Raw genomic sequence first — 72089 nt, 5'->3', positions numbered from 1 at the left:
AATAAAATAATAAAAATAAAACATAATAAAATACAATTCTCACGACGTTTCGGCCACAACGCAAGCAGCCGTCCAGATCTGTCGGAAAGACAGCGTCTGAATGAAGCACCACCAGGCTTGGCAGCGTACATTTAAGCTGGGCTGGGCCACAGTAAGCTTGCGCCTGCTGTACACTTGTGGAGTTAAGAGCTTTTTTGCTCATCGGATTTCCTCCCTGCCCCTCCTCCTCCTGCTACTGCTGCAGCCGAAATTGAGTTTCGCGGACTGCAACACTCGTGAATTACAAAAAAATAAAACTCAATGTAACGAAAAAAAATACAATTCTCTCTCTCTCTCTGTTCGCTATGGAAAATAATAAAAAAATTATATAAAATATGGTTTCAACACCCCCCCACCCCCCGTTCCCCTCTAGGCACATTGACCCCCTCCCCCCCAACTCAATATAACAGATTTAGCATTGACGAAGCCACTGCCGCTGTACGAGTGAGTCACTGGGGGTGGGGGCGGTGGAGGGGGGGGGGGGGGCTGTGTGGGGGGGGGGGGGGCTGTGTGGGGGGGTGAGGTGGGGGCTGTGTGGGGGGGCTGTGTGAGGGGGTTGTGTGTGGGTGGGCTGTGTGGGGGGGTGGGCTGTGGGGGGGGGGGCTGTGTGGGGGGGGGGGTTGTGTGTTGGGGGGGGGGCTGTGTGGGGGCTGTGTGGGGGGGGGGCTGTGGGTGGGGGCTGTGTGGGGGGGGGGGTTGTGTGTGGGTGGGGGGGGGGCTGTGAGGTGGGGGCTGTGTGGGGGGGGGCTGTGTGGGGGGGGGGGTTGTGTGTGGGTGGGGGGGGCTGTGAGGTGGGGGCTGTGTGGGGGGGGGGGGCTGTGTGGGGGGTTGACCTTTGAGGGTGGAGTTGTTTGTGTGGTGAATGAGAACCAGGGCTCGCTTTGCGATGGATAGCGATGGTGGTAAACCTCACCCCCTCACCCCCTCACACTCTCACCCTCTCACCCCCTCACCCTCACCACCTCACCCCCTCACACTCTCACCCTCTCACCCCCTCACCCTCACCACCTCAACCTCACCATCTCACCCTCACCCTCTCACCCTCACCATCTCACCCTCACCCCTCACCCTCACCATCTCACTCTAACCCCCTCACCCTCTCACCCCCTCACCCTCACCACCTCAACCTCACCATCTCACCCTCACCATCTCACCCTCACCCTCTCACCCTCACCATCTCACCCTCACCCCTCACCCTCACCATCTCACTCTAACCCCCTCACCCCCTCACCCCCTCACCCTCTCACCCCGTCACCATCTCACCCCCTCACCCTCGCCCCTCACCCTCACTACCTCACCCTCACCACCTCACCCTCTCACCCTCACCACCTTACCACCCCACCCCCTCACCCCCTTACCCTCACCACCTCACCCTCACCCCCTCACCCTCACCCCCTCACCCTCACCACCTCACCCTCACCACCTCACCACCTCACCCCCTGAACCCTCTCACTCCCTCACAACCTCACCCTCACCATCTCACCCTCACCATCTCACCCTCACCCTCACCACCTCACCCTCACCCCCCTCACCCCCTCACCCCCTCACCCTCAGCACCTCACCCTCACCACCTCACCCTCACCCCCTCACCCTCACCCCCTCACCCTCACCCCCTCACCATCTCACCCTCACCCCCTCACCCTCACCCTCAGCACCTCACCCTCACCACATCACCCTCACCACATCACCCTCACCGCGTCACCCTCACCACATCACCCTCACCACCTCACCCTCACCCCCTCACCCTCACCACCTCACCCTCACCACCTCACCCTCACCACCTCACCCTCACCACCTCACCCTCACCCCATCACCCTCACCACATCACCCTCACCACATCACCCTCACCACATCACCCTCACCACATCACCCTCACCACATCACCCTCACCATCTCACCCTCACCCCCTCACCCTCACCCCCTCACCCTCACCCCCTCACCACCTCACCCCCTCACCCCCTCACCACCTCACCCCCTCACCCCCTCACCATCTCACCCCTTCACCCTCACCATCTCACCCCCTCACCACCTTACCCTCACCACCTCACCCACTCACCCTCACCCTCTCACCCTCACCATTTCACCACCTCACCCCCTCACCCTCACCCCTCACCGTCTCCCCCTCACCCTCACCACATCACCATCATTTCACTCTCTCATCCTCCTCACCCGCTCACCCTCACCATATCTAAACCTCACACATTCTCACGCTCACCTTCCCACACACTCTCACCAGCACGCCATCACCATTATCCTCACCATCTCTTTACGATGATCATCAAATCACCATCGCACCCTCTCACTCCTCACCACCACCATCAACTCACTCTCCCACCATCACACACACACACTCTCCCACCATCACACACACTCACTCTCTCACCATCACACACACACTCACTCTACCACCATCATACACACACACACACTCTCCCACCATCACACACACACTCACTCTCTCACCATCACACACACACTCACTCTACCACCATCATACACACACACACTCTCCCACCATCACACACACACTCACTCTCCCACCATCACACACACACTCACTCTCCCACCATCACACACACCCTCACTCTCCCACCACAACACACACTCACTCTCCCACCATCACACACACACACACTCTCCCACCATCACACACACACACTACCATCACACACACACACTTCTAGCATCACACACACACACTCCTACCATCACACACACACTCTCCCACCATCACACACACACTAACTCTCCCACCATCACACACACACACTCACTCTCCCACCATCACACACATACACACTCACCCACCATCACACACACACTCTCTCTCCCACCACCACACACACTCACTCACCCACCATCACACACACACTCACTCTCACAACATCACACACACACTCACTCTCCCACCATCACACGCACACTCACTCTCTCACCATCACACACACACTCACTCTCCCATCATCACACACACTCACTCTCCCACCACACACACACACACTAACTCTACCACCATCACACACACTCACTCTCTCACCATCACACACTCACTCTACCACCATCACACACACACACTCTCTCACCATCACACACACACTCACTCTCCCACCATCATACACACACACACTCTCTCACCATCACACACACTCACTCTCCCACCATCACACACACTCACTCTCCCACCATCACACACACACTCTCCCACCATCATACACACACACACACTCACTCTCCCACCATCACACACACTCACTCTCCCACCATCACACACACTCTCCCACCATCATACACACACACACTCTCTCACCATCACACACACTCACTCTCCCACCATCACACACACACATACACTCCCCCACCATCACACACACACTCACTCTACCACCATCACACACACACACTCACTCCCCCACCATCACACACACACTCACTCTACCACCATCACATACACACACACTCCCACCATCACACACTCTCCCACCATCACACACACACTCACTCTCCCACCATCACACACACTCACTCTCCCACCATCACACACACTCACTCTCCCACCATCACACACACACATACACTCCCCCACCATCACACACACACTCACTCTACCACCATCACACACACACACTCACTCCCCCACCATCACACACACACTCACTCTACCACCATCACATACACACACACTCCCACCATCACACACTCTCCCACCATCACACACACACTCACTCTCCCACCATCACACACACTCACTCCCCCACCATCACACACACACTCACTCCCACCACCACACACATACTCACTCTCCCACCATCACACATACAAAGATCCCCCGTGTAACCTCAACAGACTGGAGGGGCAAGTGCTGTTAGCGAGCACCTATGAAGGCCGCCACTGTGTGGCACACAAGGGTCCTGGGTGTTCCAGCACCACGCCCGACCGCCTTTGTCTCCCTAGCCACGATGTTCACCACACACCGCAGCGGGTACACAATTGAGGCTGGGTCGACCTAGGGGAGGCCCAGGAAACCGCTTCAGACAATCGTCACCGGCTGCTGATCGTGAGCAGCTTATCGAACTCGTCTGACTGGGCAATTCGTTGCGCGCGGTGGGCTAACCACTGCGCCACCGCTCCCACCCCCTCGCTCTCCGCTGTGCGGCAGCGCCCCCTGGTGGCCGATCGTTCGACGACACCATGACGAAGGCCGACGTTTCGACACCGGGACACCACCCCTCTCGAGGAAACAACTCCTCACTGCTGCTGCAGAGGTCGCAAACGGGTTTTGATTCCTTACCCGTACCCGGCCGTACCCGTACCCGTACCCGGCCGTACCCGTACCCGTACCCGGCCGGGTACGGGTAGGGTACGGGTATCGGGTACCCGATTGCGACCTCTGGGATGAAGCCATGTTGCAGGCGCGGGTGGGTTGATTCTAGCAACTTGAATTGTGAGAAGAGACAAGACGTTGGGAAATGAGTGACAAACGGTGACTCACCAGTGACTCACGGCCTACCCGTACCCGGCCGCACCAGGGTCGCAAACGGGTATCGGGTACGGGTAGCCGGGTATCGGGTAGGGTACGGGTATCGGGTACCCGGTTGTGACCTCTGTGCTGCTATCTGTCAGCTGACTGACCCCCAACTCACACAGCACGCCGAGTCCTGGACTCCGACTGATGCTCCTGCTGTTGTGGAGTGACTAATGCAGCCAGCTTTGATTGCAGAGTTTGTTGGTACATATGCTAAATTCCTCTGTTGATATGCAAATTCCTTTGTCAAGGCGCTCTTCCTCCCCTAACCCAGCTTAAAAATACGCTGCCAAGCCTGGTGGTGGCTCATTCAGACGCTGTCTTTCCGACAGACCTGTTCTTCACCTGAGGACGGCTGCTTGCGTTGTGGCCGAAACGTCGTGAGAATTATTTGATTATGTTTTATTTTTATTATTTTATTATTTCCCTTCTACGTGACTTTACCGAAAGAACCAAGAAGATGAATCCCTTGTAGTCACGAAAGCTTTAAATCGAAATTTGGTGGTACATGTTGTTTATGTCGTTTATTGTGAAAGTTCGGTCACAGTTCCTATGATCACTGTTTACATTGCTTTCATGGCTTAATTTTGGTGATTTTCGAAAAGTTTTTTTGGGTTGGCCATGTTTGTTTGTTGTAGTACAGAGTTAGACTGATGGCCTTAATGCTAAGTTGTCTTGTGGTTGTTGTTGTTGTTTGACTTGCATCCCACATGGGATTTTTGCACACAGCGTTGGTGTACGGTGCTTTTTCTGCAACATTTTGCTGTCTTTTCTTGGATTTTCTGTTTGCACTTAGTCACATATTCACTTTAAGATGTTTTCTTGTTCATGTTTTTTGTTTGTTGCGGTTGCACCCGATTCAAGAGCCGAATGGCTCACAGGGCTACACCAAATACATGTTCTTGAGCTTCAACGTGCATTGAGTCTGGGCAAAGGCACGCGCATCAGATCATTCATAGCACAGGGTGAGCAGCTACATCAGGGCATAGGCCTTTATTGCGAGTATCAACAAAGGTATGGAAAACAACAATGGGTTTCTCACCCTTCCCGGCAATAAACAGGCGTAGTGCTCAGGTGTTCGAATAGCCAAATAGATGATACTTTTTTGGAAAGAATCAAGTGACCGCTGGGTGGAGAGGGTGGAGCTGGGTGGGGAGGGGAGGGGGCTGGTCACCCCGTGGTGCCCTTATAAAACTCAACGTTTCACCTACTCACGCCGGCTTGTGCCCGCCCTCACAGTCGGGCATATTTGCGGAATACACCACGCCGCCGTTGACCCTGCAGGCCATTGACCGAGCAACCCAACGTTCCTACCAGCTCCCTCCGCAGGAATGTGTTTAAAGCGTGTTTTAAAAAAAAGTTGTAAAAATCTTATTTTATGTTACCAGCTAAGGGACACTGTGCCTATGTAGCTCTCTTCTTTTGCAAAAGCGACCTGGTCGGCCACAAATGATAGCCCAACGAAGTGGAGGCTTTTCATCATCATGTGGATGTTTAAAGCAGCAGCCAAATCATTAAAAGGCGTGATGTTGATTCTCAACGTGGAGGGGGAAACCCGGAGAAAAATCCACGCGACCACGGGAAGAGAGAGAGAACACGCGAACTTCAAATATACAGCAGCAGGCGTCAGGGTCGCGATTGAACCCACGACCTCCTGTATACCAGGCGAGGTCGTTAACATCTCATCACAGGGCGAGAGAGAGAACACGCAAACTTCAAATATACACAGCTGCAGGCGTCAGGGTCGCGATTGAACCCACGACCTCCTGTATACCAGGCGAAGTAGTTAACATCTCCGAGCCACCGTGATGATGAGAGACAGAGAGACAAACAAACTCCAAATATACAGCAGCAGCAGCAGGCGTCAGGGTCTGGATTCAACCCACGGACTTCCTGTAGACCAGGCGAGGTAGTTAACATCTCCTAGCCACCGTGGTGGTGATGATGAGAGACGCAAACTCCAAATATACAGCAGCAGCAGGCGTCAGGGTCGGGATTGAACCCACGATCTCCTGTCTACCAGGCGAGGTGGTTAACATCTCCTAGCCACCGTGGTGGTGATGATGAGAGACGCAAACTCCAAATATACAGCAGCAGGCGTCAGGGTCGGGATTGAACCCACGACCTCCTGTGTACCAGGCGAGGTAGTTAACATCTCACAGCCACCGTGGTGATGAGAGACAGAGACACACAAACTACAAATATACAGCAGCAGCAGGCGTCACGGTCGGGATGGAACCCACGACCTCCTGTGGACCAGGCGAGGTAGTTAACATCTCCTAGCCACCGTGATGATGATGAGAGAGAGACGCAAACTCCAAATATACAGCAGGCGTCAGGGTCGGGATGGAACCCACGACCTCCTGTGCACCAGGCGAGGTAGTTAACATCTCATAGCCACCGTGATGATGATGAGAGAGAGACGCAGACTCCACATATACAGCAGGCATTGGTCAGGGTCGGGATGGAACCCACGACCTCCTGTGGACCAGGCGAGGCAGTTAACATCTCATAGCCACCGTGATGATGATGAGAGAGAGACACAGACTCCACATATACAGCAGGCATTGGTCAGGGTCGGGATGGAACCCACGACCTCCTGTGTACCAGGCGAGGTAGTTAACATCTCCTAGCCACCGTGGCGCCCCTCCCCCGCCACCCGAGATAAGTCAGAGGCGAGCCGGGCGAGAGCACGCGAGTGGCACGTGGGGCTGAGTCACGAATGAACCCACTAATTAGAGATTGAGGGGGTGGGGGTAAGAGTTGGGGTCAAGTTCCGTACGGGTGGATCGCGCGCCTTGACCCCCGAGGGGAGGACACGCGGGGGGGGGGGGCTGCGTGGAGCGCCTACGGAGGGGGGAGGCAAGAGGGGAGAGTGGAGGAGGAGAGGGGGGAGAGGGGGGGGGAGAGGGGGGAGAGGAAGGGGGGGAGAGGGTGGAGAGGGGGGAGAGGGAGGGGGGGAGAGGGGGGAGAGAGGGGAGAGGGAGGGGGGGGAGAGGGGGGAGAGGGGAGGGGGGAGGGGAGAGGGGGGAGGGGAGAGGGGAGAGGGGAGCGGGGAGAGGGGGAGAGGGGGGAGGGGGGAGGGGGGGGGGAGGGGAGAGGGGGGAGGGGGGAGGGGAGAGGGGAGAGGGGAGAGGGGAGAGGGGGGAGGGGAGAGGGGGGAGGGGGGAGGGGGGAGGGGAGAGGGGGGAGGGGAGAGGGGGGAGGGGAGAGGGGGGGAGGGGAGAGGGGGGAGGGGAGAGGGGGGAGGGGAGAGGGGGGGAGGGGAGAGGGGGGAGGGGAGAGGGGGGAGGCAAGAGGGGAGAGTGGAGGGGGAGAGGGGGGGAGAGGGGGGGGGAGAGGGAGAGAGGGGGGAGAGGGGGAGAGGGAGGGGGGGAGAGGGGGAGAGGGGGGGAGAGGGAGGGGGGGGGGAGGGGGGGGAGAGGGGGGAGAGGGGAGGGGGGGGGGAGAGAGGGGGGGGGAGAGAGGGGGGGGAGAGAGGGGGAGAGAGGGGGGGAGAGAGGGGGGAGAGAGGGGGGGGAAGAGAGGGGGGAGAGAGGGGGGAGAGAGAGGGGGGAGAGAGGGGGGAGAGAGGGGGGAGAGAGGGGGGAGAGAGGGGGGAGAGAGGGGGGGGGAGAGGGGGGGGGGGAGAGGGGGGGGAGAGTGGAGGGGGGGGGAGAGGGGGGAGGCAAGAGGGAGATGGAGGGGGAGGGGGGGAGAGGGGGAGAGAGGGGGGAGAGAGGGGGGAGAGAGGGGGGAGAGAGGGGGGAGAGGCAAAGGGGGAGAGAGGGGGGAGAGAGGGGGGAGAGAGAGGGGGGAGAGAGGGGGGAGAGAGGGGGGGAGAGAGGGGGGGGAGAGGGGGGGGAGAGTGGAGGGGGGGGGAGAGAGGGGGGAGGCAAAGAGGGGAGAGTGGAGGGGGAGAGGGGGGAGAGGGGGGAGAGGAGGGGAGAGAGGGGGGAGGAGAGGGGGGAGAGAGGGGGAGAGAGGGGGGAGAGAGGGGGGAGAGAGGGGGGAGAGAGGTGGGAGAGAGGGAGAGGGGGGAGAGAGGGGGGAGAGAGGGGGGAGAGAGGGGGGAGAGAGGGGGGGGAGAGGGGGGGGAGAGTGGAGGGGGGGGGAGAGGGGGGAGGCAAGAGGGGAGAGTGGAGGGGGAGAGGGGGGGAGAGGGGGGGAGAGGAGGGGAGAGAGGGGGGAGAGAGGGGGGAGAGAGGGGGGAGAGAGGGGGGAGAGAGGGGGGAGAGAGGGGGAGGAGAGGGGGGAGAGAGGGAGAGAGGGGGAGAGAGGGGGGAGAGTGGGGGGGGGAGAGGGGGGGGAGAGTGGAGGGGGGGGAGAGGGGGGAGGCAAGAGGGGAGAGTGGAGGGGGAGAGGGGGGAGAGGAGGGGAGAGGGGGGGAGAGGGGGGGGGAGAGAGGAGGCAGAGGGGGGGGGGGGGGAGAGAAGGGGGGGGGGAGAGGGGGGGGGAGAGAGAGAGAGGGGGGAGAGTGTAGGGGGGAGAGGCAAGGGGGGGAGAGGGGGGGGGAGAGAGGAGGCAGAGAGGGGGGGAAAGGGGGGTGGGGGGGAGAGAGGGGGGGGGAGAGTGGAGGGGGAGAGGCAAGTGTTTTATATCGAGATATTTAAATTCACACCGGGTTCACCCCCCTTTCACACGGTATTTCATGAAATGTGGTTTATAATAGCCAGGGACAGCGTGTGTAACAACAGGCTGAGCATATTGGAAAAAAAAGTAGTTTAAAAGGACAACTTTAAAGATTTTCAGGAAAAAAAAGTTTATTTGTTTTTGTTTCGAAGTGTGGCTGAGTGAGAGCACAACGCCGACAAGTCGTGTCAGTGATTACTGGCTGTGTGTGGTGCAAGCGGTGCATTTTTTAAGTGTTTGACAATAACCTGTGTTAGATTTGAAGTTTTCGTGACTGCGCAGAGAATCCATACTCTTTGGTTCATTCGGTAAAGTCGCGTAGGTAGAAAATAAAATCAATTAAATTCACGACGTTTTCTTCGTTCTTTCGGTAAAGTCACGTGGTAGGTAGAAAATAAAATCAATTAAATCCACGACGTATTCTTGATTCTTTCGGTAAAGTCAAGTAGGTAGAAAATGAAATCAAAAAAATCACGAAGTTTTCTTCGTTCTTTCCGTAGTCACATAGGTAGAAAATAAAATCAATAAAATCACAACGTATTCTTGCTTCTTTCGGTAAAGTCACGTAGGTAGAAAATAAAATCAATAAAATCCACGACGTTTTCTTGGTTCTTTCGGTAAAGTCGCGTAGGTAGAAAATAAAATCAATAAAATCACGAAGTTTTCTTGGTTCTTTCGGTAAAGTCACGTAGAAGGGAAAAAAAATAAAAATAAAAAAAACATAATTAAAATGAAATTCTCACGACGTTTCGGCCACAAAGCAAGCAGCCATCCTCAGGTGAAGAAACAGAGCTGTCGGAAAGACAGCGTCTCAATGAACGCTGCTAAGCCTGGCAGCGTATTTTAAATCGAAATTTAAATCGCGACGTTTCGATTGCAACACAAGCATTCATCATCATGATTGCAACACGCAATCATCATCATGATTCATCATCACGATTGCTTGTGTTGCAATCGTAACGTCGTGATTTCGTTCATTTACTTTACCGAAAGAACCAAAGAGTATGCTGGAATTATGAGATTATTTTGAAGTTGTGGTGTCAAGCTGTACCGGTATCGGTGTACAGGCCCTCGCCTCTTGGGCTCAGTGAAATGCTCCACACTTTCTGTTGTCTGAAGCAATGATGACGCCTCTTGCCTTAAAAGGTAAACACATTCCTGCGGAGGGAGCTGGTAGGAACGTTGGGTTGCTCGGTCAATGGCCTGCAGGGTCAACGGCGGCGTGGTGTATTCCGTAAATATGCCCGACTGTGAGGGCGGGCACAAGCCGGCGTGAGTAGGTGAAACGTTGAGTTTTATAAGGGCACCACGGGTGACCAGCCCCTCCCCACCCCAGCCCCACACCCCTCCCCCACCCCCCAGCCCCCTCCCCCACCCCCTCCCCACCCCCAGCCCCTCCCCACCCAGCCCCACCCCTCCTATCCCCCACCCAGCCCCACCCTCCCCAACCAGCCCCCACCCTCCCCACCCCCCCTCCCCACCCTCCCCTCCCCACCCAGCCCCTCCCCACCCAGCCCTTCCCCACCCTCCCCACCCTCCCCTCTCCACCCAGTCCCACCCCTCCCATTTTTGAATGCACGACGGACGGACGGACACAATAATCCCCTGCGGGCTGGTGTAACCAGGAGGTTATTTTAATTTTCACCTACGTGACTTTACCGATAAAAATACTAAAGAGGATGGATCGTTGCAGTCACGAAAACTTCAAATGTAGAGAGAGGGGAGAATTGAGGGGGAGATGCAAGACGAGAGAGAGATAGGGGGGATGCGAGAAGGGAGAGTGGAGGAGAGGTAAGGGGAGAGAGAGGGGGGGGGGGTGAAAAGGGAGAGTGGAGGAGGGGTAAGGGGAGAGAGAGGATGCCGGCCTTCAAGGAGCAGTGGGCGATGGAGGAGGCCGTGTGCTCGGTGGCAGATGACGGGGAGCTCTGCATGCTGATATGAGCTACCCGTCGGAGGCCGTCGGACTGCGAGAAGGGCTGCGTGCATCTTCTTGTTTCCTCTGATCGCAAGAAAAAAGAGAGAGATTGGAGGTCGATTTGACGCAGGGTCCTCTCCCGTTCCTTCTGACTCACTTTGCCGACCCCCCACCCAGCAGTGTTCAATGTAAATCATTGGACACCAAAGCAAGAACAATATCGGTTATATTGAATTCATCACCACAGCGTCTGACCCCCCCTCACCCCTCCTCCTCCTCCTCGCTATCACCACCGTTCCACCCCAAAACCGAGAGCAGCAATGGTCGTTAATGATCCAAGTGAATGGGTGAGAGATGGATTAGCCGATTGAGTGACTGTCGACCCAGAAGGTCCTTACATGGATCGCTTGGCAAGAGTTTCGCCGGACAATCATTTCCAAGTTGTTAGTTTGTTGGTGGTAGGGGGGGGGGCATTTTTCGTTTTTGTTCGGCTCAGAATCAGAGGTAAGAAATAAGTATAACCCGTAAAAACTAAGTTTTTCACTATAAATCCTTTATATGCGTGGCGGCTAGAGTCCTCAACGTCCTCTGGCTTGAGATGGCTGCCACCTATGGGTCAGATGATTGTCTGCCACCATTAAGCAATTGGTAATTAAATATATTTTTTCTGTAAACAGTGTAACATTTTGTAAAAAAAAATTTCACGAACATTAATTGTCTCGCACAACGAGTCTGTGTGCAAAATGTCAGCTCGATTGGATCACGGGAAGTGGGTTAAAAAACGACCGAAAGATTTGCACGGTCGTAAGCAAGCAAGCAAGCACGCAAGTACGCAAGCAAGCAAGCGAACTTAATATAAAAGATTTAAAAACGAGAGCGGGTGATTTTGGCCACTTTGTACGGCGATGAAACGGGTGGTGCGTTAAGGAGGCGTTCAAACAATGCACGGCTCATTCATAGTGAGCAATGTTTGTACACCTTTGGAACCTCCTTTGCCAGTAGCAAAATATGATAATTGGTTTTTTTACCCTTTTATCTGGCACAATACCTGCGGTCGGAATGCAAACAAAAAACACAACTCTGATAATGTATGCACTGTCCTTGAAGTTGATTGGTCCACACCCGAGACAGCTTTCCTTAGAGCCTAGTCTCACAAGGTGTTGGACCAGATGCCGCCAAAAGGCGCACAACTCAAAGACAATGCACCATCAGGGTCTATTTTGGTGATGACCTCTTTTTTGCCAATGTTCAAATATGAAAAATAAGAGTCGGTGATTTAACCGGTTTGCTGGCTATGAAACGGGAGTCGTGATAAGATGTTCAAAGCACCAATGAGACGAGACCTTTTGCAAGGCAATCAAGTGACTGCGTTAACCACACGCGGTTACTTGAGGTCAACACGCACACACACTCACTCCGGTAATATATCACGCATTGCCTTTGAAACTCATGGAAACAGATTGCAGGCCAATCAGTTTAAAATATAATGCACATTTTCTTGGTTCTTTCGGTAAAGTCACGTAGAAGGGAAGTAATAAAATAATAAAAATAAAACACAATAAAATAATTCTCACGACGTTTCGGCCACAACGCAAGCAGCCGTTCTTGCGTTGTGGCCGAAACGTCGTGAGAATTATTTAATTGTGTTTTATTTTTATTATTTTATTACTTCCCTTCTACGTGACTTTACCGAAAGAACCAAGAAGATGAATCCCTGCAGTCACGAAAGCTTTAAATCTAAATAATGCTCATATTTTTCAGAGCCATGTAGTGTTTGCATGTCCACCGAAAGTACTGTGTAGGGCTAATGCAGTAAATGTATTCCTCGCAAAAGGTGTTTGAACATCTTAACACAAATACTATTTGGTTCTTTCGGTAAAGTCACGGTAGGAATGAAATAAAATAAATGGCGCAACACAAGCGCCCGAAACGTCGTGATTTATTTTATTTTACACCTACGGGACTTTACCGAAATAGCATCTACATCATGGGGACCTCATTTGCCAGTAAAAATATGATAATTGGTTCTTTACCCTTCTATCTGGCAACAAAACTGACACCTTTTTGCAAGGAGTCATGTTTGCATAGACCGCAATACCTGCAGTCCAACCCATATGAGACTAGGCTCGAAGGAAAGCTGTCTCGGGTGTGGACCAATCAACTTCAAGGACAGTGCACATTATCAGAGTTATGTCTTTTGTTTGTATTTATGACTGCAGGTATTGCGGTCTATGCAAACATGACTCCTTGCAAAAAGGTGTCAGTTTTGTTGCCAGATAGAAGGGTAAAGAACCAATTATCAGCATCTACATCATTCGACCTCCTTTGCCAGTAACGAAATAGAATAATAGGGGTTTTCCCCTTTTTTCTGGCTACAAAACTGAAACCTTTTTAAGATGATTCATGTCTGCATTAACCACAATGCTTGTTGTTAATGCACATTGTTGTTAATGCAGACATGAATCCTCGTAAAAAAGTTTTAGTTTTGTAGCCAGAAAAATGGGGAATAACCCTATTATTATATTGTGGTACTGGCAAAGGAGGTCTAATGATGTAAATGCTCACCCCGAGTTCTCATTACTTTGGTAGTGCATTGTCTTTGAGCTCTACGCCTTTTTGCGTCCTCTGGTCTAGCACCGATTGGGTCGAGGCTCAAAAGAAAGCCGCCCCTTGGTGTGGATCAATCAGTTTCAAGGACAATGCATCTATTATCATAGTATGTTTTAGATTTGAAGCTTTCGTGACTGCAAGGATTCATATTCTTAGGTTTTTTTCGGTAAAGTCACGTAGGTAAAAAATTGAAATAAAAATTAATAAAAGTAAAATAAAATAAAAAATTACGACGTTTCGGAGGCAACACAAGCTTCCGTCTTCAGGTGGAACCGTCATCTGTAGATGGAAGCTTGTGTTGCCTCCGAAACGTCGTGATTTTTTATTTTAATTTAATTTTTTCTTTTATTAATTTCAATTTCAATTTTTTACCTACGTGACTTTACCGAAAAAACCTAAGAATATCATAGTATGTTTTTTGTTTGCATTTTGACTGCAAGTATTGTTGTTAATGCAGACGTGAATCCTCGTAAAAAAAAGTTTCAGTTTTGTAGCCAGAAAAAAAGGGAAAACCCCTATTATTTATTATTTACCGAAGAGTTTGGATTTCTGCAGTCACGAAAGCTTTCAAATCTTAACACAACTCCTGTTTATTGTTTCAGCATCAAGTAAGAATGTGTGTGTGTTTATCATCTGCCGTACACCCGTACCAAAGAGCGGGCTAGAATCCTCGCAAAGGATACCTATTTGGTGTTTGAACATCATAAGGCAACTCCTGTTGAATTGGTCAGTGATAGGTGGGGGTTGTGAGCGTGTACACGTGGGGGAGCGGTGGTGCAGCGGTTAGCGCTACGCCGCGTCACGAACCCGGTGAGCTGAGTTCGATTCCCGCTCACGGCCAACGTCAGTGACGAGTATCTGAACCTGCCTGGGCCACCCCTAGGTCGACTCAGCCTCCAATGAGTACCTGGTGCGGTGCGTAAACACATCGCCGCTGGCCTTTATCGGTGTTTTTCGCTAACAGCACTTGCCCCACCAGTCTGTGAAGGCTATACGGGGCATCTTTGTCTTTGTGCGTTTGTTGAACATTCTAAGCACTCCCCCGCTGTTTCTGTAGAGCGTCTTGGTGTTGTTATTGTCATTAATGCCCGTTTATCCATTTGAACGAAAAACCTACGTGGGAAAAAAATGTAACAAACAAAAGCTCTCTTAGTCGTGTGCTCATCCAGAACGGGCCATCTTTCACGACGCGATGTCTCCGATCCACACAGAGTGAAGGGAACATCGTGGCGATTATGATGATGATGTACACAACCTCGATGCTCCTGACGCGGTGATTTCCTGGCGGGTGGGAGTGCGAGACGTTGCCAGGTTATAATGTTGTTTCAGAAGGTAAATCATCGAAACACAAACTAAGCACGTGGCAACCGTGAGTACGCAACTTACTTCGTGGCATCAAATCCTCGATGTAGTTATTAACATTGTACTTTTTTTTATCAATGAGAATCAAAGTGGGTGGAAAGGTTGCAGGGTAAATTAAAACACTCACTGCAAGTCTAGCGCGATGCTGGGGAGCTAAGAATACGAGAAACGCCATTCGGTGGTGACTTTAAACGCCTTTTTATACCCTAAAGAAAAGTTCTAAATTAATATCCGAACCCGGTAAATCATTGCTGACCCAAGACCCCACCACCATCATCATCATCATCACTGCCACCACCACCACCATCATCATCACTGCCACCACCACCACCACCATCATCATCATCATCACTGCCACCACCATCATCATCATCACTGCCACCACCACCATCATCATCCACGTGTCAATGAGTGTCCCAAGCTGGTGAACCGTTAGTTAATGTTCATGTATCTCAGAAGAGACTGGGGTCATCACCAAACTCACGGATTTATTTATTTTGTTTCGGAGGACTTTCAATATTTCACGATGGAAGGCGCGGAGGGGACGCTCTGTGAACGGGCACAATCACTTCAACCCAACCGGACAATCCACAATACGAGGTTTTTTTTGTTCTTGTTGGGTTAGATTGCGTAAATAACACATTGTCCTGCGGAGGGAGCTGGTAGGAACGTTGGGTTGCTCGGTCAATGGCCTGCAGGGTCAACGGCGGCGTGGTGTATTCCGCAAATATGGCCGACTGTGAGGGCGGGCACAAGCCGGCGTGAGTAGGTGAAACGTTGAGTTTTATAAGGGCACCACGGGGTGACCAGCCCCTCCCCACCCAGCCCCACCCCTCCCACCCTCCACCCAGCCCCTCCCCACCCTCCCCACCCAGCCCCTCCCCACCCTCCCCACCATTCACCATTGGACTAAGTCACGTAAAAGGGAAATAATAAAATAATAATAAAACATAGTGTAGTGTATAGTGTAGTGCATAGTATAGTGTATAATGTAGTGTATAGTGTAGTGTATACTGTAGTGTATAGTGTAGTGTATAGTGTAGCGTACAGAATACCTGTCAACCCCTTATCAGTGGAGTGTGTCTGCGCGCGTGTGTGTGCGTGTGTGTGTGTGCGTGTTCGTGTGTGTGCGTGTGTGTGCGTGTGTGTGTGTGCGTGTGTGTGTGCGTGTTCGTGTGCGTGTTCGTGTGTGTGCGTGTGTGTGCGTGTTCGTGTGTGTGCGTGTGTGTGTGCGTGTGTGTGCGTGTGTGTGCGTGCGTGTTCGTGTGTGTGCGTGTGTGTGTCTGTGTGTGTGGGTGTGTGTGTGCGTGTTCGTGTGTGTGCGTGTGTGTGTGTGCGTGTGTGTGCGTGTTCGTGTGTGTGCGTGTGTGTGTCTGTGTGTGTGTGCGTGTTCGTGTGTGTGCGTGTGCGTGTGTGTGCGTGTTCGTGTGTGTGCGTGTGCGTGTGTGTGCGTGTGTGTGTGTGTGCGTGTGTGTGGTGTGTGTGTGTGCGTGTGTGTGTGTGCGTGCGTGTGTGTGCGTGTTCGTGTGTGTGCGTGTGTGTGTCTGTGTGAGTGTGCGTGTTCGTGTGTGTGTGTGCGTGTTCGTGTGTGTGCGTGTGCGTGTTCGTGTGTGTGTGTGTGCGTGTTCGTGTGTGTGCGTGTGTGTGTGCGTGTTCGTGTGTGTGTCTGTGTGTGCGTGTGTGTGTCTGTGTGTGTGTGCTCAGCCGTCAGTGAAGTACCTGATACGGGTGTGTGAACACCGGCACGAGAGAGACAAAGACCGCATAGAGACCGAGAGAGAAAGTAAGAGACGCATGGAGACCAGAAGTCGCAACTGGGTACCCGATACCCGTACCCTACCCGATACCCGGCTACCCGTACCCGGCCGGGTACGGGTACGGGTACCCGTTTGCGACCCTGGTGCGGCCGGGTACGGGTAGACCGTGAGTCACTGGTGAGTCACCGTTTGTCACTCATTTCCCAACGTCTTGTCTCTTCTCACAATTCAAGTTCCTAGAATCAACCCACCCGCGCCTGCAACATGGCTTCATCCCAGAGGTCGCAATCAGGTACCCGATACCCGTACCCTACCCGTACCCGGCCGGCCGGGTACGGGTAGGGTACGGGTACGGCTGGGTACGGGTACCCGTTTGCGACCCTGGTGCGGCCGGGTACGGGTAAGGAATCAAAACCCGTTTGCGACCTCTGATGGAGACCCAGAGAGACCCACCGAGATCGCACAGTAAACCCACGTGTTGCCTGCCCTCCTTCGAGAGAGGAACAGCAACACGACGGGAACTCAACCTGTGATCTCTTATCAGTGCCCTACCTTATTACAATTTTTTTTTCTAATTTTCTTGCTGTGAATTTCACAATTCTCTGATAGTGCGCTGTTTTTGAGTTGTACGCCTTTTGGCGTCATCTGGTCCAACACCAATGGAGACTAGGCTCTAAGAAACGCTGTCTCGGGTGTGGACCAATCAACTTCAAGGACAGTGCATACCATTATCATTATCAGAGTTGTTTCTTTTTGTTTGCATTTTGACTGCTTGTGTTGTGGTTATTGCAAACATGATGCCTTGTATAAAGGTGTCAGTTTTTGTACCAGTTGAAAGGGTAAAAACCTATTACTATATTTTGCCACTGGTAAAGGAGATGTCTCGTAGAAACCGTGGAAGTTGTGGTTAATAAAGAAGGTGCCTCCTATGAACTCTGTCTCCGAATCGTTGACACTACACGTGTTCATCACAAACACCGTGTGTGGTTAATGCGAAAGGTAACACATGCTATGGCGTTTCAACATCTTAACACAGCTACTGTTTGATTGTCAGTGAAGGTAAGAGCTACTCTTATGTTTTCATACTTTTATACTGGCAAAAAGGTCCCAATCTGTAGCTACTCGACCAGAGCTATGAATGCTCTGATAGTGCCATTGTCTTTGTACTCATCTTCCACAAGTAGTGACTAATCCCATATCTGCATTTCACATAAATATGCTAAATTCCTCTTGATATGCAAATTATTTTGTCAAGGCGCAGTACATAATACTTACCGATGTTATTCTAACATTACAAAAAAGTTACTTATGAAATAATGCTTACCGTCTGTATTATTATTATTGTTATTATTCGCGCTATTAACCCTTTATGTATTGCTCAAGCGTAAGAAGTAACGCTGTCGGGGAACGTATCCCCAAATAGGCAATGGTAACAATGACCCCGTTTAGTGCTGATTCGTCTGGCGCTCAGTTCTCCAGCAATGCGTGTTGAACGCTAAGCGAGGTCTGCCTGTACACACAAAGATCCCCAGGTGTATCTTCTTGGTTCTTTCGGCAAAGTCACGTAGAAGGGAAGTAATAAAATAATAAAAATAAAACGTAATAAAATAATTCTCACGACGTTTTTTTTTTTTAGACGCTGTCGCCTCGACAGACCTGGTCTTCACCTGAGGACGGCTGCTTGTGCTGTGGCCGAAACGTCGTGAGAATTATTTGATTATGTTTTATTTTTATTATTTTATTATTTCCCTTCTACGTGACTTTACCGAAAGAACCAAGAAGATGAATCCCTGCAGTCACGGAAGCTTTAAATCGAAAATCCCCCGTGTAGCCTTATTAGATTGTTGGGGCAAGTGCTGTTAGCGAGCACCTATGAAGGCCGGCACAGCACATGAGGGGGTGGGTGGCCAACACCACGCCCGGCCGCCTTTGTCTCCCCAGTGACGATATTTACACACCACAACCCAGGTAGACATTTGAGGCTGAGTCGACCTAGGGGAGGCTCAGGATCGGTTCAGATAATCGTCAATGGTGTTGGTGGCCGTGAGCGGGAATCGAACTCGGGTCGCCGGGTTCGTAGCACAGCGTAGCGCTAACCGCTGCACCACCGCTCCCCCAGACTCACACTCTCTCATTCACACCAAACGGCAAAAATCCCCCGCATAGCCTCCACAGACTGATGGGGCAAGTGCTGTTAGCGAGCAGCACCACCTATGAAGGCCGGCACACCGCTCCCCACACACACACACACAGTGGGGAGCGGTGGTGCAGCGGTTAGCGCGCTGCGCTACGAACCCGGCGACCCGAGTTCGATTCCTGCACACGGGCAACACCTGTGACGATTATCTGAACCGGTCCTGGGCTTCCCATAGGTCGACTCAGCCTCAAATGAGTACCTGGTGCGGTGTGTAAACATCGCCACCCACCACTTTGTGCGCCGTGCCGTGCTTCATTGGTGCCACTCGCCAAACAGCACTTGCCCCAAACAGTCTGTGGAGGCTATACGGGTGATATTTGTCTTTGTCACACACACACACACATGCCGACTCGTGTACCCACACATACACACGCAACCAACTGAATGATAACATGCACCCCCCCACCACCAACCTTGCTGAAAAATGCGTCTACTAATCTATTCGTTCAGTACGATTAATAATCTGGTAGTCTTGCACTTGTCACGCTCCTTCTGCACGAGGGCTATTTGACCACACTGCACCACGCTGGGACGTTGGGTTCTACATATCTCTCCCCGCTCGACGTTAACCGGGCGTCCAACTCGATCGCTCGCAACATCGAGATATCGGAGCAGAGAAAATCAAATATACATTTGAGCAGAGGCTGCCAGTCAGAACTTAAAGCAGAGACGATCAGACAGAAATCAGAGCAGAGACGATCAGACAGAAATCAGAGCAGAGACGATCAGACAGAAATCAGAGCAGAGACGATCAGACAGAAATCAGAGCACAGAGACGATCAGACAGAAATCAGAGCAGAGACGATCAGACAGAAATCAGAGCACAGAGACGATCAGACAGAAATCAGAGCAGAGACAATCAGACAGAAATCAGAGCAGAGACGATCAGACAGAAATCAGAGCACAGAGACGATCAGACAGAAATCAGAGCAGAGACAATCAGACAGAAATCAGAGCAGAGACGATCAGATTTAAATCAGTGGAGTGGGTTATGTGGGTGGGGTGGGTGGTGTGAGTGGGTGGGGTGGAGTGGGTGGTGTGGGTGGGTGGGGTGGAGTGGGTGGGGTGTGTGGTGTGGGGTGTGTGGTGTGGGTGGGGTGGGTGGTGTGGGTGGAGTGTGTGGTGTGTGTGGAGTGGGTGGGGTGGGTGGTGTGGGTGGGGTGGGGTGGGTGGGGTGGGTGGTGTGGGTGTTGTGGGTAGTGTGGGTGGGTGGTGTGGGTGGGGTGGTGTGTGTGGGTGGTGTGTGTGGGGTGGGTGGTGTGGGTGGGTGGGTGGGTGGTGTGTGTGGGTGGGGTGGAGTGGGTGGTGTGTGGTGTGTGTGGTGTGTGTGGTGTGGTGTGTGTGGGAGGGGTGGGTGGAAGGGGCAATGATTGAACAGTGCCCGCTACCGTTCGTGACCTTTTCTCGCCCTGTAAGCGCTCGAGCGAGCAGAGTTGACACCTCTCGACCAGAGACCCCCACCCCCTCCTCCTCCTCCATCGCCACCCACCCCCAAGCACTCACGATTCTCACGGCCACACACCACAGGGACATGCTGGGGCCACGCTTAGAGCGGCTCTCGGCCGTATAAAAATGATCCGTAAGGGACCCTTCTAATCACTCACTCCTCCATTCTCGCTTCCAATCACTCACTCACTCCTCCATTCTCGCTTCCAATCAATCACTCACTCACTCCTCCATTCTCGCTTCCAATCACTCACTCACTCACTCACTCCCTTCTCGCTTCCAATCACTCACTCACTCCTCCATTCTCGCTTCCAATCACTCACTCACTCACTCCTCCATTCTCGCTTCCAATCACTCACTCACTCACTCCTCCATTCTCGCTTCCAATCACTCACTCACTCCCTTCTCGCTTCCAATCAATCACTCACTCCTCCATTCTCGCTTCCAATCACTCACTCCTCCATTCTCGCTTCCAATCAATCACTCACTCCTCCATTCTCGCTTCCAATCACTCACTCACTCCTCCATTCTCGCTTCCAATCAATCACTCACTCACTCACTCCTCCATTCTCGCTTCCAATCACTCACTCACTCCTCCATTCTCGCTTCCAATCACTCACTCCTCCATTCTCGCTTCCAATCACTCACTCCTCCATTCTCGCTGATCACTCACTCACTCCTCCATTCTCGCTTCCAATCACTCACTCACTCCATCCTCCTCGTCAACTCGCTCTGCTAACCGAATGTCAAGTTGCGGATTTGGGAATTTTGGATGGTGGTGGTGGTGATGGTGGTAGGGGCAGGGTAGAATTTCGCCCGGTTCTTCGGGGAATCTCAGAGGAGACGAACCCACGTTTGTTGAGTTCCACGGTGACTCACTCCCCGGTGGTTTATTTGTATTTATTTATTTTTACTCGGAGGAATTCGAGACGAGATTCCACTGCCCCCCCCCCTCCTCCATTCCTCTGTGGTCGCTGACGCCACATTGCGTCGTTTTATTTTGAGTCTCTTCTTCAAACTCGGGAAAAAAATCATCATCACAACCGTTGTCCTGACTTCAACCGATTAGATCATCCGCGTTGAGTGAAAGCTGCGAGTCCAAGACGTCACCAAGCATCTGATCTACATCTCACATTAGCTCACATCAGCTCACATAAGATCACATCTCACATCACAGCTCTGAGGTCGTGTTGAACCACCGTTATCACCACCACCACCACCGTTCACACCACCACCGTTAGCACCACCACCGTAAGCACACCCACCTCCACTGCTGTTATCACCACCACCGTTAGCACCACCAAAAACACCACCACCACCTCCACCACAACCTTCACTACCATCTTCACTACCACCTCCACCTTCACCACCTCCACCATCGTTAGCACCACCACCTCCGCCACTTCCGCCACCTCCATCACCACCTCCATCACCTCCACCACCTCCACCACCAGCACCACCTCCACCACCTCCACCTCCACCACCTTCACCACCACCTCCACCATCGTTAGCACCACCACCACCTCCACCACCTCCACCACCTCCACTACCTCCACCACCACCACCACCACCTCCACCATCACCTCCACCACCACCTCCACCACCACCACCACCAATGTCGCCGACTGCTGGCTCCTTCGTGGTGTGGGACTACCTGGTGTTCGCGGCCATGCTGCTCATCTCGGCGTCGATCGGAGTCTACTACGCCGTTGTAGCCCGTGGCCAGCAGAGCACGGAGGAGTTCCTGACGGGCGGACGGCAGATGGGAGCCTTGCCCGTGGCGTTGTCTCTCACCGCGAGTTTCATGTCGGCCGTGACGGTGCTGGGCACACCGGCCGAGGTCTACTGCTACGGGGCGATGTTCTGGATTTTCGGATTGACCTACGGCGTGGTGGTGGTGGTCACTGCCGAGGTTTATCTGCCCGTCTTCTATCGTCTGGGCATCACCAGCACCAACGAGGTTTGGCAACCAACCCCCGACCGACCTCTCCCCCCTTCCTTACCTTGTGTGGAGTGGATCGTTGTCGAGCGTGATATCGGTGCCTTCATCAGATGATGATCATGCTTCTCTGGATCTTTCGGTAAAGTCACGTGGGTATGAAATGAAATAAAAATAAAAAATCAAGACGTTTCTATTGCAACACGAGCAATCATCATCAGGTGGGGGAAACACGCAAGAAAACAAACCTTCAGCAAAAAAATGTCTTGCCGTGGGTTTCTCACCTGATGATGATTGCTTGTGTTGCAATCGAAACGTCGTGATTTTTATTTATTTTTGTATTTGTGTTTTATTTTTATACCTACGTGACTTTACCGAAAGAATCAGAGAGTATGAATACCTGCAGTCACGAAAGCTTCAAATCTATGACGATCATGATGATGGTCACCACCATCTGCATGTGCTACGAAGGGATGGATTAGTGCTTTGGAACCATTTGCTCTGAAGAAGGGCCGTTTCCCGAAACGTCACTTATTAAACGTCACTTGTTGAGCGGCGGCGACACCAAATAATCTGCCGACTGATGGCGATCATGGTGACGATCACCACCATCATCTTGATCGCCATCATCGTGATCACCATCGTGATCACCATCATAATAATCATCATCATGATCACTGTCACAATGATCATCATCCTGATCATCATCATCATGATCATCATCATAATGATCATTATCCTGATAACGTCATAATGATCATCATCATCATGATCACCATCATCATGATCACCATCACAATGATCATCATCCTGATCATCGTCATCGTGATCACCGTCACAATGATCATCATCCTGATCATCATCATCATGATCACCATCATAATGATCATCATCCTTATCATCGTCGTAATGATCATCATCATCGTGATCACCGTCACAATGATCATCATCCTGATCATCATCATCATGATCATCATCATGATCACCATCACAACGATCATCATCTTGATCATCATCATCATGATCATCATCATCATGATCACCGTCACAATGATCTGCATCTTGATCATCGTCATCATGATCATCATCATCATGATCACCGTCACAATGATCATCATCTCGATCATCGTCATCATGATCATCATCATCATGATCACCATCACAATGATCATCATCGTGATCATCATCATAATGATCACCATCATCATGATCACTATCATATTGATCATTATCTTGATCATCGTCATCATGATCACCATCATCATGATCACCATCACAATGATCAGCATCTTGATTGAATGAAGGGGGGGGTCGTTAGTTCATCAGGCGCGTGGCAAATTGAACGTCAGCTACATGATGACGACGACGCTGCTGATGATGATGATCAGGAAGATGATCGTTATGATGGTGATCATGGTCGTCGTCATCATGTTAATGATCATTACGACTATCAGGATTCTGATCATTATGATGGTGATCGTCATCATGATGATGATCATTATGGCGATGATCAGGATTCTGATCATTATGATGGTGATCCTCATCATGGTGATGATGATCATTATGATGATGATCAGGATTCTGATCATTATGATGGTGATCGCCATCATGATGATGATCATTATGATGATGATCAGGATTCTGATCATTATGATGGTGATCGCCATCATGGTGATGATCATTATGACGATGATCAGGATTCTGATCATTATGATGGTGATCGTCATCATGGTGATGATGATCATTATGATGATGATCAGGATTCTGATCATTATGATGGTGATCGCCATCATGGTGATGATCATTATGACGATGATCAGGATTCTGATCATTATGATGGTGATCGTCATCATGGTGATGATGATCATTATGATGATGATCAGGATTCTGATCATTATGATGGTGATCGCCATCATGATGATGATCATTATGATGATGATCAGGATTCTGATCATTATGATGGTGATCGTCATCATGGTGATGATCATTATGATGATGATCAGGATTCTGATCATTATGATGGTGATCACCATCATGATGATGATCATTATGGCGATGATCAGGATTCTGATCATTATGATGGTGATCCTCATCATGATGATGATCATTATGATGATGATCAGGATTCTGATCATTATGATGGTGATCGTCATCATGATGATGATCATTATGATGATCAGGATTCTGATCATTATGATGGTGATCCATTATGATGGTGATCGTCATCGTGTTGATGATCATTATGGCGATGATCAGAATTCTGATCATTATGATGGCGATCATGCTGATGGTGATCACGATGATAAAGATGATGATCATTGTGACGGTGATCACGATGATGATCGCGATGACGGCGATCAATATGATGATCAGTATGGTGGTGTGATTGGCCCGTGCCAATCACAGCACCGTGTAGCCGAAACAAGTGACGTTTAATAGGTGGGGAGACAAAGGCGGCCGGGCGTGGTGCTGGCCACCCACCCCCTCGTGTGCCGTGCCGGCCTTCATAGGTGCTCGCTAACAGCACTTCTGTTCAGGCTACACGGGGGATCTTTGTCTTTGACGGTGGTGATGGTGATGATGGTGATGATGGTGGTGATGTTGTGTCGTGTGGCGCGCGCATCAGTACCTGGAGAAGCGCTTCAACAAGACCGTGAGACTCGCGGGCACCTTCATCTACATCATCCAGACGGTGGGAGATGGTGGCGATGATGATGGTGGTGATGGTGGTGGTGATGGTGGTGATGATGGTGGTGATGATGTTGATGATGATGGTGGTGGTGGTGATGATGGTGGTGATGATGTTGATGATGATGGTGGTGATGATGGTGATGATGGTGGTGATGATGGTGATGATGGTGGTGATGATGTTGATGATGATGGTGGTGATGGTGGTGATGATGATGGTGATGATGATGGTGGTGATGATGGTGGTGGTGGTGAGGATGAGTAACTAAGGATAAGAGATGATGGCGACGGTGGTGATGATGATGATGATGGTGGTGGTGATGATGATGGTGGTGATGATGGTGGTGATGATGGTGGTGATGATGATGGTGGTGATGATGATGATGAGTAACTAAGGATACGAGATTATGGCGACGGTGGTGATGATGGCGATGATGATGGTGATGATGGTGGTGGTGATGGTGACAATGGTGGTGATGATGGTGGTGATGATGATGGTGATGATGGTGATGATGATGATGTTGATGATGATGATTCACTTAAAGATACGAGATGATGGCGACAATGATGATGATGATCGTGATGATGATGAGTCACTAAGGATACGAGATGATGGCGATGATGGTGATAATGGTGATGATGATGTTGGTGATGATGATGGTGATGATGATTCACTGAGAGATGATGGTGATGGTGATGATGGTGGTTGAGGTGGTGACATTGATTGTGGTGGCAATGATGAAACTGAACAATAGGTTGAGGATGTTGGTGGTAGTGGTGATGATGATGGTGATGACGGTGTTGATGATGATGGTGATGATGTTGGAGATGATGATGGTGATGATTCACTGAGAATACGAGATGATGGTGGTAGTGGTGATGATGATGACGGTGTTGATGATGATGGTGATGATGTTGGAGATGATGATGGTGATAATGATTCACTGAGAATGCTAGATGATGGTGGTAGTGGTAATGATGATGATGACGGTGTTGATGTTGCTGGTGACGATAATTTAAGGATCGGGTTTGTTGTTCATGACATTGTTGATTGTGGTGGTTATGGTTACGATGGAGGAAGATGTAAAAATAGTTTGATGTTAAGGGTGATGGTGGTAATGGTTACTAAAATGAACAGTACTGTAGTGGTCTGCGTGCCGCGCTACGAACTCGGCATTTTCCGAGTTCGATTCTCGCTCACGACCAACACAGGTCCTGATCCTCCCCTAGGTCGACTCAGCCTCAAACGAGTAACCTGGTGCGATGTGTAATCATCGCAGCCAGGGAGACAAGGCGGTCGGGCGTGGTGCTGGCCACCCACCCCCTCTCGTGTGCCATGCCGGCCTTCATAGCCGATGCCACTCGCTAACAGCACTTGCCCCAAAAGTCTGTTACAGTCTATGCGGAGGGGTTGGGAGAGGAATCTTTGTCTTTGTTTTTTGTTTACCAAAGTAACCACCTCCAACATCGCCACCTTCGCCGTCACGCATGGAGACGGCTGGTGGGTGGTTCATTGTTACAGCCGGTAGGGTGGAACGACCAACAACAGCGATTCGCACACCCAGCCAAGACGCTTATCAGCCCACGGCGCTACCCCCCACCACCCCCCACCACCCCCCACCACCCCCCACCACCCCCCACCACCCCCCCACGTGCATCTCCATCACGGGTCCCGGCCACGGTGACGTTGACACTGAACCCTAGGGGAGCCTTAGTCTGCCTCTGCAAACCTTCTGATTTCACATTGAACCCATGGGGAGCCTTAGTCTGGGTTAGTCGCTTGAATTATCACTGAACCCATGGGGAGCCTTAGTCTGGCTCAGTCGCTTGAATTGGCATTGAACCCATGGGGAGCCTTAGTCTGCCTCTGCGAACCTCCTGAATTCACATTGAACCCATGGGGAGCCTTAGTCTGCCTCTGCAAACTTCCTGATTTCACATTGAACCCATGGGGAGCCTTAGTCTGGCTCAGTCGCTTGAATTATCACTGAACCCTAGGGGAGCCTTAGTCTGGCTCAGTCGCTTGAATTGGCATTGAACCCATGGGGAGCCTTAGTCTGCCTCTGCGAACCTCCTGAATTCACACTGAACCCATGGGGAGCCTTAGTCTGGCTCAGTTAGTCTTTTGAATTGACATTAAACCCTGAGGGAGCCTTATTCTGGCTCAGTTAGTGGCTTGAATCGACCCTGAAACATAGGGAAGACTTAGTCTGGCTCTTTGAGCCTTTTTGAACGAACACTGAACAATAGGGGGCCATTAGTCTGGCTCTTTGAGCCTTTTTGAATGAACACTGAACAATAGGGGGCCCTTAGTCTGTCTCTTTGAGCCCTTTTTGAATGAACACTGAACAATAGGGGGCCATTAGTCTGGCTCTTTGAGCCTTTTTGAATGAACACTGAACAATAGGGGGCTCTTAGTCTGGCTCTTTGAGCATTTTAAATGAACACTGAACAATAGAGGGGCCTTAGTCTGGCTCTTTGAGCCTTTTTAAATGAACACTGAACAATAGAGGGGCCTTAGTCTGGCTCTATGAGCCTTTTTGAATGAACACTGAACAATAGGGGGCTCTTAGTGTGGCTCTTTGAGCCTTTTTGAATGAACACTGAACAATAGGGGGGCCTTAGTCTGGCTCTTTGAGCCTTTTGAATGAACACTGAACAATAGGGGGCCTTTAGTCTGGCTCTTTGAGCCTTTTTGAATGAACACTGAACAATAGGGGGGCATTAGTCTGGCTCTTTGAGCCTTTTTGAATGAACACTGAACAATAGGTGGTCATTATTCTGGCTCTTTGAGCCTTTTTGAATGAACACTGAACAATAGGGGGCTCTTAGTCTGGCTCTTTGAGCCTTTTTAATTGAACACTGAACAATAGGGGGCCATTAGTCTGGCTCTATGAGCCTTTTTGAATGAACACTGAACAATAGGGGGGCCTTAGTCTGGCTCTTTGAGCATTTTTAAATGAACACTGAACAATAGGGGGCCCTTAGTCTGGCTCTTTGAGCCTTTTTAAATGAACACTGAACAATAGGGGGCCCTTAGTCTGGCTCTTTGAGCCTTTTTAAATGAACACTGAACAATAGGGGGGCCATGAGTCTGGCTCTTTGAGCCTTTTGAATGAACACTGAACAATAGGGGGGCCATGAGTCTGGCTCTTTGAGCCTTTTGAATGAACACTGAACAATAGGGGGGCCATGAGTCTGGCTCTTTGAGCCTTTTGAATGGACACTGAACAATAGGGGGGCCATGAGTCTGGCTCTTTGAGCCTTTTTGAATGAACACTGAACAATAGGGGGCCATTAGTCTCTGGCTCTATGAGCCACGTGACAAGAGCTACACTTGATGTGGTGTGCCGGGGGTGAAACGGACATGCGTCTGGGTGCTCTGTGGTGAGGCCTAGTCGCTGGCTTCTTCACCGACAAGTCGTTGACTTCTTCACAGACGCTGTAGTCAATATTCAATGTCGCTGTGTTCTTCACAGACGCTGTATTCTATATTCAATGTCGCTGTCTTCTTCACAGACGCTGTACACGATATTCAATGTCTCTGTGTTCTTCACAGACGCTGTACACGATATTCAATGTCGCTGTCTTCTTCACAGACGCTGTAGTCAATATTCAATGTCTCTGTCTTATTCACAGACGCTGTAGTCAATATTCAATGTCGCTGTCTTCTTCACAGACGCTGTACACGATATTCAATGTCGCTGTCTTCTTCACAGACGCTGTACACGATATTCAATGTCGCTGTCTTCTTCACAGACGCTGTAGTCAATATTCAATGTCTCTGTCTTATTCACAGACGCTGTAGTCAATATTCAATGTCTCTGTCTTATTCACAGACGCTGTAGTCAATATTCAATGTCGCTGTCTTCTTCACAGACGCTGTAGTCAATATTCAATGTCTCTGTGTTCTTCACAGACGCTGTAGTCAATATTCAATGTCGCTAGTCTTCTTCACAGACGCTGTACACGATATTCAATGTCGCTGTCTTCTTCACAGACGCTGTACACGATATTCAATGTCTCTGTCTTCTTCACAGACGCTGTAGTCAATATTCAATGTCTCTGTGTTCTTCACAGACGCTGTACACGATATTCAATGTCTCTGTGTTCTTCACAGACGCTGTATTCAATATTCAATGTCGCTGTCTTCTTCACAGACGCTGTAGTCAATATTCAATGTCGCTGTCTTCTTCACAGACGCTGTAGTCAATATTCAATGTCTCTGTGTTCTTCACAGACGCTGTATTCAACATTCAATGTCTCTGTGTTCTTCACAGACGCTGTACACAATATTCAATGTCTCTGTGTTCTTCACAGACGCTGTACACAATATTCAATGTCGCTGTGTTCTTCACAGACGCTGTACACGATATTCAATGCCGCTGTGTTCTTCACAGACGCTGTACACAATATTCAATGCCGCTGTCTTCTTCACAGACGCTGTAGTCAATATTCAATGTCTCTGTGTTCTTCACAGACGCTGTACACGATATTCAATACCGCTGTGTTCTTCACAGACGCTGTACACGATATTCAATGCCGCTGTGTTCTTCACAGACGCTGTACACAATATTCAATGTCGCTGTGTTCTTCACAGACGCTGTACACGATATTCAATGTCTCTGTCTTCTTCACAGACGCTGTACACGATATTCAATGTCGCTGTCTTCTTCACAGACGCTGTACACGATATTCAATGTCTCTGTGTTCTTCACAGACGCTGTACACGATATTCAATGTCTCTGTGTTCTTCACAGACGCTGTACACGGGCATCGTGATCTTCGCTCCGGCTCTGGCCCTCAATCAAGGTGACCCGCACCGTGACGTCACACCCACGCCTTGTTGTTGACCTTCTGGTTGTGGTGGTGGTGGTGGCTGTGGTTGACATTGTTGTTGCTGTTGTTGTGGTTCGCTGTTGTGGTTGTTGGTTCACGTTGTGGTCACGTGGTGGGTGTTGTGTACGTTTTGGTCACGTGGTGGATGTTGTTGTTGTTGTAGTTGTTGATGTTGTTGTTGTCTTTGTCCAGTGACGGGGTTCGACCTGTGGGGTGCCGTGGTGTCGACCGGCATCATTTGCACTTTCTACTGCACCATGGTGAGCACTTACCATCAACATCAACATCACCATCAACATCACCATCAACATCACCATCAACATCACCACCCATCAACATCGCCCATCACCATCAACATCACCATCAACATCACCCATCAACATCACCACCCATCAACATCGCCCATCACCATCAACATCACCATCAACATCACCACCCATCAACATCGCCCATCACCATCAACATCACCATCAACATCACCCATCACCACCCATCAACATCGCCCATCACTCATCACTATCACCATCACTATCACCCATCACTATCACCATCAACATCGCCCATCACCACCCATCAACATCGCCCATCACTCATCACCATCATCCATCACCTTCGGTGGATCGGTGGGTGGATGAGTGGATGGATGAGAATGTGGGTGGACGAGTGGGTTTGGTTGATGGGTGGGTGAGCAGATGAGTGGGTGCGTCGATTAGTGGGTGTGTGGGTGGATGGGTGGTTAGATGGGTAGATGGGTGGGCGGGTGAATGAGTAGATGAGAATGTGGGTAGATGAGTGGGTCGGTTAATGGGTGGGTCAGAGGATCGGTGAGTAGGTGGGTGAATGGGTGGGTGGGTGAATGGGTGGGTGGATGAATGGGTGGGCAGGTGGATGAGTGAGTGGATAAGAATGTGTGTGGGTCGATGAGTGGGTCGGCTAATGGATGGGTTTATGGAACGGTGTGTGTATGGGTGGGTGGGTAAGTGAGTGGATAGGTGGATTGGTGAGTGGATGGGTGGGTGAGTGGGCGGGTGGGTGGGTGAGTGGATGCATGGTTGAGTGGATAGGTGGGTGGGTGAGTGGATGGATGGGTGGGTAATTGGGTGAGTGGGTGATTGAATGTGTGGATGGGTGAGTGGATAAGTGGGTGGGTGAGTGGATGGGTGAGTGGATGGATGGGTGTTTGGGTGGTTGGATGGGTGGGTGAATACGTGTGGATGGGTGAGTGAATGTGTGGATGGGTGAGTGGATAAGTGGGTGGGTGAGTGGATGGATGGGTGTTTGGGTGATTGGATGGGTGGGTGAGTACATGTGTGGATGGGTGAGTGAATGTGTGGATGGGTGAGTGGATAAGTGGGTGGGTGAGTGGATGGGTGAGTGGATGGATGGGTGTTTGGGTGATTGGATGGGTGGGTGAATTAATGTGTGGATGGGTGAGTGAATGTGTGGATGGATGGGTGAGTGGGCGAGTGGACGGACAGGCGGGCGATACGACCGGAGCGGCGTTTCTGAAAGGTCGATTGTGCGTCCACCCCCTCCCCCCCCCCCCTCTTGCCAGGGAGGCCTTAAGGCCGTAGTTTGGACCGACGTCTTCCAGGTGGGAATCATGGTGGCCGGTTTCGCGTCGGTCATCGTGCGCGGAGTCGTCGTGGTGGGCGACCTGAGTCACGTGTTCAACGTCTCCTCCGAGGGCGGCCGTCTCAACCTCCTCGAGTAAGAAAATCCATCTGTGCGGCGCTTCGAGCCTTATCTCCCACCCGGTGCGAGGGGGAGCGGTGGTGCAGAGGTTGGCGCGCCGCGCTGCGAACCCGGCGACCCGAGTTCGAATTCCCGGCCAACACCGGCGACGATTGTCTGAACCGATCCTGGGCCTACCCTAGGTCGACTCAACTTCAAATGAGTACCTGGTGCGGTGTGTAGTAAACATCGCCACTGGGGAGACAAAGACGGCCGGGCGTGGTGTTGACCACCCACCCCCCCCCCCCCCGTGTGCCGTGCCTGCCTACCTAGGTCCTCGGCTAACAGCACTTGCCCCAACAGTCTGTTAAGGCTACACGGGGGATCTTTGTCTTTGTTTGGAGTTTTTCTCGACAATGTGAAAAACTCCACATTGGTGAGTCGATTGAAACATGCTCCTCTGCTCATTGTCCACCCTCAGAGGTTTCCACTTCGTTGTCCACCAGTTGCTATCCACCCGTTGCTTGACCACCTCTCATTGTTCACCCATAGTTGCCCACTGACCAATGTCCACCTCCGATTGTCCACCCATCAATGTCCCACATCTAAATCTCCCCACCAACCGTTGTCCACCTCTAAGTCCACCTCGCAAATATCCACCTGTCCCACCCCATCGCTGCTGACCTCTAAGCGTCGCCCAATCCTCATTGCCAAACCATCAAATTTCAGAATCCGATTGTCCACCCATCAATGTCCCACATCTAAATCTCCACCAATCGTTGTCCACCTCTAAGTCCACCTCGCAAATATCCATCGCTGCCAACCTCTAAGCGTCGCCCAATCCCCATTGCCAAACCATCTAATTTCAGAATCCGATTGTCCACCCATCAATGTCCCACATCTAAATCTCCCCACCAACCGTTGTCCACCTCGAAGTCCACCTCGCAAATATCCACCCGTCCCACCCCATCGATGCCGACCTCGAAGCATCGCCCAATCCTCATTGCCAAACCATCAAATTTCAGAAATCCGTCTGTCCACCGCTCATTGCGCCACGCACCATTGTTCACCCCCCCTCCCCACTCCACCCGCGCCAGTTTCGACCCGGACCCACGGCGTCGCCACACGTTCTGGACGATCATCGTGGGCGGAACGTTCACCTGGGCGGGCATCTACGGCGTCAACCAGTCCCAGGTGCAGCGCTACATCTCCTGCCGCAGCCTGCGACAAGCAAAGCTGTGAGTGCGTTTGGAGTTGCCACTGGTTCTTCACGTTCTGTAGTTGTAGATGCTGCTGGTTCTTCACGTTCTGCAGATATATTTGCCACTTGTTCTTAATGTTATACAGATGTAGATGCCACTGGTTCTTCACGTTCTGCAGATGTAGATGCCGCTGGTTCTTCACGTTCTGCAGATGTAGATGCCACTGGTTCTTCACGTTCTGCAGATGTAGATCCTGCTGGTTCTTCACGTTCTGCAGATGTAGATGCCACTGGTTATTCACGTTCTGCAGATGTAGATGCCGCTGGTTCTTCACGTTCTGCAGATGTAGATCCTGCTGGTTCTTCACGTTCTGCAGATGTAGATGCCACTGGTTATTCACGTTCTGCAGATGTAGATCCTGCTGGTTCTTCACGTTCTGCAGATGTAGATGCCACTGGTTCTTCACGTTCTGCAGATGTAGATCCTGCTGGTTCTTCACGTTCTGCAGATGTAGATGCCACTGGTTATTCACGTTCTGCAGATGTAGATGCCACTGGTTCTTCACGTTCTGCAGATGTAGATCCTGCTGGTTCTTCACGTTCTGCAGATGTAGATGCCACTGGTTATTCACGTTCTGCAGATGTAGATGCCACTGGTTCTTCACGTTCTGCAGATGTAGATACCACTGGTTCTTCACGTTCTGCAGATGTAGATGCCACTGGTTCTTCACGTTTCTGCAGATGTAGATGCCACTGGTTCTTCACGTTCTGCAGATGTAGATGCCACTGGTTCTTCACGTTCTGTAGATGTAGATGCCACTGGTTCTTCACGTTCTGTAGATGTAGATGCCACTGGTTCTTCATGTTTTGCAGATATAGATGCCACTGGTTCTTCATGTTCTGTAGATGTAGATACCACTGGTTCTTCACGTTCTGCAGATGTAGATGCCACTGGTTCTTCACGTTCTGCAGATGTAGATGCCACTGGTTCTTCATGTTTTGCAGATATAGATGCCACTGGCTCTTCATGTTCTGTAGGTGTAGATGCCACTGGTTCTTCATGTTCTGCAGATGTAGATGCCACTGGTTTTTCACGTTCTGTAGATGTAGATGCCACTGGTTCTTCACGTTCTGCAGATGTAGATGCCACTGGTTCTTCACGTTCTGCAGATGTAGATGCTAATTCCCTTTGGCGCTCGTGTTTCTACTTTCTTGAAAGACTTACCAAGATATGTCTCGACAGTGGCTCTCTTCTTCTCTTCATAAGTCGTCTCGTGACAGGCAATAGCATCGTGAACAGCCGCAACTGGACACACGGGGACATTATGAGACCTCTTCTTGGTTCTTTCGTTAAAGTCACGTAGAAGGAAAATAATAAAATAATAAAAATAAAACATAATACAATTATTCTCACGACGTTTCGGCCACAACGCAAGCAGCCGTCCTCAGGTGAAGAACAGGTCTGTCGGTAAAGTCACGTAGAATGGGAAATAATAAAATAATAAACATAAAACATAATAAAATAATTCTCACGACGTTTCGGCCACAACACAAGCAGCCGTCTTCAGGTGGAGAAGAGATCTCTCATCTGTTCTCCACCTGAAGATGAATCCCTGCAGTCACGAAAGCTTCAAGTCTAGAATGTGTCTCTGTGGTATTGCCCCAGGTCTCTGTATTACAACCTGCTCGGCCTGTGGCTCATCCTGTCGTGTGCCGTGCTCTCCGGCCTCATCATGTTCACCATCTACCACGACTGCGACCCCTGGACCGCCGGCATCGTCGGTGCTTCTGACCAGGTGCGTCGCGGCTGCTGCTGCTGCTGCTGCTGCCAGCTGCTTCAGCTGCTGCTGCTGCTTTAGCTGCTGCTGCTCCAGCTGCTGCTCCAGCTGCTGCTGCTTCAGCTGCTGCTACTTCTGCTGCTGCTGCTGCTTCTGCTGCTGCTGCTCCAGCTGCTTCTGCTGCTGCTGCTGCTGCTCCAGCTGCTGCTGCTCCAGCTGCTGCTGCTTTAGCTGCTGCTGCTTCTGCTGCTGCTTCTGCTGCAGCAGCTGCTGCTGCTGCTTCTGCTGCAGCTGCTGCTGCTCCAGCTGCTGCTGCTGCTCCAGCTGCTGCTGCTGCTTCAGCTGCTGCTGATACTGCTGCTGCTGCTTCTGCTGCTGCTTCTGCTGCTGCTGTTGTTTCTGCTGCAGCTGCTGCTGCTTCCGCTGCTGTTGATGCTTCAGCTGCTGCTGATACTGCTGCTGCTTCTGCTGCTGCTGCTGCTGTTGTTTCTGCTGCAGCTGCTGCTGCTTCCGCTGCTGTTGATGCTCCAGCTGCTGCTTCAGCTGATGCTTCTGCTGCTCCAGCTGCTCCTGCTGCTGATGCTCCAGCTGCTGCTGCTGCTCCAGCTGCAGCTGCTGCTCCAGCTGCTGCTGATGCTTCAGCTGCCAACACTTGCCAGAGCTCTGCAGGTCACCCTCTGTTAAATCATTGTTTCATTGATACAATGTGTCTCATTGGTACAATGTGTCTCATTGGTACAATGTGTCTCATTGGTACAATGCGTTTCATTGGTACAATGCGTTTTATTGGTGCAATGTGTTTCATTGGTACAATGTGTTTCATTGGTACAATGTGTCTCATTGGTACAATGTGTCTCATTGGTACAATGTCTCATTGGTACAATGTGTTTCATTGGTACAATGTGTTCCATTGGTACAATGTGTCTCATTGGTACAATGTGTCTCATTGGTACAATGTGTCTCATTGGTACAATGTCTCATTGGTACAATGTGTTTCATTGCTACAATGTGTTTCATTGCTACAATGTGTTTCATTGCTACAATGTGTTTCATTGCTACAATGTGTTTCATTGGCACAATGTGTTTCAATGGTACAATGTGTTTTATTGGTACAATGTGTTCCATTGGTACAATGTGTCTCATTGGTACAATGTGTCTCATTGGTACAATGTGTCTCATTGGTACAATGTCTCATTGGTACAATGTGTTTCATTGCTACAATGAGTTTCATTGCTACAATGTGTTTCATTGCTACAATGTGTTTCATTGCTACAATGTGTTTCATTGGCACAATGTGTTTCAATGGTACAATGTGTTTTATTGGTACAATGTGTTTCATTGGTACAATGTGTTTTATTGCTACAATGTGTTTCATTGGTACAATGTGTTTCATTGCTACAATGCGTTTCATTGCTACAATGTGTTTCATTGCTACAATGTGTTTCATTGCTACAATGTGTTTCATTGCTACAATGTGTTTCATTGGCACAATGTGTTTCAATGGTACAATGTGTTTCATTGGTACAATGTGTTTCATTGGTACAATGTTTTATTGCTACAATGTGTTTCATTGCTACAATGTGTTTCATTGCTACAATGTGTTTCATTGGCACAATGTGTTTCAATGGTACAATGTGTTTTATTGCTACAATGTGTTTCATTGGTACAATGTGTTTCATTGGTACAATGTGTTTCATTGGTACAATGTGTTTCATTGATACAATGTGTTTCATTGCTACAATGTGTCTCATTGCTACAATGTGTCTCATTGGTACAATTTGTTTCATTGGTATAATGTGTCTCATTGCTACAATGTGTTTCATTGGTACAATGCGTTTCATTGCTACAATGTGTTTCATTGCTACAATGTGTTTCATTGGTACAATGTGTCTCATTGGTACAATGTGTTTCATTGCTACAATGTGTTTCATTGGTACAATGAGTTTCATTGGTACAATGCGTTTCATTGGTACAATGTGTTTCATTGGTACAATGTGTTTCATTGGTAAAATGTGTTTCATTGGTACAATGTGTCTCATTGCTACAATGCGTCTCACTGGTACAATGCATCTCACTGGTACAATGAAAATCAACATCACACATTTAGAGCATTTGGCTGCTATAACATTTCACCTAATCATCCTGCTACCGCTGATGATAGCTGTTGATTCTGTTGATGCAGATTATGCTATTGTTGCTGTTGCCGATGATGATGGCTGATGATGCTGCTGATGGAGATGATGTTATTGTTGCTATTGCCGATGATGATGGCTGATGATGCTGCTGATGATGATCCTGCTGTTGATGATGATCATGCTGATGATGATCCTGCTGCTGATGATGCTCGTGCTGATGATGATACTGGTGATGCTGCTGCTGCTAACGCTGATGACGACGCTGCTGATGATGACCGTGCTGATGATGACACTGGTGATGTTGCTGCTGCTGCTAACGCTGCTGCTGCTGCTGATGATGATGTTGACGCTCTTGGTGTTCATCTGCAGCTCATCCCCTACTTGACCCTCGACATCCTGCGGGATTTCCCTGGCGTCCCAGGCCTCTTCGTGGCCTGCGCCTACAGCGGAACGCTCAGGTGAGTGAGATGTTGACTACCTCGCCTGGTGCACAGGAGGTCGTGGGTTCGATCCCGACCCTGTTTGCGTCTCTCTCTCATTATCATCATCATCACGGTGGCGAGGAGATGTTAACTACCTCGCCTGGTGCACAGGAGGTCGTGGGTTCGATCCCGACCCTGACGCCTGCTGCTGTATATTTGGAGTTTGCGTCTCTCATCATCATCACGGTGGCGAGGAGATGTTAACTACCTCGCCTGGTGCACAGGAGGTCGTGGGTTCGATCCCGACCCTGACGCCTGCTGCTGTATATTTGGAGTTTGCGTCTCTCATCATCATCACGGTGGCGAGGAGATGTTAACTACCTCGCCTGGTGCACAGGAGGTCGTGGGTTCGATCCCGACCCTGACGCCTGCTGCTGTATATTTGGAGTTTGCGTCTCTCTCTTTCTCGTGAAGGGCAGTGGGTGGTGAGGGGGCAGTGGGTGGTGAGGGGCAGTTGGTGGCGAGGGGGCAGTGTGTGTGTGTGTGCATGTGTGTGGGTGTGTGCGTGTGTGTGGGTGTGTGTGTGGGTGTGGGTGTGTGGGTGCGTGTGTGTGCGTGTGTGTGTGCGTGGGTGTGTGTGTGTGTGTGAGTGGTGGTGGGTTGAGCGTGTGTGAGAGAGTCTGGGTTCGTGCCGGATGATCCTGGTAGCACAAGTAGCTACTACATGTGCAGTAACTACTACACGTATAGTAGCTACTACACGTGTAGTAGCTACTACACGTGTAGTAGCTGCACGTGTAGTAGCTACTACACGTGTAGTAGCTACTACACGTGTAGTAGCTGCACGTGTTGTAGCTACACATGTAGTAGCTACACGTGTAGTAGCTACACGTGTAGTAGCTACACGTGTTGTAGCTACACGTGTTGTAGCTACACGTGTAGTAGCTACACGTGTAGTAGCTGCACGTGTAGTAGCTGCACGTGTTGTAGCTACACGTGTAGTAGCTACACGTGTAGTAGCTGCACGTGCAGTAGCTGCACGTGTAGTAGCTGCACGTGTAGTAGCTGCTACACTATACACTCAACACTACGCTATACACTACACTTTATACTACACTCTACACTACACTTTATACTACACTATACACTACACTATACACGCATGGGGTGTTCTCAGGCCCCGTTGTTTAAGTGCGCCTGTAAATCCACTTCATTGTTCGTATTATTATCATTGGGGGAACACAGGTGTGAGTGAGATAGTGGTGGTGGTGGGGCAGCAGGGCAGGTGAGATGACTAAGAAAGAACATCCATTTGACACGAAACCCCCTTTCAAAAGCACTTTGTCCCCAGCAGTTTAAACACGAACCCAAGTGGATCTTGACTACGTGGAGTGTGTCTGCGTGTTCGTGTGTGTGTGCGTGTTCGTGTGTGTGCGTGTGTGTGTGTCTGTGTGTGTGTGCTCAGCCTTCAGTGAAGTACCTGATACGGGTGTGTGAACACCGGCACTAGGGAGACAAAGGCCCCCATAGAGACCGATAGAGAAAGTAAGAGACGCATGGAGACCAGAAGTCGCAACTGGGTACCCGATACCCGTACCCTACCCGATACCCGGCTACCCAGTACCCTGCCGGGTACGGGTACCCGTTTGCAACCCTGGTGCGGCCGGGTACGGGTAGGCCGTGAGTCACTGGTGAGTCACCGTTTGTCACTCATTTCCCAACGTCTTGTCTCTTCTCACAATTCAAGTTCCTAGAATCAACCCACCCGCGCCTGCAACATGGCTTCATCCCAGAGATCGCAATCAGGTACCCGATACCCGTACCCTACCCCTACCCGTACCCAGCCGGGTACGGGTAGGGTACGGGTACGGCTGGGTACGGGTACCCGTTTGCGACCCTGGTGCGGCCGGGTACGGGTACGGGTAAGGAATCAAAACCCGTTTGCGACCTCTGATGGAGACCCAGAGAGACCCACCGAGACCGCACATTAAACCCACGTGTTGCCTGCCCTCCTTTGAGAGAGGAACAGTAACAGGACGGGAACTCAAACCTGCGATCCCTTATCAGTGCCCTACCTTATTACAGACCAATTCAGAACTTATCAGTCACCCCGTGCCACTTATAAATCTCAGCGTTCATCCTACAAAGTCTCATCACAAGGGAGAAACACTAAACGAATAGACGATCACCACCACTACACTCACCACTACACTCACTACTACTACACTCACCACTAGTACACTCACCACTACACTCACCACTAGTACACTCACCACTAGTACACTCACCACTACTACACTCACCACCACTAGTACACTCACCACTAGTACACTCACCACTACTACACTCACCACCACTAGTACACTCACCACTACTACACTCACCACGAGAACACTCACCACTAGTACACTCACCACTAGGACACTCACCACTACGACACTCACCACTACACTCACCACCACTACACTCACCACTAGTACACTCACCACTACACTCACCACCACTACACTCACCACTAGTACACTCACCACTACACTCACCACTAGTACACTCACCACTAGTACACTCACCACTAGTACACTCATCACTAGCACAAACACTACGAGTACACTCACCACTAGCACACTCACCACTAGCACACTCACCACTGCATCCCTGTCAACCTCTTATCAGTGCCCTACCTTATTACGGACCAATTCAGAACTTATCGATCACCCCGTGCCACTTATAATCTCAGCGTTCATCATACATCACAGTCCCATCACAAGGGAGAAACACCAACGAATAAACGCAATTTTTGTTTTGCCCGTATTGAAACGGCTGTGCGCCTATGGACCTGAAAAAACTCAATTTCCCTGTACAAGAAAACGGGGTAAAACCGTGCGGGTTGACACGGTATGCAAACTTTCTCTCTCTCTGCTGAAGCCTCTCTCGTCTTTGGGCAGCAGCAGCCAGCAGATCTCAACATTGGCACAGCAACTACTGCTCTTGTCACCATTGACAGGCAGACGAGTGTTTAGCGATGCACGTGTTGAACGTTGTGCTGGTGATGCTGCTACTGCTGCTGCTGTTGTTCTTATTATTATTACGAGGTTGAATATCGATGTGGCGTCGTTAAACCCCGCAGCCAACCCCGACACACGAAGCCGATGAGTAAAAATGGTTCGTCGCGTAGACAAAACGTGGACAGTGCGTTACCCAGTTTGGCATACACCGGTAGTAGTGATAATAAGAACAACGATAATGAACACATTTCTGCTGCAGAGGGAGCTGGTAGGAACGTTGGGTTTCTCGGTCAATGGCCAGGGTCAACGGCGGCGTGGTGTATTCCGCAAATATGCCCGACTGTGAGGGCGGGCACAAGCCGGCGTGAGTAGGTGAAACGTTGAGTTTTATAAGGGCACCACGGGGTGACCAGCCCCTCCCCACCCAGCCCCACCCCTCCCACCCCCCACCCAGCCCCTCCCCACATTCCCCTCTTCACCCAGCCCCACCCCTCCCAATTTTTGGATTCACGACGGACGGACGGACACAATAATCCCCTGTGGGCTGGTGGAACCAGGTGGTTCCTACCAGTGTAATTCCATTTATAGAGCGGCTCTTCATCAATAATATCAAAGCGCTGTACAGGACACAGCAGCAGCTGCATAAAAATAATGACATTATTAATACAAAAAATTAAAATCCATTTACTAAATGAACTCAAAGTTGAATAAGCGGAAGCGTTTAAAAATAGGGGTTTAAAAAAAACCGCAATTTTTAAACAAAATTGTGCTCCAGACAGAGAGAGAGATTTTTCGATTTAAAGCTTTCGTGACTGCAGGGATTCATCTTCTTGGTTCTTTCGGTAAAAGTCACGTAGAATGGAAATAATAAAATAATAAAAATTAAACAGACCTGGTCTTCACCTGAGGACGGCTGCTTGCGTTGTGGCCGAAACGTCGTGAGAATTATTTTATTATGTTTTATTTTATTATTTTATTCTTTCCATTCTACGTGACTTTACCGAAAGAACCAGGAAGAAGAGAGAGAGAGATCTTTCCGATGTTTGGTGGAAGAGCGTTCCACAGCCTGGGGGCTGACACGGGAAAATAAATCACGGTCGGAAACATAATCCCCCAAGGCTCGTAATTATGATATATAATATTCAAATGTGCTCAAAATGTCCCCGCCAAATATATTGCTATGAAAAGAATGTCTATGCTATGTAAATAAAAACAACACTTTGCTAAACCTTGGCCACAATATCTGGACTTGCCTTCATATAAATCAATGCGTATAGATTTCTTTTTCGATTTAAAGCTTTCGTGACTGCAGGGATTCATCTTCTTGGTTCTTTCGGTAAAGTCACGTAGAAGGGAAATAATAAAATAATAAAAGTAAAGCATAATTAAAAAAATATTTTATTTTCACGTAGAAGGGAAATAATAATAAAAAAATAACACATAATAAAATAATATTTTTTTATGTTTTATTTTAAAATAATTATTTTATTATGTTTTATTGATTTTATTTTATTATTTCCCTTCTACGTGACTTTACCGAAAGAACCAAGAAGCGTAGATTTCTGTTTATATGATTGTGGTTATGGTTGTACTTTATCAATCCCTAATCTCTGCCATTACATACAACGATACAAGAAATGGTAAAAAAAAAAAGTAAAAACAGAACCATGTAATTCAATGCACTATTAGACATTATTGGTAAATTCTAGATGTGAAGCTTTCGTGACTGCAAGGATTCATATTCTTAGGTTTTTTCGGTAAAGTCACGTAGGTAAAACATTAAAATTTATAAAAGTAAAATAAAATAAAAATAACGACGTTTCGGAGGCAACACAAGCTTCCGTCTTCAGGTGGAACCGTCACAGCCACGACAGCTGTATCAAGTAAATGAGAGATTACAAGAGCTACCATTATATAGGTAGCTCTTGTAATCTCTCACTTACTTGATACAGCTGTCGTGGCTGTGACGGTTCCACCTGAAGACGGAAGCTTGTGTTGCCTCCGAAACGTCGTGATTTTTATTTTATTTTACTTTTATTAATTTTAATGTTTTACCTACGTGACTTTACCGAAGAAACCTAAGAATATTATTGGTAAATATAAATAAAAAGTCCATCCCATGTGTGAGTGAATTTTTTAATATTTTAGGCAGAAATTTTGTTTCAAAATTTTGATATTTTTCTGGGTCGGGACCCCCAGACCCCCTGGAAGATTTGGTCCCCCCCAATGTTGACACCATGGCTACGGCCTTGGTAGACCTTGAGGGGGGGGCGGGGGGGGGGGTAACGTGTCCTTGTCACTGCGGTGTTTGTCGGAGAGTGTGGCCCCGCACACGCGAGGTTGAGCTACGAGAACCGTGACAATTCGTGGGATGATGACGACTACGACAACTACAACCTGATTCATCAGGTGATAACCAGAAAGTTTGTCTTCGTGCCACCCCCCCCCCCCCCCACGTGCTACCCCCCCTCCCCCCACGCCCTACCCCCCTCCCCCCCACGTCCTCCCCCCTCCCCCCACATCCTACCCCCCTCCCCCCACGTCCTACCCCCCTCCCCCCACGTCCTACCCCCCTCCCCCCACGTGCCCCCCCCCCCCCCCCACGTGCTCAGCACGGTCTCCTCCAGCATCAACGCTCTGGCCGCCGTGACGGTGGAGGACCTCGTGAGGCCGTGCTGCCCGGGCCTCGACCCACGCACCCTCTCGCGCCTCTCCATGGCCGCCAGTACGTAAGGGGGGGGGGGCGGGGGGGGCGGGGGGGGTGGGGGGCCCCCCCCTTTTTTTGGTGCCTTCAGTTGTGCCAGGAGACGTCGTCGGGGTTTGCCCGCTGGGTCGCGCGGTGTCCCTTTAAAGCGCGCAACTCGCGGGGCCGGGGGTTTCGTCCTCGTTGGGACTCATCAGCGTAGACCGCTATCGTAACAGGGGCAGTGGTGAGACAAAGTGGCGACTGTGGGCCGGGTTTCATGCTCATTAGGAATCATCAGCGTAGACCGCTATCAGAACGGGGGCAGCGTTGAGACAAAGCGCGCAAATTGTGGGCCGGGTTTCATTCTCACTGGGACTCATCAGTGCAGACCGCCATCGTAACAGGGCAGTAGTGAGACAAAGTGGCGACTGTGGGCCGGGTTTCATTCTCACTGGGACTCATCAGTGTAGACCGCTATCGGAACAGAGCAGTAGTGAGACAAAGTGGCGACTTGTGGGCCGGGTTTCATCCTCACTGGGACTCATCAGTGTAGACCGCCATCAGAACTGGGGCAGTGGGTGAGACAAAGTGGCGACTTGTGGGCGGGTTTCATTCTCACTGGGACTCATCAGTGTAGATCGCCTTCGGAACAGGGCGTGAGAATTGTATTTTATGATGTTTTATTTTTATTATTTTATTATTTCCCTTCTACGTGACTTTACCGACACACCTGTTCTTCACCTGAGGACGGTTGCTTGCGTTTGTGGCCGAAACGTCGTGAGAATTGTATTTTATTATGTTTTATTTTTATTATTTTATTATTTCCCTTCTACGTGACTTTACCGAAAGAACCAAGGAAATGAGCACAGCTCCTTCGGGAACCGCTCAAGGCTGTTTTTCTCTTTAAAAAAAAAATTTTGCACAACAACAACAACGACAACAACAACAAACAGCAGCAGAGGCAGATTGCCTCGCGCCACGTGGCGTGTCACGCGACACCTCGCTCCTGGTAACCCAACGCGCTCTGATTCCTCGCTCACCCCTCCCCTCCCCCCAGGCCTCCTCTACGGCGTTGTGTGCATCGCCATGGCGGTGTTGGCGTCTGTCATGGGCAGCCTCCTACAGGTGAGGGCAGCGTCGCACCACCCCCACCCCCCCAGGGGGCAGCGTCTCAGAGGGAGCGTCACGGGGCAGGGTCTCAGGTGCAGCGTCCAAGGAATTCTAGATTTGAAGCTTTCGTGACTGCAACGATTCATACTCTTCGGGTGTTTTCCGTAAAGTCACGTGGGTGAAAAAATTATGATAAAATAAAATTATAATAAATGAAAATAAATTTCGATGTAAAGCTTTCGTGACTGCAGGGAGTCATCTTCTTGGTTCTTTCGGTAAAGTCACGTAGAAGGGAAATCATAAAATAATAAAAAATAAAACATAATAAAATAATTCTCACGACGTTTCGGCCACAACGCAAGCAGCCGTCCTCAGGTGAAAACCAGACGCTGTCGCCTCGACAGACCTGGTTTTCACCTGAGGATGGCTGCTTGCGTTGTGGCCGAAACGTCGTGAGAATTATTTTATTATGTTTTATTTTATTATTTTATTACTTCCCTTCTACGTGACTTCGCCGAAAGAACCAAGAAGATGAAAATAAATTATGATAAAATAAAATAATAATAAATGAAAATAACTGAATTAAATCACGACGTTTCGGAGGCAACACAAGTCTCCGTCTTCAGGTGGGACCGTCACAGCCAAATTGACTGTATCTTGATTTAATTCAGTTATTTTCATTTATTCTTATTATTTTATTGTATTATTATTATTTTACCTACGTGACTTTACCGAAAAAACCTTAGAGCCAGCGTCCAAGGGGCAGCGTCTCAGGGCAGCGTCACATGGGCAGTGTCCCAGGGGGCAGCGTGACAGGGCAACGTCCCAGAGGGCAGCGTCCACATATATTCTGTAACAGGCTGTAGGGGCAAGTGCTGTTAGCGAGTAGCAGCACCTATGAAGGCTACCGGCGCTGTGGCACACGAGGGGGTGGGTGGCCAGCACCACGCCCGTCCGCCTTTGTCTCCCCAAGTGGCGATGATCTTTCCACACCGCAAACGAGGTACTCATTTGAGGCCGAGTCGACCTAGGGGAAGCTTTAGGAGCGGTTCAGATGATCGTCACTGGCGGTGTTGACGATGATGATGACGATGATGATGACGATGATGATTATGATGATGATGACAATGATGATGATGATGACGATGACGATGATGATTATGATGATGATGACGATGATGACGACGATGATGACGATGATGATGACGACGATGATGACGATGATGACGATGATGATTATGATGATGACGATGATGATTGACGATGATGATGATGACGATGATGATGACGATGATGATGATGACGATAATGACGATGATGACGATGATGATGATGACGATGATGACGATGATGACGATGATGATGACGACGATGATGACGATGATGACGACGATGATGATGATGATGACGATGATGATGACGACGACGATGATGACGATGACGATGATGATGACGACGATGATGACGATGATGACGATGATGACGACGATGATGACGATGATGATGATCATGATGACGATGATGATGACGACGATGATGACGACGCTGACGATGATGACGACGATGATGATGACGATGACGATGATGATCATGACGCTGACGACGATAATGATGACGATGATGACAATGATGATGACGATGATGACGATGATGACGCTGACGATGATGACGATGATGCTGCTGCCACGTTCGTATGATGCGCCCCCGTGACTGCGAGGTTCGAGACGAGGTCGAGGGGTAGAGGGGGGCGAGGGGGACAAGGGGGAGAGGGGGACAGGAGGTCGAGGGCGACGAGAGGGCGAGGGGGACGAGGGGGCGAGGGGTGCGAGGACGCGAGCCCTGACGAGGCACGGCCTGCCCCAGGTGTGAGCGCGGCCCCGGGCAGGTGAGGACACCCCACGTGACGCGCGTGTTTGCTTTCTGCGCCGATTGTTGCAGGCGGCGCTCAGCATATTCGGCATGATGGGGGGTCCCCTGCTGGGCCTCTACACGCTTGGAATGGTGTTCCCCTACGCCAACTCCAGCGTGAGTCCAAGTGTGTGCGCGTGTTTGTTTTGTCCTGCCACCAAAGAGAGCGTGGGATCGGAGGTTGAGATTTGATTTGGATTTTTCGCTCCTCTAATTCTGGTGACCCGAAGTCACTCTCGCGCACGAGACTCTTCTTGCGTTTGCTCTCATTCGGTTGAACAAGATCACCATCTCATTCGCTCACCATCTCACTCGCTCATTCGCTTACCCACTCACCCACCCATCTGACTCACCCACCGCTAATTCACTCACCCACCATCTCACGCATCCACCATCTCATTCACCCACTCATTCATGCACCCACCCACTCATTCGCTCATCCACCATCTCACTCACCCACTCATTCATGCACTCACACACCATCTGACTCACCCTCTCATTCACCCACTCATTCATGCACTCACCCAACATTTCATTCACCCACTCATTCATGCACTCACTCACCATGTGACTCGCGCACTCATTCACCCACTCATGCATGCACTCACCCATAATCTCATTCACCCACTCATTCATGCACTCACCCACCATCTGACTCACCCACTCATTCACCCACTCATTCATGCACTCACCCACCATCTCATTCACCCACTCATTCATGTACTCACCCATGATCTCATTCACCCACTCATTCACCCACTCACCCACCATCTGACTCACCCTCTCATTCACCCACTCATTCATGCACTCACCCAACATCTGACTCATCCTCTCATTCACCCACTCATTCATGCACTCACTCATCTCATTCACCCTCTCATTCACCCACTCATTCATGCACTCACCCACCATCTCATTTACCCACTCATGAATGCACTCACCCATCATCTCATTCACCCACTCATTCATGCATTCACCCATCATCGCATTCCTCCACTCATTTATGCACTCACCCACCATCTCATTCACCCACTCATTCATGCACTCACCCACCATCTGACTCACCCACTCATTCATGCACTCACCCACCATCTGACTCACCCACTCATTCACCCACTCATTTATGCACTCACCCACCATCTCATTCACCCACTCATTCATGCACTCACCCACCATCTGACTCACCCACTCATTCATGCACTCACCCACCATCTGACTCACCCACTCATTCACCCACTCATTCATGCATTCACCCACCATCTCGCTCCCCCAATCATTCGTGGATCCACACGTATTTATTAACTCCACGCAGCCAGTCGTTCTTGCAAGCGAGACTAGCCTGGCATTTTTGAGTTCGCACCTGAATACACAAAATGAAAACGTGAATCGTGAACCCGCCCCTGCTACTGCTACTCTCCCTACTGCTGCTCCTGCTGCTACTGCTCCTGTTCCTGCTGCTGCTACTGCTGCTGCTGCTACTGCTGCTACTGCTCCTGTTCCTGCTGCTGCTGCTCCTGCTGCTGCTGCTACTGCTGCTGCTGCTCTGCTGCTACTGCTGCTACTGCTGCTGCTACTACTGCTCCTGCTACTGCTGCTGCTCCTGCTACTGCTGCTGCTGCTCCTGCTACTGCTGCTGCTGCTGCTCCTGCTGCTGCTGCTCCTGCTGCTGCTGCTGCTACTACTGCTCCTGCTACTGCTGCTGCTCCTGCTACTGCTGCTGCTGCTCCTGCTACTGCTGCTGCTGCTGCTCCTGCTGCTGCTGCTCCTGCTGCTGCTGCTGCTACTACTGCTCCTGCTACTGCTGCTGCTCCTGCTACTGCTGCTGCTGCTCCTGCTACTGCTGCTGCTACTACTGCTCCTGCTACTGCTGCTGCTCCTGCTGCTGCTGCTCCTGCTGCTACTGCTACTGCTGCTACTGCTCCTGCTACTGCTGCTGCTCCTGCTACTGCTGCTACTGCTGCTGCTCCTGCTGCTGCTGCTACTGCTGCTGCTGCTACTGCTGCTACTGCTCCTGTTCCTGCTGCTGCTGCTCCTGCTGCTGCTGCTCCTGCTGCTGCTGCTACTGCTGCTGCTGCTCCTGCTGCTGCTGCTGCTCCTGCTGCTGCTGCTGCTGCTCCTGCTGCTCCTGCTGCTACTGCTGCTGCTGCTCCTGCTGCTACTGCTGCTGCTCCTGCTGCTGTTGCTCCTGCTGCTGCTACTATTGCTGCTGCTGCTACTGCTGCCTGCCTGCCGTGATTGTGCGCTCCGTTGGCTGTCAGGGCGCCCTCGTGGGTCTGGCTCTGGGCTTCGGCCTCTCGCTGTGGCTGGGGGTCGGGGCCCAGGTCTACCCGCCGCTGGCCCACAGGACGATGCCCCTCGCGCTCTCCACGGCGGGATGCCGCCTCCTGAACGCGACGATGAGCAACAGCAGCAGCAGCAGCGGCGCACACGACTCGTACTCCTCGCCTGCTGATCATGGCAGGCGAGTGGGCAGGCGCAGACAGCACCAGCTGGCAACGCCACTACTACACCATCAACACTACTACACCACTACAACAACACTACTACACCACTACTACTACACCACCAACACCACTACACCACCATCACTACCACTACACCACCACCACCACCCCCACTACACCACCACCAACACCACCACTACCAACACCACCACCACTACCACACCAACACCACCACCACCCCCCACCACCCCCACCACCACCCACCAACACCACCCACCCACCACCACCCCCTACCGCCACCCCTCACCACCACCCCCCCACCACCCCACCATCCACCACCACCACCCACCCACCACCACCACCCCCCACCACCACCCCCCACCAAACTCCACCACCACCCCCACCACCACCACCCCCCACCACCACCACCCCCCCACCAGACACACACACACCCACGTCGTAGCTCGAGAGCTACCCACACTCTACCCCACCACCACCACGACCACCACGTGACCTGCCTGCCCTGTACCACCACGTGACCTGCCTGCCCTGTACCACCACGTGACCTGCCTGCCCTGTACCACCACGTGACCTGCCTGCCCTGTACCACCACGTGAGTGAGGGGGGGTGGGGATTGACAAACTTGAACCTTTGACTGGCGAGTCCATCAATAACAACCCCATAGGAACATCCATTCACCTTCACACACAAAGACAAAGATCCCCCGTGTAGCCTTAACACACTGCAGGGGCAGGTGCCGTTAGCGAGTAGCAGCAGCACCACCCTATGAAGGCCGGCACGGCACACGAGGTGGTGGGTGGTTCAGCACCACGCCCGGCCGCCTTTGTCTCCCTCCTGGCGATGTTTACTAGACACCGCAGCAGGTACTCATTCGAGTCTGAGTCGACCTAGAGGTGGCCCAGGGCCGCTTCGATTCCCGCTCACGGCCAACATCGCCGACGATTTATCCGAAGCGGTCGTGGGCCTCCCCTAGGTCGACTCGGTGATGTTGGCCGTGAGCGGGAATCGAACCGGTCCTGGGCCTCCTCTAGGTCGACTCGGCCTCAAACGAGTAGCTGGCGCGGTGTGTAGTAAACATCGCCGTTGGGGAGACAAAGGCGGCCTGGGTGGTGTTGACCACCTACCGGCCCACGTGTGCCGTGCCGGCTTTTATTAAGTGTTCACGAACGGCACTTGCCCCCTAACAGGCAGTTCAAAGGCTATACGGAGGATGTTTATCTTTGTTTTCTGTCAGCTCAGTGTCTCTAAATCACACTACGCGTGACCACATGGGTGGCTCGGCTTGCGATGGGGGGGTGGGGGACGACTTCTAAGCCACGCAGGAACCACCTCAGCACGGCCCCAACACAGCTCGGATGTGCCAGTGGAAAAACAAAGAGCGGGTTAGCTTCATCATGGGGCCTCCTTTGCCAGTACCAAAATATACTAATAGTAAAATAATGAATACATTATTATTTTATTACTTCAATTCTACGTGACTTTACCGAAAGAACCAAGAAGATGAATCCCCGCAGTCACGAAAGCTTTAAATCGAAAAATACTAATAGTATATGATGACGCCTTTTGGCGTCATCTGGTCGAACGCCATGTGAGACTAGGCTCTAAAGAAAGCTGTCTCTGGTGTGGACCAATCAGTTTCAAAGACAATACATAAATTATCAGAGTATTGTTTTTTGTTTGCATTTGACTGCAAGTATTGTGGTCAATGTAGACATGATTCCTTGCAAAAGGTGTCAGTTTTGTTGCCAGAAAAAAGGGGAAACCCCCTATTAGTATATTTTGGTACTGGCAAAGGAGGTCCTATGATGTAGCTGCTCACCCCGAGCTCTCATTACTCTGGTAGTGCGGTGTCTTAGAACTGTGTGCCTTTTGGCGTCATCTGGTCGAACACCATATGATACTAGGCTCTAAAGAAAGCTGTCTGGTGTGGACCAATCAGTTTCAAAGACAATGCATACATTATCAGAGTATTGTTTTTTGTTTGCATTTGACTGCAAGTATTGTGGTCAATGTGAGCATGATTCCTTGCAAAGGTGTCAGTTTTACACCATTGGAACCTCATTTGCCAGTAAAAAATATCATTATTGTTTTTTTACCCTTCTATCTGGCAACAAAACTGACACCTTTTTTACAAGGAGTCATGTTTGCATAGACCACAATACCTGCAGTCATAATGCAAAAAAAACATAACTCTGAAAATGTGCACTGTCCGTTGAAGTTGATTGGTCCAGAGCCTAGTCTCACATGGGTTGAACCAGATGACGCCAAAAGGTGCACTAGGCTCTAAGGAAAGCTGTCTCGGGTGTGGACCAATCAACTTCAATGACAGTGCATACATTATCAGAGTTATGTTTTTGTTTGCATTATGACTGCAGGTATTGTGGTCAACGCAAACATGACTCCTTGTAAAAAGGTGTCAGTTTTGTTGCCAGATAAAAGGGTAAAAAAACAATTATCATATTTTTACTGGCAAATGAGGTTCCAATGGTGTAAATGCTTAACCCCAAGCTCTCATACTCTGATGGTGCATTGTCTTTGAGTTGTGCGCCTTTTGGCGGCATCTGGTCCAACATCATGTGAGACTAGGCTATAAGGAAAGCTGTCTCGGGTGTGGACCAATCAACTTCAAGGACAGTGCATATCATTATCAGAGTTATGTTTTTTTCTTCTTGGTTCTTTCGGTAAAGTCACGTAGAAGGGAAGTAATAAAATAATAAAAAAATAAAACATAATAAAACAATTCTCACGACGTTTCGGCCACAACGCAAGCAGCCGTCCTCAGGTGAAAACCAGGTCCACCTGAGGACGGCTGCTTGCGTTGTGGCCGAAACGTCGTGAGAATTGTTTTATTATGTTTTATTTTTTTATTATTTTATTACTTCCCTTCTACGTGACTTTACCGAAAGAACCAAGAAGATGAATCCCTGCAGTCACGAAAGCTTTAAATCGAAAGTTATGTTTTTGTTTGCATTATGACTGCAGGTATTGCGGTCTATGCAAACATGACTCCTTGTAAAAAAAGGTGTCAAATTTGTAGCCAGATAGAAGGGTAAAAAAACAATTATCACGGTGTCAGTTTTGTTGCCAGAAAAAAGGAGAAAAAACCCCTATTAGTATATTTAGCGGGTTCGCTGTTACCGCTGAGATCCGCATTGTTCGGATTCGGATTCAGTGCGGATCCTTTGAGGGTGCTGAGTTGAGGGCCTTAGCCTCCGGTCACCACTGCCTACCTCAGTGGCCATCGTAACCGTCACTGGAGGTGCCCTAGACCAGAGCACACATTGTTAACACATCGCAAGGGGCTGGCAGACTGATGCACAGGGCCAGCTGCCACTGGGGGTCTCCTAGGCTGGGTCTACACAGCGGCAGCGATCATCGGCAAAGTGTCACTCGTCTGACTGGTTTCTCACCTGCTTGAACAAATCCACCTTTGATGAGGAAGGGTACAGCTCAGAGTTCGCAACCGGGTACCCGATACCCGTACCCTACCCGAGAACCGGCTATCCGTACCCGGCCGGGTACGGGTACGGGTAGCCGTTTGCGACCCTGGTGCGGCCGGGTACGGGTAGGCCGTGAGTCACTGGTGAGTAACCATTTGTCACTCATTTCGGGTAGGGAACGGGTACCCGTACCCGGCCATTTGCGACCCTGGTGCGGCCGGGTACGGGTATGCCGTGAGTCACTGGTGAGTCACCGTTTGTCACTCATTTCGGGTAGGGAACGGGTACCCGTACCCGGCCATTTGCGACCCTGGTGCGGCCGGGTACGGGTACGGGTAAGGAATCAAAACCCGTTTGCGACCTCGGGTACAGCTACTTGGAGGTTGGGACCATGATGAGGAGATGAGACACGTGATGTGGAGGGTGGTGGAGGTAGTGATGGGTGGGACACGTGGTGTGGAGGGTGGAGGAGGTGATGGGTGGGACACGTGGTGTGGAGGGTGGAGGAGGTGGTGATGGGTGGGACACGTGGTGTGAGGGTGAAGGAGGTGGTGATGGGTGGGACACGTGGTCTGCAGGGTGGAGGAGGTAGTGATGGGTGGGACACGTGGTGTGAGGGTGGAGGAGGTAGTGATGGGTGGGACACGTGGGGTGGAGGGTGGAGGAGGTAGTGATGGGTGGGACACGTGGTGTGGAGGGTGGAGGAGGTAGTGATGGGTGGGACACGTGGTGTGGAGGGTGGAGGAGGTAGTGATGGGTGGGACACGTGGTGTGCAGGGTGGAGGAGGTGGTGATGGGTGGGACACGTGGTGTGAGGGTGGAGGAGGTGGTGATGGGTGGGACACGTGGTGTACAGGGTGGAGGAGGTGGTGATGGGTGGGACACGTGGTGTGCAGGGTGGTGGAGGTGGTGATGGGTGGGACACGTGGTGTGCAGGGTGGAGGAGGTGGTGATGGGTGGGACACGTGGTGTGGAGGGTGGTGGAGGTGGTGATGGGTGGGACACGTGGTGTGCAGGGTGGAGGAGGTGGTGATGGGTGGGACACGTGGTGTGAGGGTGGAGGAGGTGGTGATGGGTGGGACGCGTGGTGTACAGGGTGGAGGAGGTGGTGATGGGTGGGACACGTGGTGTGCAGGGTGGAGGAGGTGGTGATGGGTGGGATGCGTGGTGTGCAGGGTGGTGAAGGAGGTGGTGATGGGTGGGACACGTGGTGTGGAGGGTGGAGGAGGTGGTGGTGGGTGGGACACGTGGTGTGGAGGGTGGAGGAGGTGGTGGTGGGTGGGACACGTGGTGTGAGGGTGGTGGAGATGGTGATGGGTGGGACACGTGGTGTGCAGGGTGGTGGAGGAGGTGGTGATGGGTGGGACACGTGGTGTGCAGGGTAGAGGAGGAGGTGGTGATGGGTGGGACACGTGGTGTGAGGGTGGAGGAGGTGGTGATGGGTGGGACGCGTGGTGTACAGGGTGGAGGAGGTGGTGATGGGTGGGATGCGTGGTGTGCAGGGTGGTGAAGGAGGTGGTGATGGGTGGGACACGTGGTGTGGAGGGTGGAGGAGGTGGTGGTGGGTGGGACACGTGGTGTGCAGGGTGCAGGAGGTGGTGATGGGTGGGACACGTGGTGTGCAGGGTGGTGGAGGTGGTGATGGGTGGGATGCGTGGTGTGCAGGGTGGTGAAGGAGGTGGTGATGGGTGGGACACGTGGTGTGGAGGGTGGAGGAGGTGGTGGTGGGTGGGACACGTGGTGTGGAGGGTGGGGGAGGTGGTGATGGGTGGGACACGTGGTGTGCAGGGTGGTGGAGGAGGTGGTGATGGGTGGGACACGTGGTGTGCAGGGTGGAGGAGGTGGTGATGGGTGGGACACGTGGTGTGGAGGGTGGAGGAGGTGGTGGTGGGTGGGACACGTGGTGTGGAGGGTGGAGGAGGTGGTGGTGGGTGGGACGCGTGGTGTACAGGGTGGAGGAGGTGGTGATGGGTGGGACGCGTGGTGTGCAGGGTGGAGGAGGAGGTGATGGGTGGGACACGTGGTGTGCAGGGTAGAGGAGGAGGTGGTGATGGGTGGGACGCGTGGTGTACAGGGTGGTGGAGGTGGTGATGGGTGGGACACGTGGTGTACAGGGTGGTGGAGGTGGTGATGGGTGGGACACGTGGTGTGCAGGGTGGAGGAGGTGGTGATGGGTGGGACGCGTGGTGTGCAGGGTGGAGGAGGAGGTGATGGGTGGGACACGTGGTGTGGAGGGTGCAGGAGGTGGTGATGGGTGGGACGCGTGGTGTGCAGGGTGGAGGAGGAGGTGGTGGGTGGGACACGTGGTGTAGAGGGTGGAGGAGGTGGTGATGGGTGGGACACGTGGTGTGGAGGGTGGAGGAGGTGGTGATGGGTGGGACACGTGGTGTGCAGGGTGGTGGAGGAGGTGGTGATGGGTGGGACACGTGGTGTGGAGGGTGGAGGAGGTGGTGATGGGTGGGACACGTGGTGTGGAGGGTGGACGAGGTGGTGATGGGTGGGACACGTGGTGTGAGGGTGGTGGAGGTGGTGATGGGTGGGACACGTGGTGTGCAGGGTAGAGGAGGAGATGGTGATGGGTGGGACACGTGGTGTGGAGGGTGGAGGAGGGGGTGATGGGTGGGCCGCGTGGTGTGGAGGGTGGAGGAGGTGGTGGTGGGTGGGACACGTGGTGTGCAGGGTGGAGGAGGTGGTGATGGGTGGGACACGTGGTGTGAGGGTGGAGGAGGTAGTGATGGGTGGGACACGTGGTGTGGAGGGTGGAGGAGGTGATGGGTGGGACACGTGGTGTGCAGGGTGGAGGAGGTGGTGATGGGTGGGACACGTGGTGTGCAGGGTGGAGGAGGAGGTGGTGATGGGTGGGACGCGTGGTGTGGAGGGTGGAGGAGGTGGTGATGGGTGGGACACGTGGTGTGCAGGGTAGAGGAGGAGGTGGTGATGGGTGGGACGCGTGGTGTGGAGGGTGGAGGAGGTGGTGATGGGTGGGACACGTGGTGTGCAGGGTGGAGGAGGAGGTGATGGGTGGGACACGTGGTGTGCAGGGTGGAGGAGGTGGTGATGGGTGGGACGCGTGGTGTGCAGCGTGGAGGAGGTGGGGATGGGTGGGACACGTGGTGTACAGGGTGGAGGAGGTGGTAATGGGTGGGACACGTGGTGTACAGGGTGGAGGAGGTGGTAGTGATGGGTGGGACGCGTGGTGTGAAGGTGGAGGAGGTGGTGATGGGTGGGACGCGTGGTGTGGAGGGTGGAGTAGGTGGTAGTGATGGGTGGGACACGTGGTGTGGAGGGTGGAGGTAGTGATGGGTGGGACACGTGGTGTGGAGGGTGGAGGAGGTGGTGATGGGTGGGACGCGTGGTGTGCAGGGTGGAGGAGGTGGTGATGGGTGGGACGCGTGGTGTGTAGGGTGGAGGAGGTGGTGATGGGTGGGACGAGTGGTGTGCAGGGTGGAGGAGGAGGTAGTGATGGGTGGGACACGTGGTGTGGAGGGTGGAGGTGGTAGTGATGGGTGGGACACGTGGTGTGGAGGGTGGAGGTGGTAGTGATGGGTGGGACGCGTGGTGTGCAGGGTGGAGGAGGGGGTGATGTGTGGGACGAGTGGTGTGGAGGATGGAGGAGGTGGTGGTGATGGGTGGGACGTGTAGTGTGGAGGATGGAGGAGGTGGAGGTGATGGGTGGGACACGTGGTGTGGAGGGTGGAGGAGGTGGTGATGGGTGGGACGAGTGGTGTGAGGGTGGAGGAGGTAGTGATGGGTGGGACGAGTGGTGTGTAGGGTGGAGGAGCTGGTGATGGGTGGGACGAGTGGTGTGCATGGTGTAGGAGGAGGTGGTGATGGGTGGGACGCGTGGTGTGAGGGTGGAGGAGGTAGTGATGGGTGGGACGAGTGGTGTGTAGGGTGGAGGAGCTGGTGATGGGTGGGACGAGTGGTGTGCAGGGTGTAGGAGGAGGTGTTGATGGGTGGGACGTGTGGTGTGCAGGGTGGAGGAGGAGGTAGTGATGGGTGGGACACGTGGTGTGGAAGGTGGAGAAGGAGGTGATGGGTGGGACACGTGGTGTAGAGGGTAGAGGAGGAGGTAGTGATGGGTGGGACGCGTGGTGTGAGGGTGGAGGAGGTCGTGATGGGTGGGACGAGTGGTGTGCAGGGTGGTGGAGGTGATGATGGGTGGGACAAGTGGTGTGAGGGTGGAAGAAGAGGTGATGGGTGGGACGCGTGGTGTAGAGGGTGGAGGAGGTCACCGTGAAGGACATGGCGTGACACCCAGAGGTTGGATACCAATGGGGGTAGTAGGTGGGGGGGGGGGGGGGGAGGGAACACGCCGGGCTCGAGATTGGGGACAAAACCTCGATCGGCTTTTACGATCAACGTCTACGGCCCCGCTCGGGCCAATGTCGGCATGCGCGTTTATGCAACCGCAGTAAAAAATCCAAAATAAACACACGGCTGGGCAATATTTGGGGTTTACGGCTCTGCAAATAGAAAGACCTTGACGGGACTACCACCACGACTACTACCCCCGGTCGTCTGACTGTAAGATCTGAGCCGCGTCGATTGGTTGACCCGTTGAATCCCCACCACCCAACCCACCCAACCCACCTTGGGTTGAGGACAAGCCGTAAAGTGACCCGTTCTAAAAGGCGATCGGCTGTCGGCGGCTCAACTTGTAATCACGGCGTGCCCATCGCGGCTACCGTTCACTCGGCTCTGCGAGGACACGTGTCGTCTCGTGCAACCCACGGACTCACTCGTCCGCTCACCCAACCGATCACAGACTCACTCGTCTGCTCACCCACCCGATCACGGACTCACTCGTCCGCTCACCCAACCGATCACAGACTCACTCGTCTGCTCACCCACCCGATCACGGACTCACTATTTTCTAGAAGGTATCGCTGATTCCCCGGCCGCTCGCTCCCTGTAATTGGGGGGGTGAGGATGTGGGGGGGGGGTCGGCACGTGGTTCCGCGCTCACAGACAACAAACTGACCACAAAAAGTCGTCGGTGATGACGAGGATGATGATGACGATGATGATGACGATGATGACGACGATGAAGACGACGATGATGACGATGATGACGACGACGATGAAGACGACGATGATGACGACGATGATGACGATGACGACGATGATGACGACGACGATGATGATGACGACGATGATGATGACGATGATGACGACGACAATGATGATGACAACGATGACGACGATGACGACGGCGATGACAACGATGATGACGACGATGATGACAACGATGACGACGATGATGACGACGATGATGACGACGACGACGATGACGATGATGACGACGATGATGACGACGACGATGACGACGATGACAATGATGACAACGACGATGATGACGACGACGATGACGATGATGACAACGACGATGATGATGATGACAATGATGACAACGACGATGATGACGACGACGATGACGATGATGACGACGATGATGACGACGACGATGACGACGATGATGACGACGATGATGACGACGATGACGACGATGACGACGATGATGACGACGACGATGACGACGATGACGACGATGATGACGATGATGATGACGATGATGACGACGACGATGACGACGATGACGACGATGACGACGATGATGACGACGACGACGATGACGACGATGATGACGATGATGACAACGACGATGATGACGACGATGATGACGATGATGATGACGATGATGATGACGACGATGACGACGATGACGACGATGATGACAACGATGATGATGACGACGACGATGACGACGACGATGACGATGATGACGACAATGACGACAACGATGATGATGACGACGATGACAACGACGATGACGACGCCGATGACGACGATGATGACGACGATGACGACGACGACGATGACGATGATGATGACGATGACGATGATGACGACGATGACGACGGTGACGACGACGATGACGACAACGATGACGATGATGATGATGATGACGATGATGATGACAATGACGACGACGGCGATGATGACAACGACGACGATGACGACGATGATTGCGCGTGTGACCACCCCCGCCCCCCTCTACCTTGACCCCGCCAGGCCCGCTCTGGCTGACACGTGGTACTCGCTCTCCTACCTCTACTTCAGCGCTGTGGGGACCGTGGCGGTCGTCGCGCTCGGCCTTCTGGGAAGCTTCCTCTTCGGTCAGAACTACACGCTGCTGTTGCCTAGCGACGCTGTTGTTGCCTAGCGACGCTGTTGTTGCCTCTAGCGACGCTGTTGTTCTAGCGACGCTGTTGTTGCCTAGCGACGCTGTTGTTGCCTCTAGCGACGCTGTTGTTGCCTCTAGTGACGCTGTTGTTGCCTCTAGTGACGCTGTTGTTGCCTAGCGACGCTGTTGTTGCCTCTAGTGACGCTGTTGTTGCCTAGCGACGCTGTTGTTGCCTCTAGTGACGCTGTTGTTGCCTCTAGTGATGCTGTTGTTGCCTAGTGACGCTGTTGTTGCCTCTAGTGACGCTGTTGTTGCCTAGCGACGCTGTTGTTGCCTCTAGCGACGCTGTTGTTGCCTCTAGTGACGCTGTTGTTGACTAGCGATGCTGTTGTTGCCTCTAGTGATGCTGTTGTTGCCTAGCGACGCTGTTGTTGCCTAGCGATGCTGTTGTTGCCTAGTGACGCTGTTGTTGCCTCTAGTGATGCTGTTGTTGCCTAGCGACGCTGTTGTTGCCTAGCGACGCTGTTGTTGCCTAGTGACGCTGCTGTTGCCTAGCGATGCTGTTGTTGCCTCTCGTGATGCTGTTGTTGCCTAGCGACGCTGTTGTTGCCTAGCGATGCTGTTGTTGCCGAGTGATGCTGTTGTTGCCTCTAGTGACGCTGTTGTTGCCTCTAGTGACGCTGTTGTTGCCTAGCCACGCTGCCCCCACCCACTCACTCCACTTGCTGCCCTCACCCACTCACTCCACGCTGCCCCCTCCACTCTCTCCACTTGCTGCCCCCAGCGGGACGAGAGAAGGGTGTTGCACGCGACCCGACGCTCTTCGTGTGGGCGAGCGACTCGTCGTGCGGCCGGGCCTGCCCCCTGCTGCCCTTCTCGTCGGGCAGCAACGGCGGCAAGGAGGAGGGGGAGGACGCTGCCACCCACAGGCTGGAGGTGACCCCACATCGCTCGCAAGCAGAGTCGTCATTGACGTCTGTTGTTGTTGGTGGTGTTGTTGTTGATGTTGTTGTTGGTGTTGTTGTTGGTGGTGTTGGTGTTGTTGGTGTTTGTTGGTGTTGGTGTTGGTGTTGTTGGTGTTGTTGGTGTTTGTTGGTGTTGGTGTTGTTGGTGTTGTTGTTGTTGTTGTTGGTGTTGTTGGTGTTGTTGGTGTTGGTGTTGTTGGTGTTGTTGGTGTTGTTATTGTTGCTGTTGGTGTTGTTGTTGTTGGTGTTGTTGGTGTTGGTGTTGTTGTTGTTGTTGGTGTTTCTGTTGCTGCTGCTGTTGTTGCTGTTGGTGTTGTTGGTGTTGTTGTTGTTGTTGCTGTTGTTGTTGTTGCTGTTGGTGTTGTTGCTGTTGTTGGTGGTGTTGTTGTTGTTGCTGTTGTTGGTGTTGTTGGTGTTGTTGTTGCTGTTGTTGTTGTTGCTGTTGTTGCTGTTGTTGTTGTTGCTGTTGGTGTTGCTGTTGGTATTGCTGTTGTTGTTGCTGTTGTTGTTGTTGCTGTTTTTGGTTGTTGCTGTTGTTTTTGTTATAGTTGTTGCTGTTGGTTTTCCTGTTGTTGTTGCTGTTGCAGTTATTGTAGTGAAGTTGGTGGTGGAGTGGGTGGAGTAGGCGGTGGTGTGGCTAGAGTTATCGAAGGTGGTGGGCAGGTCGCAATACAGCGTCCATAACAGCATTGAAACATTCACCCATGGCGTCACCTCTCTGCCTCGCTCTCCGCGTGTCTGCAGGTCGCTGCTGCTGCTGCCACCGCTGGCTGGGATGGATCTCTGGCCGGGATGGAGAACGGCAGCTACGTGGCGGACAAAGTGGGCCAAGGCGACCCCACGCCACTCCCGAGCAAGAGCACGCGCCTCTGACGCGCCTGTGACGTGGCCTGTGACGTAGCCTCTGACGTACTCTGTGACGTAGCCTCTGACGCGCCTCTGACGCGCCTGTGACGTAGTCTGTGACGTAGTCTGTGACGTAGTCTGTGACGTAGTCTGTGACGTGGCCTCTGACGCGCCTCTGACGCGCCTCTGACGCGCCTCTGACGCGCCTGTGACGTAGTCTGTGACGTAGCCTGTGACGTAGCCTCTGACGCGCCTCTGACGCGCCTCTGACGCGCCTGTGATGTAGCCTGTGACGTATTCTGTGACGTAGCCTGTGACGTGGCCTGTGACGCGCCGGGGGCCCAAGGGGGGTGCGGATTCGCCCATCGGATTTTTCAATTTTTGTGACATTCGCAAGACGTCGTGTTACCGCCGGTGACGGCGGTAATAAACCACCCATTGGAACGCCGCTGGATTTCCGTGGTTGATATGTCGCGATGGGGGGCGGTGGTGGGAGGCGGTAGGGGGGGGGTGGTGGGGGGGCGGTGGTGTTGGGGGGGGCATGTGCCGAGCTGGCGTCATGCAGCAGCTTCCGCACCACGTGCGGCATCGTCGTCATTGTCGTCATCATCGTCATCGTCGTCGTCATCATCGTCGTCGTCATTATCCTCATCGTCGTCGTCATTATCGTCATCATCGTCATCGTCGTCGTCATCATCGTCATCGTCGTTGTCATCGTCGTCGTCATCGTCATCATTGTCGTCATCGTCATCATTGTCGTCGTCGTCATCGTCATCATCGTCGTCGTCGTCATCGTCGTGAAACTAGCTATCAAAAAAGCCAAAAATTACTTCGCAATTGGCCCGGATGGAATAGCTACATCCCATCTCAAACACCTCGGCCCGCTTGGCATGAAGTTTCTCGCCTCCACCATCAACGCCTCACTCCCAATGCAACCTCATTGCGGCCATCTTGAAATCATCGGCAATCATTCCACTTCCAAACCCGGCAAAAACCTCAATCAAGCAACGTCCTACAGGCCGATCTCCCTACTTTGCCCATCAATCAAGATTTTAGAGGCCCTCATTCTTCCAAACATCACCACCAACTTACTTCCATCATCTCAGCAACACGGCTTTCGCCCTGCACAATCAACAACAACAGCTCTGCTCAACCTAACCACCCAAATTGCAAACGGTTTCAATGAGAACAAGTATAACCCGTAAAAACAAAGTTTTTCACTATAAATCCTTTATATGCGTGGCGGCTAGAGTCCTCTCGTCCTCTGGCTTGAGATGGCTGCCACCTATGGGTCAGATGATTGTCTGCCAGTATTAAGCAATTGGTAATTAAGCAATTGGTAATTTAATTTTTTTCCCTAAACAGTATAACATTTTTGAAAGAATTTTTCACGAACATTAATTGTCTCGCACAACGAGTCTGTGTGGGAAATGTCAGCTCGATTGGATCACGGGAAGTGGGTTAAAAAACGACCGAAAGATTTGCACGGTCGTAAGCAAGCACGCAAGCACGCAAGCAAGCAAGAAAGCGAACTTAATATAAAGGATTTAAAAAGCCCCCATCTCGCACTATCGTCGCCTCCCTTGACCTTACAAAGGCTTTCGGGACCGTTAATCACCTCACGCTCCATTGGAACCTCATTTGGCAGAAGAAAAAATATGATAATTGTTTTTTACCCTTTTATTTGGCAACCAAATTTACACCTTTTTACTTTTTACAAGGAGTCATGTTTGCATTGACCACAATACCTGCAGTCGTAATGCAAACAGAAAATATAACTCTGATAATGTATGCACCGTCCTTGAAGTTGATTGGTCCACACCCGAGACAGCTTTCCTTAGAGCCCAGTCTCACATGGTGTTGGACCAGATGACGCCAAAAGGCGCACAACTCAAAGACAACGCACCATCAGAGTATGAGAGCTCGGGGTAAGCATTTACACCATTGGAACCTCATTGGTTCATCAACATCATGGCTCATCAACATCATCCGTGGTTCTACGCTACCATCAGGCCTTGCTTGCTGGCTTACAAATTACCTAAGAGGCCGCCAAATCACGTGTTCTCTTCCATGATATGCAATCCTCCTAACGAAACATTTATGCAGGAGTAACCCACAAGGTTCCATAATATCCCCGGTGCTGTTCAACGCCTACCTCCACGATCTACCAAACTCCTCCAAAAGGAGTACAAGTATTCGGCTATGCCGACGACATCATAGTTTACACTTCTAATCAAAATACAGTAATCCCTCTCCACTTCACGGTTCAAGTTTCGCGGCCTCAGTGCATCGCGGATTTTTCGAACTGATTTAAAGGCCTCATTATAGCTGTGCAGTAACACCATCATCATCATCATTCATCATCACATTCATCGAACTGCACAGGTCTGTCGTCATCGTCATTGTCATCGTCGTCGTCGTCATTACTGGAGTCAAGTCTCAAGGTACTACTGTCATTGGTGAGTGTAGAACACCACAATACGTATCGTATGAGAGAGAGAGAGTGAATGTATAATATTAAGGTTTTATAATTAAATAGATTTAAGTAAAAATTTTAAGGCCACTCCACAGAGACTATCTCCCTCTCTGTACCTGTGTTACTCTCTCTCTATGTATCTTGGTGATATCTGTCTGCTTATATGTCTGTATATAGTTTTTTCTGGTTAGAAATGTTTGTTGCTATTTCATTTATACCTGATGATGATTGCTTGTGTTGCAATCGAAACGTCGTGATTTTTATTTTATTTTACTTTTATTAATTTAAAATTTTTACCTACGTGACTTTACCGAAAAAAACCTAAGAATATATATATAAAGTATAAATATACATATTTTAAACATTCTGGTACCCACACACACACACATATACGGAAATTCCTAGGGGGCCAATCCTACTTCGCGGATTTTCACCTATCGTGAGGGGTTCCGGTCCCCTTTAACCGCGATAAACGAGGGATCACTGCATTCCCAAAATAGAAAACTCCATCAACTCCAAATTTAAAACGGCTCAGGAGTTTCCTAGACAATAGATCGCTTCAATTCTCAACATCCAAATCAACAGTCACCCTTTTCACACCTGATCCTCTTCAAGACAACTTACATCCCAACGTCATAATACAAAACCAACGCCTCCCGCTAGCAAAACCCTCCCTAAATTCTAGGTGTAACCTTTGACACCATATTCTTAATCTCAATTTTGGAGCTTTCGTGACTGCAGGAATTATTCTTTGGTTCTTTCGGTTAAGTCACGTCTAAAGAAACGTCGTAGTTTGCTATTATTTAATTTATTATTTTATCTTTTTACGTGACTTAACCGAAAGAACCAAAGAACCATAATCTTAGGTTTCTTCGGTAAAGTCACGTAGGTAAAAAATTAAAATTAATAATATTATCATATTATATTATTATATTATATTATTTTATTTTTTATTTTATTTTACTTTTATTAATTTAAAATTTTTACCTACGTGACTTTACCGAAAAAACCTAAGAATATGAATCCTTGCAGTCACGAAAGCTTCAAATCTAGAACTCTGACACCATTTTCAGCTTCGCTCAACACGGCAGAAACGTCCACGCAAAAGTTAGCAAACGAAATAACATCTCGCGAGCTTTAGCGGGCAAATCTTGGGGTCAACAAAAGGAGACTTTACTCCTAACCTACAAAGTCATTGGACGTCCCATCGTCAATTATGCCAGTCCCATTTGTGGTCTCAAACCTCTCCTCTGCATTCTAGATTTGAAGCTTTCGTGACCGCAAGGATTCATATTCTTAGGTTTTTTTTCGGTAAAGTCACGTAGGTAAAAAAAAACATTAAAATTTAAATTAGTAAAAGTAAAATATGTTATTCATTTATTTAACTTTTATTAACTTTTATTTTAATTTTTTAACTACGTGACAAACCCGATCGCCGACTCGACGAATTAACAATCCGCCAGGGCTGTGTGTGTGTTGTGTTGTGTGTGTTGTGTGTGTGCTGTGTGTGTGTTGTCTGTGTATGTATGTTGTCTGTGTTGTGCGTGTGTTGTGTTTGTGTGTTGTGTGTATGTTGTGTGTATTTGTGTGTGTGTTGTCTTTGTATATATGTTGTGTGTTGTGTGTGTTGTGTGTGTGTGTGGTCTGTGTATATATGTTGTGTGTGTTGTGTGTGTTGTGTGTGTTGTGTGTGTTGTGTGTATTTTGTGTGTGTGTGTGGTCTGTGTATATATGTTGTGTGTGTGTTGTGTATGTTGTGTGTATGTTGTGTGTGTGTTGTGTGTGTTGTGTGTATGGTGTGTGTGTTGTGTGTGTTGTGTGTGTTGTGTGTGTTGTGTGTGGTCTGTGTATATATGTTGTGTGTGTTGTGTGTGTTGTGTGTGTGTGTGTGTGGTCTGTGTATATTTGTTGTGTGTGTGTGTTGTGTGTGTTGTGTGTGTTGTGTGTGTGTGTGGTCTGTGTATATATGTTGTGTGTGTTGTGTATGTTGTGTGTGTGTTGTGTGTGTGTTGTGTGTGTTGTGTGTGCTGTGTGTATGTTGTGTGTATGTTGTGTGTGTGTGGTCTGTGTATATATGTTGTGTGTGCGTTGTGTGTGTGTGTTGTGTATGTTGTGTGTGTGTGTGTGGTGTGTGTTGTGTGTATGTTGTGTGTGTGTGTTGTGTATGTTGTGTGTGTGTGTTGTGTATGTTGTGTGTGTGTTGTTGAGTGTATTGTGTGTGTGTATTTTGTGTGTGTATTGTGTGTGTGCTGTGTGTGTGTTGTCTGTGTATATATGTTGTGTGTGTTGTGTGTGTATGTTGTGTGTATGTTGTGTGTGTGTGTTGTCTGTGTATATATGTTGTGTGTTGTGTATGTTGTGTGTGTTGTCTGTGTATATATGTTGTGTGTGTGGTGTGTGTTGTGTGTGTATGTTGTGTATGTTGTGTGTGTTGTGTGTGTGTTGTGTGTATGTTGTGTATGTTGTGTATGTGTTGTGTGTGTGTTGTGTGTGTATATGTTGTGTATGTTGTGTGTGTGTTGTGTGTGTTGTGTGTGTATGTCGTTTATGTTGTGTGTATGTTGTGTATGTTGTGTGTGTGTTGTGTATGTTGTATGTATGTTGTGTGTATGTTGTGTGTGTTGTGTGTATGTTGTGTGTGTTGTGTGTGTGTTGTGTGTGTGTTGTGTGTGAGACTCGTAAACATTTCACAAATATCTCAATTGCCGTGGCTGCCTGAACTTGGCGAGTTCCCTGATTTTTCTGCACCCGCCCCCCTACCAAACCCTAGAGCTGGGAGGGGTAAGGGGGGTAGAGGGGTAAGGAGGAGTGGCTGGGGGGGGGAGATACGGTGGGGGGGGTAAGGGGGGGCTGGGGGGCAAGGGGGGGGGCTGGGGGGGTAAGGGAGGGGGGCCTCGCTCTGCACGGCAAGCGCTGAACTTTGCCCTGATCACTGGGCACTCAACCATATCTGCTGGGTCCAGCTGTTAATCGACGCTCGTCTCAAAGGTCCCCTAATGATCAAACCGCCTGTACCTGTCCCTCAAGCCCCTCCTGTCAAGCTATCGGCCCAAGGGCCCACGGTGTGTGTGTGTGTGCGCGCGTGTGTGTGTGTGTCACGCACGCGTCTGTCTGGAGCTCATTATAAAGGGGCGCAGTTGACGAACAGCGGGTCCCCGATTACGAGCCGAGTCAAATGATGGGCAGACGAGCTGAGAAGGCGCCACGATTGGACCTTCTGAACTGCACTCTTTACAGAGTCTGAGCACAATTTCTCTCGGGGGACTCTCTTGATAGGACTCCATGTCACTGCTAGAACTGTCTCTCTCTCTCTCTCTGTCTTGACTGGATTCTGAGCGCAGACTCCAGCCACTCTCTGGACTTTATCTATTCCGATTGAACCTCTTTGATAGGTGTCGGACTGAACTCTCCAACAGATCTGCTCTCTCTCTAACTGAACTCTTGCAACCACGCGATTTCAATCACCAAAAAACCTTTGCACCAGATTCTCCAGCCGGACTCTCTAACCAGCCTCTCCAGTGGAACTCTTCACTCTTTCTCTAACTGGACTCTTGCGACCACGCGATTTCAATCACCGAAAATCCCTTGCACCAGATTCTCTAACCGGACTCTCTAACCAGCCTCTCCAGTGGAACTCTTCACTTGTTCTCTAACTGGACTCTTGCAAACCACTCGATTTAATTCACCAAAAATCCCTTGCACCAGATTCTCCAGCCGGACTCTCTAACCAGCTTCTCGAACCAACACCGCCGAACCAGCCTCTGCAAGCCGGACTCTCTAACCAGGCAGCTGCAGCATCATCACCAGCATCACCAGCAGCAGCAGCAATCGATTCCTTCCTCGCGAAACTCTCTCGACCCACCACCACCACCCATAACCAAACCCCCCTGCCGCGCCAGCGATGGGCGACTTCCAGACGGAGGTGCGTGGCTTCACCACGTGGGACTACGTGGTGTTCTCCAGCCTCTTCGTGGTCTCGTCGCTCATCGGCGTGTACCACGCCTTCGCCGGCCGCGGAGGCTCCTCGCAAGAGTTCCTGACGGGCGGGCGGCAGATGACCGCCGTGCCGGTGGCGCTGTCGCTCACCGCGAGCTTCATGTCGGCCGTGACGGTGATCGGCGCCCCCGCCGAGGTCTACCGCTACGGGGCGATGTTCACGCTCTTCTGCATCTCCTACACGCTGGTCATCGTCGCCTGCTCCGAGATCTACATCCCCGTCTTCTACCGCTCGGGCATCACCAGCACGTACGAGGTGACGTGTGGGAGGAGGGCGGGGGGGGGGGTGCTGTAGTGGCGGAGGGGGGGGTGCTGTAGTGGCGGGGGGGGGCATGGTAGGAGGAGGTGGAGATGGTGGAGTAGTAGTAGCAGGAGGTAGAGATGGCGGAGTAGCAGTAGGAGGTGGAGATGGTAGAGTGGCAGCAGGAGGTGGTGGAGATGGTGGAGTAGTAGCAGGAGGTGGAGATGGTGGAGTAGCAGCAGCAGGAGGTAGAGATGGTGGAGTAGCAGCAGCAGGAGGTGGAGATGGTGGAGTAGCAGCAGCAAGAGGTAGAGATGGTGGAGTAGCAGCAGCAGGAGGTGGAGATGGTGGAGTAGCAGCAGCAGGAGGTAGATATGGTGGAGTAGCAGCAGGAGGTAGAGATGGTGGAGTAGCAGCAGCAGCAGGAGGTAGATATGGTGGAGTAGCAGCAGGAGGTAGAGATGGTGGAGTAGCAGCAGCAGGAGGTGGATATGGTGGAGTAGCAGCAGGAGGTAGAGATGGTGGAGTAGCAGCAGCAGCAGGTAGAGATGGTGGAGTGGCAGCAGGAGGTGGAGATGGTGGAGTAGCAGCAGCAGCAGGTAGAGATGGTGGAGTGGCAGCAGCAGGAGGTAGAGATGGTGGAGTAGAAGCAGCAGGAGGTAGAGATGGTGGAGTGGCAGCAGCAGGAGGTGGAGATGGTGGAGTAGTAGCAGCAGGAGGTGGAGATGGTGGAGTGGCAGCAGGAGGTGGAGATGGTGGAGTGGCAGTAGGAGGTAGAGATGGTGGAGTAGCAGCAGGAGGTAGAGATGGTGGAGTAGCAGCAGGAGGTAGAGATGGTGGAGCAGCAGCAGGAGGTAGAGATGGTGGAGCAGCAGCAGGAGGTAGAGATGGTGGAGTAGCAGCAGGAGGTAGAGATGGTGGAGTAGCAGGAGGTAGAGATGGTGGAGTAGCAGCAGCAGGAGGTAGAGATGGTGGAGTAGCAGCAGGAGGTAGAGATGGTGGAGTAGCAGCAGGAGGTAGAGATGGTGGAAGCAGCAGGAGGTAGAGATGGTGGAAGCAGCAGGAGGTAGATATGGCGGAGTAGCAGCAGCAGGAGGTAGAGATGGTGGAGTAGCAGCAGCAGGAGGTGGATATGGTGGAGTAGCAGCAGGAGGTAGAGATGGTGGAGTATCAGCAGCAGGAGGTGGATATGGTGGAGTAGCAGCAGGAGGTAGAGATGGTGGAGTAGCAGCAGCAGGAGGTGGAGATGGTGGAGTAACAGCAGGAGGTGGAGATGGTGGAGTAGTAGCAGCAGCAGGTAGAGATGGTGGAGTAGCAGCAGGAGGTGGAAATGGTAGAGTAGCAGCAGGAGGTAGAGATGGTGGAGTAGAAGCAGCAGGAGGTGGAGATGGTGGAGTGGCAGCAGCAGGAGGTGGAGATGGTGGAGTAGCAGCAGCAGGAGGTGGAGATGGTGGAGTAGCAGCAGCAGGAGGTGGAGATGGTGGAGTGGCAGTAGGAGGTGGAGATGGTGGAGTGGAAGCAGCAGGAGGTGGAGATGGTGGAGTAGCAGCAGCAGGAGGTAGAGATGGTGGAGTAGCAGCAGGAGGTGGAGATGGTGGAGTGGCAGTAGGAGGTAGAGATGGTGGAGTAGCAGCAGGAGGTAGAGATGGTGGAGTAGCAGCAGCAGGAGGTAGAGATGGTGGAGTGGTAGCAGGAGGTAGAGATGGTGGAGTGGCAGCAGGAGGTGGAGATGGTGGAGTAGCAGCAGCAGCAGGTAGAGATGGTGGAGTGGCAGCAGCAGGAGGTAGAGATGGTGGAGTAGAAGCAGCAGGAGGTAGAGATGGTGGAGTGGCAGCAGCAGGAGGTGGAGATGGTGGAGTAGTAGCAGCAGGAGGTGGAGATGGTGGAGTGGCAGCAGGAGGTGGAGATGGTGGAGTGGCAGTAGGAGGTAGAGATGGTGGAGTAGCAGCAGGAGGTAGAGATGGTGGAGTAGCAGCAGGAGGTAGAGATGGTGGAGCAGCAGCAGGAGGTAGAGATGGTGGAGCAGCAGCAGGAGGTAGAGATGGTGGAGTAGCAGCAGGAGGTAGAGATGGTGGAGTAGCAGGAGGTAGAGATGGTGGAGTGGAAGCAGCAGGAGGTAGATATGGCGGAGTAGCAGCAGCAGGAGGTAGAGATGGTGGAGTAGCAGCAGCAGGAGGTAGAGATGGTGGAGTAGCAGCAGGAGGTAGAGATGGTGGAGTAGCAGCAGGAGGTGGAGATGGTGGAGTAGCAGGAGGTAGAGATGGTGGAGTGGAAGCAGCAGGAGGTAGAGATGGTGGAGTAGCATGAGGTGGAGATGGTGGAGTAGTAGGAGGTAGAGATGGTGGAGTAGCAGCAGGAGGTGGAGATGGTGGAGTAGCAGCAGCAGGAGGTAGAGATGGTGGAGTAGCAGCAGGAGGTATAGATGGTGGAGTAGTAGCAGCTGGAGGTGGAGATGGTGGAGTAGCAGCAGCAGGAGGTGGAGATGGTGGAGTAGTAGCAGCAGGAGGTGGAGATGGTGGAGTGGCAGCAGCAGGAGGTAGAGATGGTGGAGTAGTAGCAGCAGGAGGTGGAGATGGTGGAGTAGCAGCAGCAGGAGGTGGAGATGGTGGAGTATCAGCAGGAGGTGGAGATGGTGGAGTGGCAGCAGGAGGTAGAGATGGTGGAGTGGCAGCAGGAGGTAGAGATGGTGGAGTGGCAGCAGGAGGTGGAGATGGTGGAGTGGCAGCAGGAGGTAGAGATGGTGGAGTGGCAGCAGGAGGTAGAGATGGTGGAGTGGCAGCAGGAGGTAGAGATGGTGGAGTGTCAGCAGGAGGTAGAGATGGTGGAGTGGCAGCAGGAGGTGGAGATGGTGGAGTGGCAGCAGGAGGTAGAGATGGTGGAGTGGCAGCAGGAGGTAGAGATGGTGGAGTGGCAGAAGCAGGAGGTGGAGATGGTGGAGTGGCAGCAGGAGGTGGAGATGGTGGAGTGGCAGCAGGAGGTGGAGATGGTGGAGTGGCAGCAGGAGGTGGAGATGGTGGAGTAGCAGCAGCAGGAGGTAGAGATGGTGGAGTAGCAGCAGCAGGAGGTAGAGATGGTGGAGTAGCAGCAGGAGGTGGAGATGGTGGAGTAGCAGCAGCAGGAGTTAGAGATGGTGGAGGAGTAGCAGCAGGAGGTGGAGATGGTGGAGCAGCAGCAAGGATGTTGTAGCTGGTCATGGGTGGAATTCTCGTTGTTTTTAAACTGAGGTCTTAAGAAAAGAGAACGTTTTAACAATATATATATATATAATTCTCATACTCTTTGGTTCTTTCGGTAAAGTCGTAAAATGTTGAAAGTTGAATTTTTTAATATTTTTATTATTTCACTTCTACGTGACTTTACCGAAAGAACCAAGAAGATCTCGCCATCCACTCCGCCTCCCCCAGCGGCTTTCTCTATCCGTGTGCCCTGCAAGAGGGTCCATCGACCGAAGCGTCGTCTATTTACACAAACACAAAGATCCCCCATACAGCCTTAACAGACTGTAGGGGCAAGTGCTGTTAGCGAGCACCTATGAAGGCCGGAACGGCACACGAGGGGGTGGGTGGCCAACACCACGCCCGGCCGCCTTTGTCTCCCCAGTGGCGATGTTTACACACCGCACCAGGTGCTCATTTGAGGCTGAGTCGACCTAGGGGAGGCCCAGGACCGGTTTAGATAATCGTCACTGGTGTTGGCCGTGAGCGGGAATCGAACCCGTGTCGCCAGGTTCATAGCGCAGCGCGCTAACCGCTACACCACCGCTCCCCACAACACACACGCACACACACATAATCACACACAATCACACACATGCACAACCACACACACACACTCTCACATACACAATAACGCACACAATCACACACACAAATCACACACAATCACAAACACACACAATCACACACGTGCACAACCATACACACACAATCACACAAAAACAATAACTCGGACGCACAATCACACACACAACCACACAATCACACCACACACACACACCACACACACAACCACACATACAACCACACACACAACCACACACACACAATCACTTATACAGACAATCACACACACACCACACACACACACCACACACACAAACACACACACAGACAACCACACACAATCACACACACAATCACTCACACACACAATCACACACACAATCACACACACAATCACACACGCAATCACACACACAACCACACACACAATCACTCACACACACAATCACTCACACACACACACACACAATAACACACACACAGAATCACTCACACACACAATCACACACACAATCACACACACAACCACGCACACACACACAATCACACACACACAATCACTCACACACAATCACACACACAACCACGCACACACACACAATCACACACACGCAATCACTCACACACAATCACACACACAATCACTCACACAGACAATCACACACAATCACACAATCACACACACACAATCACACACACACAATCACACAGACAATAACACACACACGCACACACAATCACACACAACCACACACAATCACACGCACACACACACACACACAATCACACACACACACACAATCACACACACAACCACACACACAATCACACACACACACACAATCACTCACACACACACAATCACTCACACACACAATCACACACACACAATCACACACACAATCACACACACAACCACACACAATCACACACACACACAATCACACACACAACCACACACACAATCACTCACACACACAATCACTCACACTCACACAATCACTCACACACACAATCACTCACACAGACAACCACACACAATCACACAATCACACACAATCACACACAACCACACACACAATCACACACACACACGCACAATCACACACACAATCACACACACACAATCACACACAATCACACACACAACCACACACACAATCACACACAATCACACACAATCACACACACACACACAATCACACACAATCACACACAACCACTCACACACACACAACCACACACACAATCACACACAATCACACACACACACACACACACACACACAATCACACACAATCACACACAATCACACACACACACAATCACACACAATCACACACACACACAATCACACACACACACACAATCACACACACACACAATCACACACACACACAATCACACACACAATCACACACACACACACACGCACACACACAACCACTCACACACACACAATCACACACGCACACGCACACACACACGCACACACACACGCACACGCACACACACACGCACACACACACGCACACACACGCACACACGCACACACACCTTCCTAGCGAGACCACGTGCACTCGTTTTTCGACGCGCGAGTTCCTTTGTGACGTCACGGCGCGTCACCCTCGCTTCTCTCCTTCGTCTCCGGCAGTACCTGGAGCTTCGCTTCAACCGCGTGGTCCGGCTCATTGGCACGGGCGTCTACATCGTCCAGACGGTGAGACACGTCACCACACGAACCACGTGGGTCACGGCGAACCACGTGGGTCACGGTGAACCACGTGGGTCACCCACCATCTCATCCACCCACTCATTCACTCACCCACCATCTCACCCACTGATTA

At 51.3% G+C, this 72089-nt stretch overlaps 2 protein-coding genes across 2 annotated transcripts in view; both read left to right on the top strand.

Annotated features, from left to right (window-relative positions):
• The first annotated feature begins 21974 nt into the window (after window positions 1-21974).
• Window positions 21975-60195, top strand: LOC133360375 (sodium-coupled monocarboxylate transporter 1-like). The gene is made up of 15 exons (XM_061579074.1): window positions 21975-22419; window positions 25025-25090; window positions 29847-29898; window positions 30118-30185; window positions 31481-31635; window positions 32697-32837; window positions 34467-34596; window positions 37083-37171; window positions 42753-42865; window positions 43884-43951; window positions 45875-45961; window positions 48103-48305; window positions 57825-57928; window positions 58721-58872; window positions 59646-60195. Exons 1-15 carry the CDS (start codon window positions 22075-22077, stop codon window positions 59772-59774), a joined length of 1902 nt encoding a protein of 633 aa, XP_061435058.1. The 5' UTR covers window positions 21975-22074; the 3' UTR covers window positions 59775-60195.
• Window positions 60196-65279: 5084 nt separating this feature from the next.
• The window catches only part of LOC133360377 (sodium-coupled monocarboxylate transporter 2-like), a 31229-nt gene continuing 24419 nt past the window's right edge, over window positions 65280-72089 (top strand). The window contains 2 exon segments of the mRNA XM_061579076.1: window positions 65280-66475; window positions 71897-71962. Of these exon segments, the coding sequence (XP_061435060.1) occupies window positions 66125-66475; window positions 71897-71962 (417 nt within the window). The 5' untranslated portion in view covers window positions 65280-66124.

This window comes from Lethenteron reissneri, chromosome 68 (assembly GCF_015708825.2).
Source record: "Lethenteron reissneri isolate LAM-NWPU_2019-01 chromosome 68, ASM1570882v1, whole genome shotgun sequence".
NCBI lineage: Eukaryota > Metazoa > Chordata > Hyperoartia > Petromyzontiformes > Petromyzontidae > Lethenteron > Lethenteron reissneri.
This window is presented reverse-complemented; position numbering and strand designations above follow the sequence as displayed.

What these genes read in the sequence shown, in the direction of transcription:
- LOC133360375 (XM_061579074.1), top strand. Translation starts at nt 22,075, where the DNA reads ATGTCGCCGACTGCTGGCTCCTTCGTGGTGTGGGACTACCTGGTGTTC. An exon ending in GGCTCTGGCCCTCAATCAAG is followed by an intron (nt 29,899 to 30,117) that starts GTGACCCGCACC and finishes GTCTTTGTCCAG; the next exon opens with TGACGGGGTTCGACCTGTGG. An exon ending in GCACTTTCTACTGCACCATG is followed by an intron (nt 30,186 to 31,480) that starts GTGAGCACTTAC and finishes CCCTCTTGCCAG; the next exon opens with GGAGGCCTTAAGGCCGTAGT.